At 33.2% G+C, this 72,089-nt stretch overlaps 2 protein-coding genes and 1 pseudogene across 2 annotated transcripts in view; all 3 read right to left on the bottom strand.

Moving 5' to 3' along the window:
• Positions 1-16,129: 16,129 nt before the first annotated feature.
• Positions 16,130-24,751, bottom strand: LOC125847621 (protein RGF1 INDUCIBLE TRANSCRIPTION FACTOR 1-like). The gene is made up of 4 exons (XM_049527261.1): positions 24,710-24,751; positions 18,302-18,568; positions 17,395-17,547; positions 16,130-16,213 (listed from the first exon to the last, which is right to left on the bottom strand). The coding sequence occupies exons 1-4, from the start codon at positions 24,749-24,751 to the stop codon at positions 16,130-16,132; spliced, it is 546 nt and encodes a 181-aa protein (XP_049383218.1).
• Positions 24,752-58,158: 33,407 nt separating this feature from the next.
• LOC125847622 (protein RGF1 INDUCIBLE TRANSCRIPTION FACTOR 1-like) lies at positions 58,159-63,212 on the bottom strand (annotated as a pseudogene).
• A 4,073-nt stretch (positions 63,213-67,285) lies between these two features.
• Positions 67,286-72,089, bottom strand: part of LOC125847623 (protein RGF1 INDUCIBLE TRANSCRIPTION FACTOR 1-like) — a 5,732-nt gene continuing 928 nt past the window's right edge. Inside the window, exons 2-4 of the mRNA XM_049527263.1 lie at positions 69,117-69,383; positions 68,419-68,571; positions 67,286-67,369 (exon numbers count right to left, since the gene is read on the bottom strand). Of these exons, the coding sequence (XP_049383220.1) occupies positions 67,286-67,369; positions 68,419-68,571; positions 69,117-69,383 (504 nt within the window). The remainder of the gene's footprint in view (positions 67,370-68,418; positions 68,572-69,116; positions 69,384-72,089) is intronic.

The raw sequence follows: 72,089 nt of genomic DNA on the forward strand, positions 1-72,089 counted from the left end.
AAAGGATTCATCTAAAAAGTATGATCCTTTTCTACCCATGGTGGCTAACATGATTCTATGGGGGTTGTGGGTTCTTTGAACGCTCCCCCAATTCGGTGCTCGATACTACTCCCAAAAATGTACTGGCTCTTATGTTTTTAAAACATATGATTTCCTGTTGATTGAGATAATTACTCAAAAACTAGCCCGAAGGCTCTTTGGAAATCTCAGTTTCCAACCTTGTTTAAATGTAAAAACATTTCTTTAAAACTTCTTTGGGAATACATAGTTCCCTAATAACTTTGAGAAATGAACTCAACTTTATGTTCTTGACTTAACTTGAAACTCTATACTCTTTACTCGACTTGAAACTTGAGCCTTAGAATGAAGTTAAAACGTTCAATAAAGACTTGCATGGACTTACTTCTTAACTTGCTTAACTTGACTCTAACTTCACTTGACTTTGATCCAAACTCGCCTCAAATTGAATCATGGATTCAAGGTATATGATCTCATGTTTATAGATGAGTTCGGGAGGTTTAAATGTACATTAGAGTGTTGGAAACAACTAGGAAACATAGGTAAAATACCTAGGAACATGCATGAGAAAGTGTGGAAAGAAAGGGAGAACATGGCGTCCTTGGCGCTCTGCAAGGCGTGGAACGCCAGCCCTGGAAGCTCAGAAGGCACCTGCTGGCGCTCTGCAAGGCGCGGAGCGCCAGCCCTTGAAGCTTAGAAGGAACCTGCTGGCGCTCTGAGAGATGCGCCGCCCCAAGGGCTGGACTTCAGAGTCCCCTTTGGGGGGCGCTGGCAGACGCGATGCGCCAGACCATTCCCCAGAAAACTCGACTTTTATCCCTCTTTTCTTCCACTCTAAACCTCTCTAACCTCAATGGATTCAACCCCAAACACTAAGGATCATAAAATCCCTCAATATACAAGAGATTCAACTCAAATACACAACCAAATCATGTCCCACCACCAACAATAACTTCAACAACACAATCAACAACATCAACAACACAACCCAACAACTTCAACAATATATCCAATCTTTCTCAATAGTAATGAATTTGGTGTGTGGGGGAAAGGATCAACCCACACTAAGAACTCACATACCTTGATAGGGATCACCCCCGACGAAAATCCACGATGATCTTGACGAATCTTTGCTTGATCTCCCCTTTCTCCTCTTCTTCTCCTCTTATTCTCTTCTTCTATTCACTCAAGCCCTAGCTTTCTCTCTTTTAAAATGGGATAAAAATGATCCAAAATCAGCCTAACACACAATATAACCCCAAAAGAAAAACTAGGGAAAAGACCAAAATGCCCTTAAAATTTCCGAACGGATCCCCTGCCAACTGCCCAACTTTAAAAGGTCATAACTCGCTCATACAAACTCGGAATCAAGCAAACTCGGCGGCGTTGGAAAGATCATTCCACGAACTTCGCAACCATAACTGGAAATACTCCTATCTCATCCTGAGCTAGGAGTTATGACTGCTCAAAGTTGGCCAAAAACTCACTTTTCCCATACTTGGCCAAATTTCCAGAAATTTTAAATTCTTTCCAAAAATGAAAATTTCCCATTTCTAAGCCTCTTCAATTATTTCACATTGCCGGATGTTACATTCAAGTTCAAGTTCAAGTTCAAGTTCTAATTTCAAGTTCAAGTTCTAAGTTCAAGTTCAAATTCTAAGTTCAAGTTCAAATTCTAATTTCAAGTTCAAGTTCTAAGTTCAAGTTCTAATTTCAAGTTCTAAGTTCAAGTTCAATTTCTAATTTCAAGTTCAAGTTCTAATTCTAAGTTCAAGTTCTAATTCAAGTTCTAAGTTCAAGTTCAATTTCTAATTTCAAGTTCAAGTTTTAATTCTAAGTTCAAGTTCAAGTTCAAGTTCTAAGTTCAAGTTCTAATTTCAAGTTCAAGTTCTAAGTTCAAGTTCAAGTTCAAGTTCTAAGTTCAAGTTCAAGTTCTAAATTCAAGTTCAAGTTCTAATTTCAAGTTTAAGTTCTAAGTTTAAGTTCAAGTTCTAAGTTCAAGTTCTAATTTCAAGTTCAAGTTCTAAGTTTAACTTCAAGTTCTAAGTTCAAGTTCAAGTTCAAGTTCTAAGTTTAAGTTCACGTTCAAATTCTAAGTTCAACTTCAATAGTAATTCAAACTAGTCCTAAATTCAAAATTCAAACTAGTCTTAAAATCACAATTTCAAACTAGTCCTAAAATCCCAAAATCTAACTAGTGCTAAAATCCTAAATTCAAACAACTCCTTAAATACCCTAATTCAATCTAATCTTACAATTCCAAAATCAAACTAATTAACTCAAGAAATACCGAATTTCAAACAAATCCTAAGATACCCTAATTCAAACAAACCCCAACATTAAAATTTTCATTTCACAATCAACAAACACAAACGAACAATCAAATAATCCCTAATTCAAACTAACCACCAAAAACCCCTAAATCATTCACGTACTAACTAACAATCAATAAAAAAAACTAATTCAATACACTAATTAACAATTCAATACTCAAATTGAATGAAATTAAAAATAATATTATGAAACCCTAACCTTCAATTAAAGGAGAAGGGCAGTGGATCGAGGTCGGGGTCAGTTGGCCGGAGATGTTGTTGCTCTCCTCGCCGGCTGCTGATGTTGATTGCTTGGAGTTCGCTGGCCGGAGCAGTTGAGGGAGAGACAGAGCAGCGAACTTTCGTTGATTGGAGAGACGAGAGGGAGGCGGCGATTTGTCTCGCCGTTCTCGCTGGTGAGAAGAGAAGGGAGGGAGCAAGGATAGAAGAGATGAGAAGAGGAGGGCGACAAGAGGAGGGCGACGGGAGGAGGCTGGCTGCTTGAGAGAGAAGAAAAGAATGAGTTTTCAAAATTAGAGGGTTTGGTCTTTTTTTAGGTCAAAAATAGGAAGGTTAGGTAGATTTAATTTGAGCCATTGGATTAGTTAAGATGAGCGGCTAGGATTTGATCTAGGATTCACTTAAAGGATGGAGGGTTAAGATTTAAACTAATGTTTCAAGATTTGGACAAAAAGGGTTATAATTGCAATGAATGAATGGCTAAAATTGCAACTAAAATTAATATAAGAGGCTATAATTGAAAAATGAAATTGGATTGAGGTGGCTAGAATTGCAATGAATTGAATAAGGAAAAAGCTAGAATTGAAAGGAATTAGATTAGAATGGGCTAAAAATTAAATGATTTCGAGAAAAATTAAAGAAATGCTATCCAATTAAAATACTACAAATATTATAACATTTTATATAATAAAAATCACTTAAATTTTAAAACATTTGAATAAAATAATTATTCCGAGTTTTACTTATAATTTTAAAAATATTTTAATAATATTTACAATAATTTTATAAAGCATGCAAACTAAAATATATAATTTTTAGACAAATCGATTAAAAATTTAAACTCGGAATATTTTTAAAAAAACACGTATTTAACCAAATAGCACTTCCGAAAGGGTTATAGGTCTGTCAAAATTGGATGTCAACATACCGACATCGTGAAGTCAATATTATCTAAATAAAATAATTATTTAAATATACCGACCTCCTTAGGTCGGTATTTATTAATTTATTTTAATATTAACTCACCTTTTGAGGTTGATTTTATTAATTAAAATTACATATACATACATACATACATACATACATATAGGCCAAACACATATACAGCCCCTCAAACTTGCCCTCATTTTTCATTTTGGCACTCCAACTTAGCCTTGTTCCATTTTAACCCTTAAACTCCATTTTTTCTGTACCATTTAAACACTTATACTAATTTTTATGATTTGTTTTTATTTATGTTCTTCAATTGCAATTTCTTATTTTAAAAAAATAGACGTGTGCCTGTTAATTAAAAAAATTAAACATTCGCGAACGAACATAAAAATTTTCAAACAATAATATTATTTTTTGATATTTCTCTGTATTTTTGCATGAAAATAAATTGACGAAAGTTCTTTGATTTTCTTTCTTAAACATTCAATCAAATTAAATAACACTACTTATTTATTTTTTCTTATCATCTAGGCTATCTAAATTTAACGCAAATACTCACTTTTAATTTTTAATATAAATCAATACGAATAAAAAAATCCATCTTCAAAAAAACTCGACTGACTTAGTTAATAACACTACTAAAAAAAGACTCTTGTTCATTGCTAATAACACTACTAAACAATGTTAAAACTCGATTGACTTTGTTAGGTTGTCAGTGATTTTAAAGAAAGAAAACCAACACAATTTCGTCGGTTATTTTTCACACAAAAATACATAACACTCTTAAAAAGAAATTATTATTTTTTAAAAAGAATTATTTTTTGTTAATTTTTAATTTTTTAACTAAAATTAAATGACACATGTCGATTTAAAATAAGAAGTTGCAATTGAAGAATATATATAAAAATAAATAAATCATAAAAATAGTATTTCGTGTTAAAATGGAACATAAAAAATGGAGTTCAAGGGTTAAAATGGAACAAGGCTAAGATAAAGTGCCAAAATGAAAAATGTGGACAAGTTAGAGGGGTTGTATATGTGTTTGGCCATATATATATATATATATATATATATATAATTTAACTACACATCAACAAAAGTTTAATTTAATAAATTTAATTTATCGATCAAGTTAATTTTATAAATTTAAATTATATACCTTCTAATTATATAAATTTAATTTTATTGATCAACAAAAGTTTATCAATATCAAATTTAATATATAAATCTCCTTGAATTGATCATCGGTATTTCTTTAATTGATAATGTATTTCATATCTGAATCACTAGTATATAAGACTTGATTTGTTAAACTACTCGAGGAATATATATATAATTAATCAACGTATTTCATACTCCGATGAAGTATCCTTTACATGTCATCATAATTAGGAGGTGATCACTACACTTGACATCCATTCAAGATCGAACGTATATAATAATACTATCTCGCATTTCACACTGGAATGGATTATATGTTAGCTCTTCACCTCTACTACTTCATGACATGAAAAATTAAGTTTATGATTAGACGACGGACTTATAGGATTTGTACATTACTTTATAAATATAAGTATAATTATTTCCTAATTCATATCAACGTAGTTTCATACTTTAAATATGGATTATAGATATTTTTTTATTTATTTCACGAATTCTAACATTTTATTTGTAAAAGTATACAAAATTGTTACACTTTTTGAACAATTAATCGTAGGTGTAAAATGAAATTTTAATATTATGCACAATAGCAAAATTATGATTAATAGGAATATTTTAAACGTACCGACCTTCGGATGTCGCTTTTATTAAAAGTAATTAGATATAATAAAAAATACCGACCTCATGAGGTCGGTATCACATTAAATTTTAAGATAAATAAAAAATAATCATGTTAATTAAATAATATTGACATTAGGAGGTTGGTATTTTATATTAAATTATTTTTTAACTTATATAAAAGCGTCATTTGGAGGACGATTTATTTAAAGTTAATTGAAAATATTAATTTATTACATACTATTTAATTTTACCGACATCTGGAAGTCGGTATTATAATTTTTTTTTATTTTTTATTTTACGCAAAATCATTTTCCGGAAGATGATTTAAATAAAGTTAAATCAAAATATTTCTCAATTTTGTTTTTATATGGAGAAATGGGGAAAATCGCGTCTGCTAGTGCAGATATTTTTAAAAAAGCGAAGGACAACGTCTCTACGTCCGTCGCTTTTTTAAAAAAATGTTTGACCAACATTTTGACCAAAAAGCGACAGACTAAGAGACATTGTCCGGCACTTTCTTAAAACATTTGACCAGATATTTTAACCAAGAAGCGACGGACATAAAGATGTTGTCCGTCGTTAATTTAAAAAATAATTAAACAATTAAAATTAATAAAAAGCGACGGACGGCGTGACTTTTTTAAAATTAATAAATAATTATTTTTAATTAAAAGCAACAGATTGCGTCACTATCTATATAAAATAATTAATTAGCAAAAATACACAAAAAAAAGCGACGGACTAAGCGATGCCGTCTGTCGCTTTTAAAAAAAATTTAAAAAAATATATTTTAATTAAAAAGCGACGGACTAAGAGGCGCTGTCCCTCACTTTTTAAAAATGTTTGACTAGATATTTTGACCAAAAAGCGACGGACTAAGAGATGCCGTCCATCGCTTTTTTTAAAAACTAATTAATAAAATATAATAAATTAAAACGACAGACAGTGTGGTTATTGTTTAATTTATAAATAATTATTTTTAATAAAAAGCGACGGACTAAGAGATGCACTCCGTCGCTTTTTGTAAAACAATTTTAAAAATAATTATTTTAATTAAAAAGCGACGGACGGAATCTCTTAGTCCGTCACTTTTTTGGAGCGACGCTGTCCGTCGCTTTTTCTTCCGTCGTTTTTTAGCAGTTTTTTAGTAGTGTTTGTTTATGTGGGATCCATCAGGAAATTCGAGAAATTGCTCATCTCTAGAGAGCTATGGGTTTCAAATGCATGTCTGATTTTGGATATGATGAGCTTTGTGATGATTATGAAGAAGTGACAGATTTCCGAAATTTGAGTTATGACAATTCACATCTTGTTAATATCAAAATATAGTCTAAATAGTGATGTTGTGCAACAAGTCCAGTATGTTTGAGAAGTGATCTTTGTGTGTTTTGTAACTATAAGAGAATGCATGCCGATGTGTGTGTATGGAAGGAGTATCGTGTTAAGGAGTCTTGAACATATTTACATCAATATTATCTTCCTAATGATCCTGTGGGTGATCAGTTTGTCTATTCTTTTGCATGTGAAATAAACACTACCAAAAAAAGGTCAAAAGCCAAAAAAAGATGTCGGTTTTTTAAAAATATTTTAACTTGTGTTTTTTTAAAACCAAATCGACCTCTGGATGTTGATATTTTGCAAAAATAAATATAGTTGTAGAGTATTATAAATAAGAAAATGGAAAATATTAAACCGACAAGCATCAATGGTCTAGTGATCTTAAACATATTGCCTAATTCAGTGGTGGAGCCAGGAATTTCACAAAGGGTGTCCACTAGTGAGATTCGAACACACGAGCACCACCTCATTCCAAGGAGGTGAAACCATTGGGCTACAATAGCTTGTTGTGTTAAGGGTGTTCAAAATATGTTATTTTAATCATTTCGTGTAATATGTTACTTGTATATACAACATTTTTTTTCTTCGACGAAGGGTGTCCAATTGGACACCCTGATCACGATGTGACTACGCCACTACTGCCTATCATAGTAAGGGAGGGGGGGGGGGGGGGGNTTCAAACTTGAGATGGTGCATTTTATTATTGTGTAGTTTAAAACATCAACCTTAGAGATCGATAATTTTTGAAAAGAAAATAATAAAGATACTGACCTCCGAAAGTTAATTTTTTTTACTCGATCAGATATTCAAAGATTACTAGCTATAAGGGAAACATTTTCATTGAAAGCTTAGTTTGACCCCTTTTTACGAAGGATCCCAAGGATGTAACAACTACGAAGGCTAGAAAAGTTTAAATGAAGACAATCATTTCATTAATAATTTGGTTAGAGTTTTCTATATATTTTTCTCTGGTGTTGTTATATTTTCATTTCAAATATAGAACAAGACATTGCATATATTATGCCTATCGTTGAACTATCCTAGAGATCTTGTTAATTCTGTGTACTGCTCAATTGTAGATTTTATGATCCAGATTCATATCATTATTCACTACATGAAATCAGAGACAAATAATTTATGAGAATTGATATGTGCAACACACGTACACTAAAACTAGTAATCATATAAATAAGAATAGACTTCGAAATTTAACACTAACAGAAGTTTTTGCCACATGAAAAAAATCATATTTTGATTGTTTTGGTGTCACTTTTCTTTTTTTTTCAATTTTTGATGTTGCATAGTTCAAATAACAAATGATTAAAGACACATAATTTAGTTGAATTCGATTTCCTACATATTAGGAAAATAAAAATCCTAAATTTAGGATAATAATTAAATTACTATTTTGTGTAGTATGAAATAAATTTTTAAAGAGTGAAAAAGCAAACTACATTCGCTAAGGTCCTTCCCGTACCCACTTTGCTGCTGGGCTATGTGTTACTATTGGTTTAAGTGGGGTCAAATTAATTATATACAGTGTTTTATTTCAAAAAATAGATTGAATATATATGTATATACAATGTAGCTTTTTGACGAATGAACCCACTTGCAACCAAATAGGTCCGCCCCTGGTGAAGACATTTAACCGCGTTGAATATCATAATATTGTTCATGTTATTATAACTTACTAGCCATGGACACGTGCGCTGCACGTGTGAGCCATGTTAAGTTGTATCATTCTCTCTGGAGAGACATTTGTAAAGCAGTGTTGTTATGAGTTGGTGCATTATTATTGATGTAGTAGAAGTGTACATTGTGTTAATTAGTCTTCTGATGAGTGCATGAGCTATTATTGATCTCGTATAGGAAAAAAGATATAATTTATGTATTTAATAATATGTAGGAACGACAACATGAAGTTAATATGAAGCGTCAAAATAGAAGCATGAAAGTACTGTAAATTATGAATAATGATAATATTAAAACATTAGAATGCAATACAATACCAACAAAGAAAAAACGTAAACAGTAAATCATAAAGAAACAATAGAATAAAGTATGGAGTATCTGTCTTCTTCTTCTTGCTCACGTTTTTAGTGTGTATAATATTGTGTAAAATGTCACCATCTATATATGTGAGATGATTGAGATACTCAAAGAACTATTATGAATATGACATTAATGCATTGAAGAGTATGGGTCGATGAAGAATCCATTATGTTTGCATAGGTGTGTATGTGCCTTCTAAACTTGAGATTTGAAGCAATGTAATGTTGTTAGGACTGTAGGATCTGTAAAGAGTAAATTATCTGTGTTACAATGACCATATATGTATATGGGGTTATCGTACCTAAAACTTCCTTATAGACAATGTTCTTTGTGTATGTCCCATTTTGACGTTTGGGTTGCTCTGTTAGGACAAGTACTTTTGTTGTGGACATAGATATCCCTCCTGAGAGTGCCACGTACAATTGACCATGTGAGAAAACATGTTGGAGCAAATACAAACCAACCTTTTGAATTGTTTGACTTTGTGCTTTATTTATAGTCATTGCAAAGCAAAGGCGTACTGAAAATTGCTTTCGAATGAATTTTAATGGATATCCTTCATTTTCTGGTGGTGATAGTTGAATTCTAGGAAGAAACACATGCTTCGTAGCAAAATGACCACTTGATATTTCGGTATGCAGGACATTTTGGGTGAAGCCTCGGCATATCATTCGGGTGCCATTGCATAAGCCATTTGAAGGGTCTAAATTACTTAGCAGCATGATGGGTGCATTTTCCTTTAATTCTAACATGCATATGTCAAAATCTATCCATATTGATATTTGTTATCGCCTCTTTATGATTGTAATTTGTGATGTATTATCTTCAATACCTATGTGGCAGGAGACCGTTTGGTGTTAAAGTATTTAGATATTCTTCTTGGTAATAGTTGTTGGTGTCATCTTCTGCTGAGTCAAAGCTATTGAATATCTTGCTGCTATGTCTGACTCTGTTAGGAATTTTGGTGTCCCTTGACTTTATCCCACTTCATTGATCACTACGCTATATATACCTTTGGACGAGCCTATAAGAAACAATTGACAAGTGCAACCAATACTTTAATTGAGTATTCATAAAGCCGTTTCTGTTTCTCAAGTATATATATGACGCTTAAAAAATTGTTACCTGCAATAGTGTACACTATCGCTAAACTTCAAAGTAATGCAGGCTAGAAGGATAAGTTCTTATGTTTTGATTGTTTGTGACCAGCACTGTTACTGTCGGGTTTTGGAATTGTTGGTAAATGTCTGGGCGTATCACAGTGAACGACAGATGGTTTACATTAATCCTCACTTAGGTGCGGTGGAAGAGCAGCACTCAGTTGAGCAGCGAAAAGTACTTCAACATGACATTGTTGAAGAGTATGGATGAAGACTTGGCAGAAGCTGCTGATGACAATTACCATCCATATGAAACATGGTTGTGGCCATTAACGGGAGAGATATATTGGCAAGGGATATATGAAAGGGAGAGATACAGGCAAAAAATGGACAAGAAGAGAAAGACAAGAGAGAAACAACAGGACAGAATGAAACACGGATATAAACAAAAGCCAGACTCGAAGAGACCATGCCAGGTATATAATGACTTGCTCCTTCTGACTGGTAGGAATTTTGGTCTCCCTTGTTTTTATCCCACTTCATTGATCACTACACTAAACCTTTCGATGAGCCTCTAAGAAACAATTGACAACTCTAATCAATATTTTAATTGAGGTGATCCTAATTTCAAGGTGGTTAGCTAATTTAAAGTCAATGAAAATATAGACTTGACACAGGTTGGTCTTCATCTGAGAGTTTGTTTAATAGTAAAATACTATGGTAGCAGTAAGAAAACAACCCTTTCATATAAGACCATCTAAAAGCTATCAAGTAAAAGTGATCGAAATGTGCGAGGAAACCAAGGGTGTAAATATATTTTCGATTAACATCAAAACAAAGCAAAAGCAAAGCATCAAGGTCAGGAAAGTAGATTAACCTTAAGAAAGCTCCCTCGTCTATTGTACCCTACATCAAAGTAAAACACCTGCAGTGTTTAAAAACCAGAAAACAACATTTAACAGAAGTTAATGATTAAAAGTAAAAAAAAAAACACTCAAGAAGATAAAAAGGAACTGAAAACTGCATAAACTCCAATATATGTTTTCCATCACAGGCTGTTCATACCATCTTGGATAAAACTTTCTACTTGAGCACTATGCATACTTTCACTTAAATGACAAAACAACAACACTGCACAAATAATGACATAACAGAGAAGAATTCGCAGCATCATTTCCCAAGAAACTATTGATGAATTGCGAGCTTGGGATGGCTCAGCATGGTGATGGAAAACAATACATGGAACTGGACCATTCTAAGGGTTATCATCCTTCTGATCAGAATGTGCACTGGACTCTCTGATTGTCCTCTCCTTCATTTATGATCACAGTTGCCAGACTATTTTGTTCATTATCTAGTTTGATATCTTCAAGGCTGTCTGTTGACAATTGACCGTAACTATTATGCAACAAAAAACAGAGCAGCAAAAAAATTTACATGCTAATGATGTATTTGATTCAGGCACAAAAAAGAGAAACAAATTAATGGACAATAACATGTTGTTGGAGATATTTATATAGATGAGTGAAGTATCTGAAAATGTTTTGAAAGAGCGGATAATTTAAGTAATGGAACTTGAGCGTTGGAGAAGGGAAGGTGGTTACACTGATCGAGGGAGGTTGAACAGCAACTATAGGCCTGTTATAGTGATCGAGGGAGGTTGAAGAGAAACTATACGTTTCTGAAGAATTAAATTAGGGCTGACAGCAAATTTATTTTTTAATAAATTAATATTTAACTAATATTTTTAATAAATTAATATTTAAGTAATACTGTAGGGTTAAAACGGTAAATCAACTTGGGTTAGGAGCTTCCTACTTATAATAATAATAATAATATATATATATATATATGTGTGTGTGTGTGTGTGTGTGTGTGATGATAAGTGAGAAATGGGCTTCTGGTGGACTTAGAACACAATAAGTTCTCAATTTCTCATCTTTTTATTCTCATACTCAAATAAGTTCAAGCAACTTAAATGCACACTCATTTTAGGCGAATTTAAAGGAAAAATAATTGATGGACTGATACTTAATGAACAAGCTAAGTTTAAATCTATTATCAAAAGGAAAATGACCATTTTTTGGAAAAAATTATGTAGAATATTTTTTGGGGTACAATAAGGAAATATTTTCAGAATACAGAGAAAAACATAAAAATGTGATCTTCTCAAATTTTCACAACACAAATGAATTGAAGTTCAAGCAACAACTTAAATGCACACTCAATTTAGGCGAATTTAAAGGAAAATAAATGATCAAGTAATACTTAGAGAACAAGCTATGTTTAAATCTATTACCAAAAAGAAAATGACCATTTTTTGGGAAAAGAATTATATAAAATATCTTTCGAGGGACGATAAGGAAATATTATCATAACACAGAGAAAAAACATCAAATACTTTGTTGTCTTCTTAAATTTCTACAATACAAATGGAATCTAAAGCCTTCAATCTACACCAAAAGTGGAGCAAACACACTAGCCATGCTCCATTTTCTACTTCTTCCGTTCAAGATTCAAACTTTAAATCCAATGATCTTGCTAGTAGAGCTCATCACTGAATTCTCCCTCTTGAAATTCAAGTTTGTATCAAATTCTGACTTCATTTAATCTTTAATCCTGAATTTGTCAAGATCTATCTCCATCGATTTGCTATAATAACAAGTGATTCACCTAAAAACATTAATCTTAAGGACTGTTCCATTCTTTATTTTATGACCATGTTACTAGGACAATTGACTTGGATTATCATGCAAAAATATCCTATGAATCTATTAAGTTGGTGGGTTCCTTCAATGAGTTGATATGTGTTGCCATTGAGGAAAATACATGTTTCTCTGGAATCCGCCAATTAAGAAGCTTAACATTGTCTAGTTCTGAAACCAATATCTTTTACATGTATGATTTTGGATACGATGAACTTCACAATGATTATAAGGCAATGGTAATCTACAAAAATGTGGGTGATTACAATTCACACTACAATGTGGGCAAAATATATATGTAGTTTGAATAATAATTCTTGAAAACGTTTGAATGATTTACAAAATGTGATTCAAATCTATAAATTGGGTATGCTTGTGAATGGGAAGCTTTATTGGGCTATTAATAATAAGCTTTTTGGTTATTATAATGATTGGGTTTTCCTTGTTGTTGACTTGGCTGATGGGAGATGGAAAAAAATGGAGAATCCTTGCTATGGAGAAGTAATGTATTATTTTTCGCTGTACCTCGGTTAGTTAGGAACTGATCATTTTGTCAGTCTACCTTGACTCTAGTATATGTGTGGGTTATGAAGGTATATGGGTTTAAAGAGTTTTGGACAAAGATGTTTAACATAATGTATACAGGGTATCATTCATTTGGTACACCCTTTTGCATGTCAAGTGAAGGTGAATTTTTGTTTGAGAACATATTATTTTTCATGATTTATAATCTAAGTAATGACTCAAAGAGATTTCCAAGAACTCCAACTATGATTACCTTGTTGAGGCAAAGCTCTACGTTGAAAGCTTTGTTTGGCCCTTTTGCGAAACGTACCAGGAATGCAACAACATCAAAGACAACAAAAGCTCAGATGAAGACGATTAATGTGTGCTAAATAATTAGCTAGTAAGAGTTCTCTATACCATTTTCTCAACAACTATTAAATTCTGTTTCTTTTCTCAAATATAAAGCAACAAGACATTGCATATTAGGGACATTAACCTTATCTGCTTCATGAAACAATTTCCTAAGAACAATAATTTTGGCTTAGGTGCTTGGTGTCTTCATCGTCAAATTATTTATATTCTTGAGAAGTATTTTAAGGGCCATGCCATGCCTCTAGATATAGTAAGAACAGAGAGCACAAGGAACGTGGATATCATGGCAGGTGAATTTGCTAATAACACCTAGGCATAGCCCATGATAGGGTTATTGTTTGATACAGTGCACTTCTTCAATAATAATTTAGTAGGGGAAAAGGAGGAACCACAACTATTATGGAACAATGGTTAAGGTCTAACATATTATCTATAATTTTGGTACTTTTCCTTGCTGGTAATAGATAATTTCTTATTTTTGTCCGTACGAAATTTAGTGATTTCCATGTTGGTAATAGCTAACCAAATATTTCCTTTAGGACATCTTCCCTTTGTTTTACTTATCTGGTCAACCAAAGGCTGAATTGTCTTTCACTTTGTCAATAATGTTGACATAACCAATGGTTCCTTGCAAGGATAGAACATTTCTTGAAGCAAATTAAGTTACTTTGATCTTAAGCGGGGTATGGGGTAAAAATATGAATTCTTAGGAGATAGATAATGGGGATAATTTTTCTTAAGAGTAGCCATGTCGCAAATGTCGCTGGTAGGGAAATAGATCTCATCTTTTTACTTAAACAAGGCTTACGATTTCTAATGAAATTGATTTTTGCAGACTTTTGTTCTTGATAAAGTAAATAGTGTTTTCTTAACTGTTATGTACACTTTCAGGAAATGCTGATGTTTGAAACAATGAATCCACTCCTAGCTGATTGCACGGGTAGAAATGAAGAAGGATATACTTTCTTTGGTTTTACTATTCGTTGTAATGTGCTGATGTTATTTCCTTGTATGTAGAACAAGATTTACGTTGATTGCATATCACATTTTATTGGTACCTTTTGAAGTTGGTTGATATAAATTTATGTCAACTGAAAATTTCCATTACAAGACCTGAAATACTTATTTATGAGCTATTCAATGTTCATAGTTTTAGAGCAACTAAGTGATTAGAAAACCAATGTTATCTGATTCTTGAAATGAGAAAACTTTTGCTCTTGATGGGTTTAAAAAAAAAAAACTGTTCACTATTTTCGCTCGAATAACTTTTATTAGCACAAGGAGATCATATTTTTGTAACGTATTCTCATTGCGTAAACTAATTGTCACATAATATTAGAAAGTACTATGTTTCACATAGTTGCATTGGGCTACTCTGTATTGCGTGTTTTCAGAAAATGATTCACTTATTAATGCATTCTAGCAGCTATTTATTACTCGAATCTTTCCTCTTGGGCATTCATGATCTTCAGTTCATGAAACAATTTATTGATATGTTATGTATGCAATGACTGGATTTAATATGTGGACAAGTGATTTTAATGATGAAACTATTTTATTTCAAGAACAAAATCTGAATTTAAATTAGGGAACAAGCTCAAATATGTCATTGAACTTTGAGAAAAGGCTTATTTATGTCATCTGTTAAAAGTTTGGCTCATCTATGTCATTGCCGTTTGAAAAAAGGCTCATCCATGCCAATATTTTTTAACTCCGATTTTGCAAAATACTTTTTACCTCAAACAAAACCCAAACAACTATTAACACTTTTCAATTGGGGTTTTCGATCAAATGTTCTCTTTTTGCTTCTTCTTTCTCAAGAACTCATTAAAAAAAACTCCCAAATTTTCAATTTCTTTAATTTTTCATGAATTCACCTCTAAGCTCAGCCATATCATTTGAGTTCTTGAGGAAGAAGAAGAAAAAATAGTACATTTGAACCAAAATCACAATTGAAAAGTGTTACGTGTTGTTTGTGTTAGAGTATTGCTCTTATTTTCTTACCTTATTTGAATTTAATTTTTCTTTTGAAGGAAAGTCAAAACATTACCATAATTGTTTTTACTTTGTTTTTAAAGAAAAATATAGTTCTCTTCCATATTTGGTTTATTCTTTCCTTAAGAGGAAAATTTTGGAACTCTATAAATTGAAGACCCCTCTTCTCGTACCAAACCAAAATAATATAATTCACGATGTAGTCATTTAAAAAATTTTATTTTATGGGGAAATTATTCTCCCAATAAAGTTTCTTTTTTGTATATTAGTTTTCATATATAGGTCAATTGGCCAAATCATATAATAATATTATATTTTGAGTATAAATTTTTGTCATCTAATTATCACAAAGACCGTTTGCAATTGTAAGCTTACGCATGACGTCTTGATTTCTTTAGAACTGAACAACTTGGGGTCTTTGTTGAGGTAAAAAATAATTTTGCAAAATCGGAGTTAAAAAAATAATGGCATGAATGAGCCTTTTCTCAAACGACAATTATGAAGCTACTAGACTGAAAACTTTAACAGAGACTTGATTTTTCTTGAACACTACCTAAATTATAAATAAGAGGCGCTTTAAAAGAGAGATCATGCGTCCACATATACTTTTAACCACAATGACAATGCATGCAAGAAAATTAGGTTCCAAAAGTCTTAATTAAAACTAAAAATAGTTGAAAGCACATACGCTTTTCAAGTAGAATCATTAAAATCACACAGTTGAAAATTCTTCAAGCAAAGTACTTCAAAATGATCAAATTAAAACAAAGCATGTTTATTTTAAAGGAGCTCTGTGAGGAATTCCCTTCCTCTTGCGCTTCCGCTTCATCTCAGCAATCTTTCCCCATTTTGCTTCCACCTACAAATTCCATCATAACATATGTTATTCGCAAAAATATATATGTGTATTGACAGTGTAAATATATAATAATACCCTATCTGTCTCAATTTAAGTGTCTCGTTACTTTTTTTTTGATGCGTCTCAAAAAGAGGGGGTTTCCCCTATATTTGGTGTAAAGAACTCAAATCCAATATAACAATAACCACTTCTCAACTATATTGCTAAGACTAAAGTTCAATTACAATTCATAAAAGTAAACATAACAACTGAAACAGTAAAACCCCCAAACAAACATATAGAAATATCGAAAGTAAGACTAGAGATTGATTGGAGGAAGAAGGGAGATGAGAAAATACAGACACTTCAGAAGGGAGATGAGGAGAACTAAACTTTCACATAACAATAAGCCTAACCTATCTTTCCAACTTCTCTTCCTTTTAGACTAGTTGCTATTTCGGCATGGATCTCAAATCAACCTTCGTGAAGGTCTTTTGATATTATTACTTCTTCTTGACCCAATAACGGATTTCGTGACATCAAAATCCACGTGGGACTGGTGTTCACTATAAGAAAACTGTGAATTACATGGGGATTTTCTTGGAGATTAGTATGAAAATTCGCAGAAAACTTATTTTCTTGTAAATTTTCATACTAATTCCCAGGAAAATCCCCATGTTATTCACAACTTTCTTGTAGTGGTTGATTCATAACATTTAGTACTTCCTTTGTTCCAATTTATGTGACACACTTTCATTTTTTGTCAATTTTAATAATGATATAATTCTATATTTACAAACAATTTAGCTTTAAAATACTCATTTACCTTTAATGAGAGATTTTTAGCAACACAAACATCTATGAATTGTTTTGGACCATAAATTTCAAGTCTTTCTTTCTTTCTTAAAATTCACGTCAAGTCAAATAATATCACATAAATTGTGACGGAGGGAGTACATTTTTTCAATTTCAACATTCTATTCTCTAGGATTATACAACAACAACATATCTAATGAAATCTAACAAATGAGGTCTGGAGAGAGTAGACTGTACTCAAACCTTACCACTACCTCGTGGAAGTAAAGAGACTGTTTTCGATCAAGCATAATTTCCAGAATTCAATTTCAAAAAAATATTATAAAATAAAATAAAAATCATCGCCAAACAACCACTTAATTTGAAATGGAGGAAGTGATATGTACCTGGCAAGCAATGGAACAAAATTGAAATTGTTCAGGGTCATGCAATCTCCTTTTGCAAGTGAGACAAGTAGGATCTCCAGCAATTAAAGAGCCAGACCCACAATGTGGCAGAGGATTCAAAGCAATTACCCATTTCTTGTTGCATTTGTATGGCTGTACATAGCAAATTATATATATATCTCATCACTAACATATATATGCTAACAATGTAAAAGAAAAAATAATAAAAAAATCTTTGTTAGGCTTTGTGAAGCTTAACTTCAAATGAAAATGTTTGAAGTTATATATGACTAAAGTTCAGATATTTTTGCATGAAGTTAATACAGAAATAGCTGAACTTCATTGATAAGTGCATGAACTTCAGACAAACACAAAAAAAATCAACCATATGTTTCTTAATTAGTTCTAACATGAAAGATTAAACTTTAGCCATTTTGTTCAAGCTCAACTTCACCAAATGGGTAGACTTGCAAATTTTTACCCACAATATGACTTAATTAGTGGGTCCAAACGGAGATGGCTCAAGGATAGAGCCTAGTAAAACACTTGCTTTTAGACAAAGCCCCCCAAAAAATTAATAGTGATTGTATGAATTTATTGTCACTTAAAACAGAAGATTATAATAAAAAGTACAAATTTTATATTTGTATATATAAAAAAGTATCTACTTTTTATCATAAGTATTTTATAACTTTGAATTAAAAATCTCATTTTTATATTAATAAAAATAATGTCTTTACAATAACATTCAAAATAATACCGTATAAACAAATGACTAACATCTCATCAACTAATATTTAATTCTCACTCAAATGTTCAAATAAATTAATGTCCAGAGCATCAATTCATAATCAATATAATCTCTTTTCATTTCTAGTTGTAACGGTCTATATCAATTTAAATTTACCTGAATTAATTTGCAGTTAATATACTTCTCCATCTGCTGAAGAGGAACAACGTCTTTGTAAACATGTCGATAAATCTTTAGCTGGTCATGATTGTTGTGTTTGTTTGTAGAGATGCAATGCCTGCATAAATCTGAATCACATGTGATACAATACTTGTTCAGTTCACTCTTTTGAAGTTCACCATGCACCGAACATGTCCCAAAGAATGTCTTCTTCAACAATGGCCCTAGCCATGCTGGCATCTTCCCGCTAGGTTGCAATTTTCCCTACAAGTATAATCATTAGAATAATAGATTGTGATATTTTCGATTGAATTGGAAAAAGTTTTTCTCACTTTTTAAAATATAGTAATCTTACTAGAAGTAATATTATCATCAAATATACATAGTTAAGAAGATAATAAATACTTATCAAGCTAATTATCTCCTGAAACAATCTTTCTCATTATTTGAACACTAAATTTACTTGAAACGATATTGTCATCAAATATACATATATCAAAAGAATTATGAAGAAATAAAATATTTATCTATTAAGTATATCATCCAACAATTTTTTGATGAAGGTTAATGATTAGGAATGAACCAAATCCAATCAATTGATTAGTTTAGAGTTTAAGCTTTAGGAGAAACTAAAACTTCACTTCTTTCTAGTTGACTAAGTTCTAAGAACATCTACTTAAATTTTATGTATAATCAGAAATGTATATTAAGATTTTCTTGACCTTTCCGCGAGGTTTTCTTATGGTAATGATTGACTGATGAAAACTTTCAGTGTAACACAAAGAGAAACATTTCCATAAAATTCTGAGTTAATGACAGTATCCATGTCAATAATTAGAAAAAAAAAACAAAAAACACGAACCAAATCATATATATTTTTTGGTCCACTTTCTCCTTGATATGTTGTATGTGCGACTTAAGAGGTTGATATGCAGACTAAATTATCTTGAGAATATAATTTTAATTATGATTCATGAACTAATTTATCCCATATGAGAGGTGGGATAAAATAATTCCAAATTTGATAGGATAAGGTGGGCTATCTAGGAGAGGCTGCTACGAGAGCAACGGACCCTAAACCTTAGCAGCAGCCATGTCTGCACACATCTCTCCCCGGCCTTTAGTTGTGGGAGAGACAAACCCTAATCCTAATCAACAAGCATCCTTTGCTATTTGATTAACCACAAATCAAGCTGCCCAAATTTTGAAAAAAATCCAGTTGAAACAGATTCAATATGTACATGGAGAGCCTAAGATTCAATTCACAAAGGGAGAACGACAAGCTTTCACACAGGAAGAAGGATTACATCAAGATGTAATTATTAAGTTCTCATCCGATACACTAGAAGTGAAGGATTAACGAACAGTTTTACCTAAACACTTGGGCATCAAAGGAAACTGTTTAGTTAGTTTACTTGCTCGTAGACATATTCTGCTAAGGATAGACCAATATGAAGATTATGTGGTTGCTCTATCAAAATCAATAAGCTTTTTGCCTTTCCATGGAGAGCAACATCTTTATAGGGTATTTCCTTGGACAATAATTTTCAATTCAAGAGAAGAAACTTCAATGGACGCGGTGTGGATTTTGTTGCCTTGATTATCATCACACATTTATTTGCCAAGAGATCCTTTGTCGATGGCATCAGTGGTTGGAAGGCCAATAGCTACCGACAAGGCAACACAAGACAAGACAATGCCTATGGTGAAGGTGATACTCGATCTTATGGACAAGCTTCCTAAGAGGATGCGTCTCCAGTATTTGGATGAGCAGACCAATAAGATTCAAGAGGTTTTTCAGGAATTTGTTAATGATAATTTACCTTTATATTGTAACCACTGTAAGCATCAAGGTCACGATGAAAATTGTTGTCGATTGATTTTGAAAAAGAATCAAGATAACAATCACAAAGATAATGGAGTGGTTGGAGATGAACAATTCAATGGTGAGAAATTTCAAGGTGATTTGCGACAAATTTTAAATGAGAAGAGGGGACTAGCAAACATAGATCAAAGTATTGATGATAATACTCGAGTTGCAGATGCAAATAATAATGAAATAGCAATGATGGAAGCCATTAAAAATAATGGAGATCGAGTTGTAGATACTTGTGTTCGAGATGATACTCTTAATACTACAGTTACACTAAATTACACCTTAGCTACGGTCTCGCAGACTTTACTTTTGAGTGCAAAGGATGGTGTTACTAGTGATTCAGTGGTTCCTGTGATTAATTTGGAGTCTAATCTAGTTTCAAATCCTAAACTACCTACTACTGGTGTTTTATCTGGGAAAGATCCTATTTTGGTCACAATTGAAGATTCTGGCCAAGCTAATAAGGTGCAGCAGTGTGAAGATAATTTGGATCGAATTTTCGAATTTGGTGGTACATGTGATCATGACTTCACTTTGAAGGACAATGATAAGGGATGATGGACTGAAGTACCAATCAAAATGTTTACTCCAGGTAACACCAAACTACAACAACTAGATTGCACTAACCCAACACGCAAGGATGGAACGATAAATTGTGAAGATAAAGTATCAAGGAAGGTTGTGTGCTCTAACACCTTTGATGCCTTAAAGATCAATTTTGATCAAGAGCTCCATGCATTGTCCACTCCAATTCTTCAAGTTTCTAATCCAGAAACTACTAGAATAATCAAGGAGTCACATGCCGCAATGTTGAATAAACAAAACTCAATGGTCAAACCACATATGGCAACAATCAACACCTAAAATCATGATGTTCCTAATTCTCCATCATTGGAGTCGCTTGGAGAGAAAATATTTGGACAACAGTCAATCTCCAAAAGGAATGACAAGAGTTTGGGGAAGGAAACAAGTGATTCTAGATGGGCAGATTTAGTTGAGGAAGAAAAACATATTTCTGCACCTGCAAGGAGTAATTTAAGTCCTCAAGCACCCATATTTGTGCCTTTAAGTAAGGCAAATTCATCTATGGCAGTGACAATTGATAACTCCAAAAAGATCTTAATCATTACCACCAAGGTATTGAAAAAAAGCCATGAGCCAGAAGCTGGAGTTTCAAGACTTAGTCCAACTACAACTTATGATAGTGACTTGGGCAGTGAAAAGTTTGATGAGAATGATATGCTAGATATATTATTTGATAAGGTAGCCAATGATAGAGATCTCTCGCCTAGGAAACAAAGAAGTGGAAGCAACAAAAACAAAAAGAAGACGCATGAAAGGCAACATAGTTGGGATGGTAAGGTGACTGAGGAATTTATTCCAAGGCACCTACCAATGTGACTGACAAAGCAAAATCATATGTCAGTTTCAACAACCACACGAACCAGTAAATCCAAAAAGAAGTGATGAACTATCAAGTTTTGTTGGACATATTTGACGAAGAAGACAAGAGGTAAATATTTCAGGTTACTTTACACGGGCAATCCATCTCTTTTAGTTCTTACATATATAAAATGAAGTTTGAGGTTGATAACTCAACTTTATTCTTACATTTTGTATTTTTGAATTACTTAGTTGAGTATCATCACATAGTGTATTATAAACTCTATGATGAGATCATATAATAACTAATTTTCTCTAGCTCTTATTTTCTTCATGCTTGTTAATTAGTAGAGGTTCTTTACCTCATTAAGATTAGTAAGGTAAGACCTAGCTCTCCTTGCTTCTACTTTTCTCTTTGAGATCTTTTTTCTCTTTATTAATAAAACTAGCCCTAGGCACACATTGCCTAGCGGATTTGCTTTAAAAAAAAGGTGGGATATCTAGGATTTAGTGTGGAATTAGATCAACATCGTCAACAAAATACATAATAATCTAATCTCAAACTTAAGCGTGAGATATTTCATCTTATCTTGCACACCAAACAATCCTAGTACTCATGACATTTGTTTAAACCTCATTCCTTATCTTTCCATCACAGAGAGAAACTACATCACCTACTATGAGCTTTTGTCACAGTTTTTCATTTTAGAGAGACATCTGGTACATTCGAAACACACTAATCTAGATTTGGATCACATAGATTCCATTAAGGGGAAATGTTCCTCAACAGGCTTTCTCCATTTACAAGGTACAAATGAGATATTCGTTAAGAATGAAGGAATTTCATTCATCTGATCATACCCCTTGATGATGCACACCAATAATAGAAGGGAGGAAAGTTGTGTAGAGCTAGGGTCAATCACCTCACAAAACCTAAAACATGTGACCTTGGTTGAATAAATAATGATTATGAGACTCGAATAAAAATTTTATGACATGTGAGCTTGATTATTTTTATTTAGTCAAGCATATGAAAGTATTCAATAAAGGAATAACTATGGACTTAAGTAAACTTTTATCAACTTTAATTTTATATCAGAGAATTTGGACAGTTCATCAAGTCTTTTTTGCCACACCTCCCTAATAGGAATAAGAGTAATTTACAAATAGGGCTAATAAATTCGCCAATCGAAATATTAGGAAACAATATTTTGAATTTCTTCATTCGAAGTAAATTCTTCCAATTAAAAATATTAAGATAGAGAAGTACCCTTGACCACGATAAATCTCTTACAAAGTATATTTCAATAGGCTTATTGAAGGGTCCTATTGACATGCCTTCAATAGAAATCAAACCTACAAATCCATCAATTATAAGTCAGGTATCCTCACATAACTGACATAGACTAGTATTTTTTTCTTACGTCCCACTTAGTACATGTAATAAAGTCTAGAGTTTACATGTGAATCAAATTTTATTTTACTTCATCTTTTTATATTGATTTGTCAAGAAGATGATATATTTATAGGTTGAAAAGAGGGTCGAAGCAAAAACAAAGACTCTAACATACTAGGAAGTTGGTTTGTAGCAAATAGGATGTTGGCTTGACATGATTAGGAGTGTTGTTGAAGTATAACTAGTGGCTCAAAGTACATAGCCTGAATTAAGAGAGAGAAGCTCAGATCAAGTCCATGAACCAAGTTGAATGAAAGAACTAAACAAGGACATCAAAAATAGGGTTTTACAGGATGATTAAGGGTAAAATGATCATTTCATTCTATGTTGTGAAAATGCTTCCTTTCTAACGTGAAAAGAAGTAGAATGAACAACTAGAATACAAAATCGTTGAAAGTTCTTCATATTCTAGATTCCATTAGAGAAAAAAATATGTACATAACGTCAAAGTAGATTATAGTTAAAAGTATAAAACCATTACACGTTTAATTTTACGATATAAACAAGTCGTTAAAGCACACGACGACTCTCGCCTCCCTTATAACATGACAAGAAAATGAGACATTATATCCTTTTACACATTAATACTTGCCTAAAAATTGTTATTTCTTTTTCTTGCCAAAATTAATGGGATGACATAATTAGTGAATATCATTTCAAGAATTGTTACGATACATTGGTAAAAGAAAATTTGGGGTTGATGACTCAATTTTCTTCTTGTCTTTTACAATTTTGCACTACTTAAGCATATCATCATAAAGTGCAATAAACAAATGTGTAATCATAGTATACCTAGTGCTCTCTAACTTTTATTTTATTCATGCTTGCTAATAATTAGTGGAGGTTTATTATCTTATTAGGATAGGTAAATAAGGTCTGGTTTTTCTTGCTTATACTTATCCTTACTAAGAATGCTTTAATTTTATTTTATTAATTAAAAAACCACTAGACATGTGGTATAAAATCGTCAAAAAAATCTTTTATTTTGTAAAGACATGTATACATATCTAACATGAAAGAGTTATCAAGAAAAGACTTTGAATTGTAAAATCAAGAGTAAATTACATCACTCAATTATACCCTCTAATTAGTAGAAATTCTTGACTGATTAAAAATCGTGCTATTGAAATAAATTCAAAATAACAGTAAAAAGTAATTCTCTCATAAAATTAGTCAGGAAAACTTCCTATTTATTATCATTTCTAAATGTCACAGAGATCAATTGTTTAAAACAAGATGATGTAAATAATTAAGTTCAAATTTATTTTATTAATTAATTTTTATGAAAATCAGTCACAACTCATAACACAACTTCACATAGTAGATCCAAATTCAATTTCTTGAAAATTCTCTATCTTTTATACAAATCAATTAAGAGGCTATCAAACCTATAGTCTCACAGAAAACCATAGAAATAAACAAAGGATTTTTTTTTTTATCAACAATCAAATCAGTAACGCTACACATGAAATTTTATCAACAATCAAAGGAAAAATTTATTTATTGTATTTCCTTTGAAATACAAATGCATAAACAAAATGGTACGAATTAAATCTCACACAAATACATAGAAATAAACAATCAATTTTGAATGAATTAAAATCCAATTATAAGATATCTAACTCTAGAATATTAAAACTAACAAAAAAAAATTGAAAATTAGTAATGCTACACATATATACGTATGTACCTGCTCATTTGTTTCAAAAGGTGATGAATTAGAGCTATTCATTTTTTTTTCTTCCATTTTTCTCCTCTCTAGAGTGTATCAATTTTCTGAAAATGGTATTTGAAGAAGTCACATAAAACTATTAGTAGGATTTTATTGCCAATGTATTGTTCCCTTGAAGTGTACCTAATTGGCAAGACAACAATTGAAGTAATAAAGACAATTATTTTAGTCAATTTTTTTTTTGTTTATAACATAAAGACAAATGGCCCCCAGTTTTCTAACTGTCTGTTATATTTCAAGAGACAATGGAGATATGTTCGATGAGGAAATGTGGAACACTTCTTCCAATTGTACCCTTAAGATAAGAAGTGATGGATCCAAGGAAGATTTTTGAATCGATAGAGTTTTTGAGATCGAATTATATGTATGTAATGGACAATATTGTCATTTCATTTTGCTTGCCAAATAGTGTGAACACACAAAGATTTTGTAAATCTATGAATTTTTTCCCTTATCTATTCTAGTCCTCCATTTTAAGTTTTTTTCCCCAAACAATCCTATATGTGAAGTCAAACTTTCTCACTTAAAGTTTCTCCAAGTAAGGGATTTGTACACATCTATGATTTTACCATGTATGAGTAAATTTGAAATCAAGGCAAATTATTAATTGTGTGTTAATATTGATTTTTACTTAAAAACGAAAGAAAATAAAAGGAAGAGGTAATTCATTTGATTCTATCTTTACATGTCAAGCTTGTTAATGATTCAACAATATTGTCTTGAGATGCATCTCATAATTTAAGTATGTGATAACTGGTCACCGAATCCATTAATAATTTTTTAAGTTGAAACTTGTTGATGTGTCAATAAAGTCGCATAATGTGAACTAACAAGAAAATATTACGTATAAAATATAGAAATATGGTTAATCATGTAAGATCTTCGAAAATTTTATGCATATTTTGGTCATAATTGAAATATGTATGTCACGTTAAAAGGTGTTTTGGCTGACTTATCCCAATATATAGATCTCAAATATTTTTGTGAAAAAGATTAGAAACCAAATTGAAAAATCTTAAAGTTTAAGAGGACAAAAAGGATAAGAAATCCATTTTTTTTATCAACTTGGGACTAGTCTCTTCCTTTGATACTATTAACACCTCTAATGGAGGTTTCTGATACTCTAATCTAAGAAGAAGATCAATAATACATAAAGTAAAAATGTGTATTGAATTGAATATGCTCAACTGAGCATGACATGTACATATATACATCTCTCGCACATAGCTTAACAGAAAAGGATCAATTATAACTAACTTGATTCCCTAACTAACTATACTGCCACATCATCTAATCTCTAACTAATTGTTGTGTCTTCAATACTCCCCCTCAAGCTGTATGGTGCAAATAGATTGTACACACCAAGCTTGGACAGTAAAAAATCATGTTGAGTCCTTCCTAACCCTTTGGTTAATACATCTGCTAGCTGCATTTTAGATGATACATGACTTGTTTGAATAACACCCTCTTGTATCCTTTCTCAAATGAAATGACATTCAATTTCTATATGTTGTGTCCTTTCCTGGTATATAGGATTAGCAGCAATCTGCAATGCTGCCTTACTATCACAAAACAATCTGACTGGCAACTCCAACTCCACTTTTAATTCTTTGTACAAGCCTATCAACCAAACAATTTCTGCCACAGCATTAGCCATGCTCCTGTATTCTGCTTCAGTTGAGCTCCTTGAAATTGTATTTTGTTTCTTCGATTTCCATGAAATCAAAGAGTCTCCAATCTTCACCAAAAAGAGAGTAAAAGAATTCAGAATCATTATCACTTCTAAATATATACTTTGATATGACTATCAAACTGTCTGTGTATTAGATTGAGAAAATTATTCAGTACAATGGAAACATTACTTTTCAATTTGAGGAATATCCAGACCATCCTACTACTATCATCTACTAATGCAAGAAAATATCTTCTATATGGACCCCAAACATCACCATGTATCAAGTCAACACACTATTACATCTACTAGTGCTTTGAGGAAAAGGTAATCTAGTCTGTTTTGCCAAAGGACAAATACTACAAGAAGGCTGTTTTGAAGTAGCTGAAACATGTGCTAAGTGCATTTGTTGAAGAATTCTATGAGAAATGTGTCCTAATCTTCTATGCCACAAATCTGTAGTGTCCACCATACTTAGAGCAATTGAGGGGGCAGCCGCAGGACCAACATTGTGTGACCAATAGTATAATCCATTCTCCAAATTACCAGTCCCCTTCACCTCCCCAGTGTGAAGGTCCTGCAATATACAATGGCCAGGATAAAACACCATACAACACTGAAGATCTTTGGTCAGTTGATCAAGCTTAGACTTCCCAATAAAAGGAATAGGTATTTGCTGACCATTAGGTAAATGAACCTTCTCAGACTCAGATGGGGAAGGATTTTGAGTCTCATAAAGAAATTTGTGAGTAGATACCATATGGTTTGTATCCACTGTGTCAACTATCCACCTAGAACCAGGTGAATTATGTACTACAGAGCACTTAATGATACCTGTAACATCTGGAGACTGAGATCCATGTGGAACAAGATGACTTCCTCTTGTAAAAGCCATATTTATTCCTCCTCCTCCATGACCATGAATACTGGCATTTCCATATCTAAGAGAGTAATTGTCCACAACAGTTTGACTGTAACCATCAAATCCTTGAGGTGCAGAAGGAAAAAAACCAAGAAAGTCACTAGATCTGTGACTAGTTCCTCCAACCTGCTTACAGATCTCACCTGCATTATAATTCTGAGGAAAAGGTAACTTTCCATAAGAAGGAGCAATTATATGCCTTGCACTATGAACACCATATTCAGAATTAAGTAATTGAGAACTCTAAGAAGGAACACATGTGTTGTACTGCACATTGCATCCTTTTTTTTTTCTTTTAAACCATGGAGGATATCCTATAAGCTGATAACAATCACCCTTCACATGACCTTTTGACTTACAATGATCACAAAATGCATTAGGATTCTTGTATCTGGGTTTTGGAGATTGCTTAGCAGACAAAAAGGCTGTGACATCATTCCTTTAGTTACAGTTTTCATCCCCGTAGTACTGTGATCCACATATTTCTCACTGTCCTCCTCTGTTATCATCGCATATGCCTGATTAAGAGTTGGTTCAGTAGTCTTCATAAGGATCTGTCTCATTGCCTGAGAATGTGATTTATTCAGTCCTCCAAGGAATTGAATCAGTCGTTGTTGTCGCAAATGCTTAACATAATCCTTCGATTTTGGGCATTCACAACTCGAAAAGACCACCATTGTATCATACTCTGCCCACAACTCCTTTAATTTTGTGAAATAGACCGAAACAATATCAGTCCCTTGTGCAATCGTAGCTATCTCCCTATGTAATTGGTAGATCCTTACACGATTAACCTTATCAAATTGTTTCTGCAGATCCTCCCAAACAAGAGATGCATCAGATGCGTACACAATTCCACTCAAGAGACTAGGAGCTACAGTGTTCATGAGCCAAGATAAAGCAATTGCATTACAAGTATCCCATTGATCATGATACTTACCCTCGAAGCTTGTCTTCTTGCAAGTTCCTGTCACAAATCCTAACTTTCATTTCACTTGCAAAGCAATTCTCATCGATCTTCTCCATAATCCATAATTCTATGTCCCTGTCAACTTAACAGGACAAATTACAGATCCTGGAGCATCAGATGGGTGCAAGTATAGATGATGAGTGTAGTGAATAACAAGCTTCGTCGCTATTGTTATCGATTCAGTCACCTGCTCTGATACCATATTAACACCTCTAATGAAGGTTTCTGATACTCTAATCTAAGAAGAAGATCAATAACACAGAAAGTAAAAATGTGTATTGAATTGAATAAGCTGAGCATTACATGCACATATATACATCTCTCTCACATAGCGTAACAGAAAAGGATTAGTTATAACTAACTTGATTCCCTAACTAACTATACTGCCACGCCATCTAATCTCTAACTAACTGTTGTGTCATCTAATCTCTAACTAACTGTTGTGTCTTCAATAGATACTAAAATATATGAAGTGTCAAGAAACATAAATGTGTTGTGAAGATATAAAAAAATAGTTGAAATGAGTAGATTTACCAAACTACCATTAGAGATATTATAGGTGTAAGCGTCTTAATAAACTTTTTATTACTCTATATTTCTTGTTTATGGCTCGTTTGGTGGAAGGTTATGCACCCTTTGCTACTCAATTGTAATCCTTGGTGCCCTTCGAGCTACATGTAGGTATTAGTCCAAGGGTTAATTCAGTTCTTTTAGAATTCTTTTAATCAAACTCGAAGAGCTTTTTGAGAGAGATCGCTTTAATCATTCCTAATAAGATTAGACAAATCTGAATTAGTAGGCTTTGGATGATTAATAAAAAAAAGTTAACAATTTTAGTTTAACCCAACTATTGGGTTGGTTGGGTCCAAATTGGTCCATTAAAAGGTCAACCTTAATGGTCCCGATTCTAGGCCAGACTGGGTTACCCTTAGGTCTGATTTAGGGGTTGGGGTTTTGAGAGAAAATACTAGCTGGCTCAACCCTTGCCTCTTAAGGGGTTAGTCGGGTTTAACGGGTCAAATATTCTTTTTCATACTATATTGTAACTTTGTATTAATATTTGGAATTATTGAACTTTGTACTTGGTAAGAGGACATAAATTATGAATAAAAACTCAAAGGGTTAATGAGCTTTCAATTTTCTTTCTTGATAATTTTTTTTTTATATAAAATTTAGAGCAAGATTTACTACTTGTATGAAAAAAATTGAAGAAGAAGAAGAGAAAATTCAAAATTTAAAGTATCACCAAAAACTACATTATATTCTTCTCTACCTCTTTCGATACAATGTCTTTATCAACCATCGATCTTATATTTGTAGTTTTTAATACAAAATTTACATTTAACTCTACTGTATCATCTATTCGATCATATAATTGTTACGCCCCGAGTCTACACCCTGGGCGGGACCGGCACTCGGAGACCATTGCTGGCCCCAAGCGAACCCTTGGCCTGGCTTTCTTAACTCAGCGGAAACCTAACTTAACAGAATAAGTTCATGCAATGCAAATATGACACAACAACTTAACTTATAAAATCTGGCCACAAAGGCGACTCATATCTCAAAATAGAATATTTACATATATACATAGATGAGAGACTCAATACTAACTGACTGACTGTCTATGAAGCCTCTAAATACTGAGATGGATGTTGGGACAGACCCCGCAACACCCTAATAAAACAAAACTAAGAACACAAAATAATTGAGTCCTCCGGAATGCAAGGAGGCTCACCACTGACTCTGGAGTGCTCAGCTGGATCAACGACGTGCAGGATGCTGATCCGGGGTACCTGTATCTGCATCATAATAAGATGCAGGCCAACTGGCATCAGTACATGGAATGTACGAGTATGCGAGCTGGAAAACTAAGCAACATAGGCTAGAAGGAAATCTGGAAGAAACTGAAAAGCTTACCTTGCTCAACTCAACTCAACCTGACTGACTTCTTTCAATATAAGGCAATTTAAAACAAGTGCGATATAAAGAAAGACTGTTTAAAACATGCTATAAACTCTGTGTGTATACAAAGATACAATAAGCCTGAGATGTATATATAAATACAATTGAACTGATGTATATAAAATATAATAATTTCTGTGTATAAAAATACAATAACTGTTGTGGGAGTTTCTCTAACCGACAACCATCACATAAGAGCTATAGTGATGATACAGCGATCGACCTCACGCTGCCAGAGCATCTTATACCCGGCCAAAGGTATAAGACCTGAACTGCCTAATGGATCCACTAGTCTAATTTGAAAAGGATTCATCTAAAAAGTATGATCCTTTTCTACCCATGGTGGCTAACATGGTTCTATGGGGGCTGTGGGTTCTTTGAACGCTCCCCCAATTCGGTGCTCGATACTACTCCCAAAAATGTACTGGCTCTTATGTTTTTAAAACATATTTATTCCTGCTGATATGAGATAATTACTCAAAAACTAGCCCGAAGGCTCTTTTGGAAATCTCAGTTTCCAACCTTGTTTAAATGTAAAAACATTTCTTTAAAACTTCTTTGGGAATACATAGTTCCCTAATAACTTTGAGAAAAGAACTCAACTTTAAACTCTTTACTTTACTTGAACTCTTGGCTTGATGTGAAACTCTTAACTTAACATGAAACTCTTAACTTTTGACTTGACTTGAAACTCAATACTTAACTTGGAACTTGAGCCTTAGAATGAAGTTAAAACGTTCAATGAAGACTCTTGGAAAACCTTAAAGACTTGCTTTGACTTACTTACTTCTAAGCTTGACTTCACTTGACTTGGAAACTAACTTCACTTGAATTGGAAACTAACTTCACTTGACTTGGAAACTAACTTCACTTGACTTGTAGTTTTACTTGACTTTTGGAAGTACCTTGGAGTGTTGGAAACAACTAGGAAACATAGGTATAATACCTAGGAACATGTATGAAAAAAGAAATGGTGAATGAAAGGGAAGGATTGGTGTCCTTGGCACTAGGAGAGGTGCAACAGCCCAGCCCCTTTTTCCCCAAAAATCCGACTTTTTCCCCTTGTTTCTTTCCAATTCTAAACCCTCTCAACCTCAAGGTTTCAGCAGCAACACTTAGAACCATAAAGACCCTTATTATACAATAGATTCAACTCAAAAATCACAGCCAGAAATCTGTACTAAATCAGCAAGAACTTCAACACAACACCACTACAACTTCAACAACCAATAAATCTTCTCTTGGAATTAAAAACAAGTTGGTGTGTGGGGGTATGAACCAACCAACACTAAGGATCATCAATCTCTCAACATACAATAGATCACAACTCAAATACACAGCCCAATCCTGTCCCACAACCAACAATAACTTCAACAACACAACTAACAACATCAACAACAACTAACAACTTCAACAACTTCAACAACAAATCCAATCTCTTCTCAAATCATAAAAACGAGCTTGGTATGTGGGGGGGAAAGGATAAACCCACACTAAAGACTCACATACCTTGATAGGGATCACCCCTGACGAAAATCCACAACGGAACTTGCTTGATCTCCTCTTCTTCTCTTCTTCACTCTCAAGAACCCTAACACTTTCTCTTTTAAAATGGGACAAAATGATCCAAATATCAGCCTAATACAACAATATAATCCCAAAAGAAATGGCTAGGGAAAAGACCAAAATGCCCTTAAAATCTCCGAACGGATTCCCTGCCAACTGCCCAACTTTCAAAGGGCATAACTCGCTCATACGAACTCGGAATCGAGCAAACTCGGCGGCGTTGGAAAGATCATACCAAGGGATTTCAAAAAATAACTGGAACTACTCCTAAATCATCCTGAGCTAGGAGTTATGACTACTCAAAGTTGGCCAAAACTCACTGATTTCCCACACTTAACCAAATTTCCAGATTTTTAAATTTTTCCAAAAATGACTATTTCCAATTTCAAGCTTTTTCATAGTATACATGATTAGTTCATTTTGTATCCGTAAGAGTCATCTTTTATCTAAAACAGTGGCTTTGGTTCCCCTTTGGATTTTGAAATAGTTGAGTTACTCTCATTTAAATTGAATTACGTCTCATTTGTTTTATTTTATTCCAAACGCTAATTTTTGTCTCTCGGTTTTTTTTATTTGTATGAAGCATATCCGAGTCCGCGATGGACTTCTTTCCCCTTGCACTCCCGAATTACGCCATAGAGGCTCAAATCTCTTTCATCATTAAGTTATCTAGATTATCGGGTGCACAGGGCGGAATGCGAAATAAAGGGGGCTAGAAATTCAATTTTCAGATTCCAAAAAGCCCAAGAAAGGGTTGTATGCCCGTTGTATGCCCGTTGTATACCTGTTGTATACACTGATATACATTGCAAAAATGATGATATACAGGTTCAAAACGTGGAAATACAGGGTGAAAAAGGCAAAAATATGGAGCTCGAATATAATTAAGGTCCGGGAGTCCAATAAAAAATTGTATACATGGCATATACATCGTATATACATTTGGTGTATATCATCTACGAATGGATAATAGGTCAAAAAGCAATCTAATTGGATTTGGGCCAAAGCCCAAGTCTAATTATTTCATCTCCCTCTCTTATTATTTATATTGTATTATTTGATTAACTTTGTTCATTTTATGGTTTAATTTAATTAAATTTTCGTAGATAGCCATTTCATTTTTTATACTATTCAAATTACAATATCTATGTTTTATACTTAGCTCTATTTTTTATTTATTCTTGTCACTTAAATTATTCCCCTTTAGTTCATTTTTCCTTAAATAATTAAAATGACATAAAAAAATAAAAATAATAATAATAATGATAAAAACAATAATAATAGTAATAAATAAATAAGTTAAAATAAATGAGTTCTTTTACTTAGTTAAAATTTCAAAAACTAGTCAAAGTCACTTTTAGTCAAATCGCCAGTCAACCGCAAGTTAGCTGGCATTTTGAAGGCCTGGCACCTTCTCGGAATGTACATTGAACTTCGAACCCTGTTATTTTCAATTGATTTTATCTATTTAAATCTTTTGAAAACCTAAAGCTTTTTTTCTTGATTTTTTTACTAAAAAATTAAGTGGCGACTCTATTTATTTTTGGAAATTTGATTTCTCTTAAACCATATGGTTAATCGATTTTTTGAAAACTTAGCCATTTTTTCTTTTATTTATATTTTCGAGTTAAATAAAAATGGCGACTCTGTTGGGAATTTAATTAAGTTCAAACCATAAAATTTGACTATTTGATTAATTGTGATTAACTGTTGAATTGCTTATTTGTGTTTAACGTGTTTAAATTTTTTATAACTGTCATTGCATTTCGTGGCATATTCTCTTGTATGTATATTATATTAAAGGACGGTTTTGCGGAATCGCAATCGGACTTTTTTATACTCAACCCTTTTATCAGAATGATCGATAATTTATTGGTTCGTCATGCGTCTAATAGTTGTCGTGAATTCCAGCCTAAGTTGTCCACTTGAGTTTTCGGTCTCTCAAAGGCCACTCTTAGTCAACTAGTGTAGAGCGAAACCAAATCCTAACTTTTAGCACATTTTGAACTAAGTTGACCCAACACCCAAGGCGTGTTGGGCCCGTTAGAAGCCAACCTTGTGTCTATTTGACTCATTTTGCCAATAAAAAGAAAATCATACTTATGTGTTAATTGAAGGATGTATATGTATTTTTAAAACAAATCAATTATCTAATGGTGGTGGGGGTAACTTACCTTTGTCTGTTTTTCTTGTAAGATGAATCCAGCACATGAGCCTCTGAGAATCTGAATGGTGACCATACTTGATCCTTATCTCCAGGTGTGGTGGAAGTTCATGAACAACGGAGACAAATGAAAAGTTCAAAGACACATAGGCAATCTCCCGTCATTGATGGAAATAGTGGCTTGGCCTGGTTTAATTCGAACAATGGTAAAGTTTTGGGATTGTGACAATATGGTGTTTCAGTTCGGGGAAGTGGAAATGACGTCGATTATTGAAGAAGTCCTTGCAAGTTACGAGAGTGTCGATATGTGCAACAAGAGGAAGCGTCAACCCGATACAAATCTTCTTTTCCCTAAAACATGGGATTTTGCCGAAATCAAAGAAAAATTGTCACTTGTCAAAGCTAATTGGATGGACAAGCTGCCCGGGCCAAACATTCCACTTCGAAAGCTTTACTACCGATTCGGACGTGCAAGAGCCTATGAAAATTTCAAAGAAGAGTTTGTCTCAGAAGAAAAATGGAAGGAGACACGTCCTCTCGCCTTTGCAATATGCCTACTTGGGACGATGGTATTTCCCTAGGGACCAAACTACACTATCCATCCAAGTGTAGTAATGGTCACTCACACTATCTTTTATGAAGTGGGCTATGGGTCAGCAACCAAGTACTACACTTTGGTACCCATGATCTTGGCCGACATTTATAGGGCTTTGGACAAATGTCAAAACGGAGAGCGTTTCATTCAGGGATGCAACCTGATACTTCAGTGGTGGATGATGATGCACTTGATCAAAACACATAATCCAGAAGAACCAGACCCGTTGAGACAATCAGACGAACTTGCAGGTCACGATTGGTGGATGTACCATAATCATTGCAACAAAACCGGAGGTATAAAATTATGGTATTCAAGACTTCAAGGGCTAAGAGAATAAAATGTGCAGTGGTCGATAGAAAGTTTGGTGGTGACAAAGCAAATGGTGATTCGAGTGGGAAAGACCCCTTACTTGATATTTGTCGGGTTAAGAGGGACTAGACCATATGCTCCCGGTCGAGTCCTTAGACAACTGGGAGGGAAACAGGAGATTCCCCAAATTGCGGACATGAAGAAATTTGCAACCGATCATGAAAATGGACAAGTCTCTTATACTGAAGACATACGTAGAGCTGGAATACTTGAAGGATATTGGGTGAACTGGTACCAAATAGGTTCCCCCCTGAATGTTCTAAGTATTACAAGGAATAGTTAAAGAAATGCCTCGCTGAAACTATCGAGCCTGGTCCAAATGTTCCCCATGTTATTGCAGATGTTGGGGCCAAACATCAAATTTGACTTCATCGACTCCAAGAGAAGTATGACAAGAATGAGTTGGATCATCAACGCCGAAATTCAGAAGACGTCGAATTCATAGCTCAGTTGAAGAAAGAGCTACGAAGAGCCAGGCAATACATGTAAGAACTAGATGATAACATGGAATAACAGATTCAGTCGGTCGAGAGGCTCAGACATCAAGAAGGGGCTCGGTTGGCTAGAGATCAACTATGGGCGAACAGATATGCTATGTGGGAAGAGGTCAGCATTGCCAAGAGGACCAGACTTGGTGAAGGATCAGGATGAGCCTGAAGTTTGTTATCATCCCCTACGTGGGATTGCTTTGTTTGTACTTCGTTTTGTAATTTACTTTTCGAACTCATTTCCCTAATTTTGTGTTTGTCAAACATTTTGAATGCTATTAATGAAGTATTTTGGGGGATAATAAATTTGCTTTAAAGACATATACGTCCTTCAATTCGCTAGGTCTTCCCTTGGCACAAAAGGGTCACATGCATGTTTAGGACGCGATAATTGTTTGTTTTCTTGTGTGGTTTAACTGTTTATGTGATACGTTACTTTGAATGAGGACATTTTTAGCCCACTCCTTGGCAAAATTTTCTGAAAAAATTTCTACAATGCCAAATACAACTCACCACCAAAATGTTCGACCAAAATTCCATGAGTCTTGAGTTTCTCAGCCAGAAAATAAAATCATGCTACCAAATCCTAAAACGTTACTCTGTCATCTCAGGAAAGGTAAAATTGCTGCTAAGATGGAAAAAGGCAAGAATGTCAAGGTGAAGACAACTGAGGAGAGTCTAAGGATGAAACTGCGCAGATTTAACCAAGAGATTCGGGAGATGGGAGAAAGAAGAAGAGAAGTAGAACTAGCCACCGCAGCTGCGCAATCCAAAAGTGTCGCACTAGATGCGGAGTTGGTGGCTAAGATGACAAGATATGCTACCATGAATAAAGAGACGGTTGCTATGCGGAAGAAACATGATGTCTTTAACAATGACATAACCATGAGGCCTCAGAAGATACGTAGAAAATGCTCTTTTTTCAATCAAGAAGCCAATAGCGGTCCCAAAGACACTCACCCTAGAGCTAGTGAAGAAGATGCCGATGAAGAAATCATCTATATGTCTCCCTTCCTGGGACGTCTGAAAGGAGGAGACAAAAAGATTACTCTCCCGGCTTATGAGCGGACATATAGCGTGGGGGCAAGAATCGTGCCATGTGCTCTCATGTATGAGCACCTTAAGGTGTCAGGTATGCTGAAGCCTCTCGAAGGAACCACTTTTGGGTTTGGGCATGAAAGCTCTCAAAAGACATGTGTCTACTACCCGAACCAAAGAGGACACACTATAGAGGAATGTGTGGACCTTAAGGCAGCAATCTACAACTTGATCAACATTGGGGAGATCCCGTATATGTGAGGTAAGAACACCGTCCTTACCTGTGACCAACCGGACCCCAGTATGCCGGTCACTAAGCACACTTTGCTCTATTGTCACTACTTCATGCCTTTCAAGAAAACATTATTGGGTATCTATAGTCAGTTAGTTCGAAAAGGGGTCTTGGCCTCTATCAGAAAGGATGGCGAAGCAATAGATCCCGTTAGAAGTGAAATCTAGAAACCCTGTCTTTATCATGACTCCATAGATCACAACATTGGAAGGTGCCTCGGGTTTCGCTATGACGTGGAATCCCTCATCAACATGGGAAAGATTCAAGTTGAGTTTGCCCCCAGTGACTAATGCAGCAGTCAGAAGAAGAAGCTTTGATGAAGGCACCACCTATCTTTTAGGAGCTTTATTGCATGTTTTCCTTTCACTTTCCTTGTAATCAATCAAATAAATGAACGAAAATAAAAATTTCCTTTGTATTCGAACTACGTAGGGCCTGAATTCTCCTTTGGAGATACGTAGGCAGTCTTTCAAGGACCGCCCCCTATACTTTAAAAAAATTATTTTCCCCCTTTCATTCTACAAGGAAACATTGAATTCATATCAACAGATGCTGAGAGATGCAACAAGAAGACCTTAGCTCAGAGCAATTTAACCTTTCTGAGTCACTAGCCTCAAAATAAAATGAGCAAATTCATGCTCGTTCAAAAAATCAGTCCCCGTTATTCGTGGGTTAATATGTCCTCAAACAAAGCAACCCTTATGTGTTTATATGCCCTCTATGTGATATTTTGCATTATTTGTCCCAAAGCAAAACTAACAGATTTGCCTTTGAGTTGTTTTCCTCTACAAGTAGTTAGAACTGATCTGTGTTGATAAGCTGGCCGAACACCCCTATTTTACAAGATCAAAAGGCCCTATAGATTCCTTCCCTAGTCAAAATTCTCGAAAGGGAAAAGCAGCGATGAGTGATAACAATGAAGAGATTAGCTTTACCGATGTTGCCGTGGCTTAACCCATCATTCCTGATCAGAACAAGCCAATCATGCAGTTGATGCAGCAGATCACTGAGATAAGGGTTGAAATGAAGAGAAGGCAAGATATGCCTAATCTGGGTTTTGCTTTCAATGCTCCAGCAGATGGAAGGCCTCCGCTTCACTTTTCTCCTTCAAACGCAGACCAGACTCAAAATCCACCCTCCAGTCCTGCTCAGAATCCCTCAATCATCAACTTAACCACCGAAAATCCCCATTATGCCTCCACCTCTTATCAGACACCACCCCCTCCTCAAAATACCAACCTCCAAGTGCCACTTCCTCCCCAAAATGCCAACTTCCAAACTGGTCCGCCCTCTCAAAACCAAAACGTTAACAACCCGCAAACGTCTTTCCGTCACCAAAATCAACATACCAACCCCCAGACCTTCCCTCAAAACTACCAAACCACTCAAAATGGCCAGAGTCCATCCATTGCTCCACCCCTATCTCAAAAATCTACTTTCCAATCCCGCTCCCCAACGAGCATGATGCCCATGGTTCGGAGCTCGACCACTATGAGGAGAGGGAGAGAGAGTGGAGGTCAAAGGAAGAGACCGCCAAGATATATATGAAGGAGGAAATTAGAAAAGTCATGAAGGAGTTAAACTGCATTCCTGAGGTCGTCGGGTTGAGTTACGAAGACCTGTGCATTTATCCAAATTTGGACCTGCTGGAAGGGTTCAAGGTGCCAAAATTCGACATCTACAAAGGAACGGGGAACCCCTTAGCACACTTGAGGGCCTACTGTGACCAACTCGTGGGAGTTGGGAGAGACGAAGCTTTGTTAATGAGGCTTTTTAGCCGAAGTCTGAGCGGAGAGGCTCTAGAATGGTTTACGTCTCATGAAACAAGACAGTGGTCTAGCTAGAACGCTCTGGCTATGGACTTCATCAAACGATTTGCCTACAATGTGGAGATCGTTCCTGATCGTTACTCCTTGGAGAAGATAAAGCAGAAGTCGACCGAAAGTTACAAAGAATTCGCATATAGATGGCGAAAGGAGGCAGCTAGAGTTAGACCTCCTATGTCAGAAAAGGTAATTGTCAAAGTATTTGTGCGGGTGCAAGAGCCCAAATATTATGACAGAATCATGTTGCTCATTGGAGCAAAATTTGTCGAGATAGTCAAGGTAGGTGAGACTATTGAAGATGGATTGAGAACCGGGAAGTTCGCCCGTGTTGCTGCCTCGCCCGGATCCTCTAGTTTGTTCAAAAAGAAAAGAGAATATGTGTCTTCTATCTCTTACGAGGGGAAGAATACCCCAAGGAAATCCTTATCATACCAAGGTTGTTCTTGACATTCACAGAGTTCGTACCCGGCTCGTTATGCACCGGATGATTACCAAAGTACCCCTCCCCCCAGTTATCAAAATACCCATCCTCCCAATTATCAAAATACTCCTCCTCCTAGCTACCAAACTCCCCCTACTATCTACCAAACTCTCCCTCCAGTTTACCAAACTCCACCTCATCACTACCAGAACGTCACCCCCAATTGTGCTCATGTGCAGACAAATTACCAAACCCCTCCCCCACCGTACCAAAACCCAGCTCCACTTTACCAAAATACCTCCCCCCCGAACTACCAAGCTCTACAACTAAATTATGAAACCAACTCATACCCCATATATTAAACCCCCCGTCCAAATGCTCCAAATTATCGTCAAATGCTTCCTCCGCATCAAGGCAATTACGATCCCCCCCGTCCTAGAGTTGAGAAGAAGTCTGCTAGAATTTTCACTCCGCTCATTGAAAATCGGACAAAGTTGTTCGAGCGATTAACTGCGGCAGGATATATTCATCCAATGGGGCCCAAGCCGGCCGACACTAGCTCAAAGCTTTACAGACCTAACCAGAGGTGCTTATATCACTCCAACAGTGTTAGACATGATACCGAGGACTGTATCAACCTGAAGCATAAAATCCAAAACCTGATTGACCAGAACGTGGTCTCTCTTCAGACAGTCGCGCCCAATGTCAATAGTAATCCTTTGCCAAATCATGGAAGCGTCACTATCAATATGATAAAGACAGATGATGATTGGTGCGTGACAGAGGCAATAGTTCTGATTGCTCCTGATAAGCTGGAAAGGGTTGTAGCCTCGTTGAGCATTAGACAGAAGAAAGAGTTTGTGATTTTGACACCCAAGAAGGCTGTTGCCTTGGTGCCACGAAAAACTCTTACTCGACCACAGTTTGTGATTGAAACGGCTGTTACCCAAGGTATGAACAGATCTGGTAGATGTTACACACCAGAAGAGTTGGCCCAAGGAGGGCAAAAGAAGGACCAAACAAAAAGGCTGATCAGTGAAGCCGAGGCCGAGGAGTTCTGGAGAAAAATGTAGTTGAAAGATTATTCAATTGTGAAGCATTTGGAGAAGACGCCAGCTCAGATTTCTGTATGGGCCTTGTTGATGAGTTCGCAAATGCATAGGCAGGCTCTGATGAGGGCTCTGGATGACACTTATTTTCCCGTGGGCACCAACAGTGACAATTTAGCAGCCATAATAAACCAGACCATTCGAGGACACCGAATAAGTTTCTGTGACAAAGAGTTGCCCTTTGAAGGCAGGATGCACAACAAAGCTCTGCATGTCACCACTATGTGTCGAGACAATATAATAAATCACGTCTTGGTGGATGACGGATCCGGTCTTAATATTTTACCACTTTCGACTCTGAGGCAGCTGAAATTCGACCTGGGAAAGCTTTACCAAAACCAAGTCAATGTGAGGGCGTTTGATGGAGTGCAAAGAGACACATTGGGTGCAGTAAACTTGGATATTCAGGTGGGTCCCGTGGAGTTCTAGGTATTGGATATCAACACCAGTTACAATTTGCTTCTAGAAAACCGTTTATCCACATGGCTGGGGCTGTTCCTTCTACCCTTCACAACCTAATGAAATTTACTTGGAAGGACCAGGAATTGGTCATTCATGGTGAAGGGAGTCATTCTGATGGGTATGCGTTGATCATTCACGAGGTTTTCCGAGGTTGTGATTTTTACACGGTGGAGCTGGTAAATGCCACCGGTGATGATTTGGCTCTGCAACCTCTTATGCCTACCGTATACAAGATGATTGCTACTGTCATGCTCCAGAATGATTTTGAACCAGGTTTTAAGTAGTCTTGTTAGTGTTCGAGGAGCTAATATAGAATCATTATTTGAGATTAAGTACTTGACCCATGATTAATTAGTGTGGTGGTTAATTATTTGTAATTGATTGTTTCTTGATATAATTTGTTTTCCTGTTTTTTCATATGTCATGTTTCCTTTGCTTTTGAGGCCATCAAACATTTTACTTGTTTTTTGATAAGATTTATCTTTGTTAGATTTTAAATTAAGAAACAAATATTGAAAAAATGGTTTGGCTTAGCTTATTTAGCGATACAATTCTTTATTTTCTTAATTCATTTTACATTGTTCTTCGTGAGATTTGACCCAATTAGTAGTTGGAAGAATTATATTCAACAAGCAAACGACCGTGTAGTTTCTCTTTGAGGAATGGATTTGGACATTATCACTTGGTAATACACATTGTGTGCACAGTGTTTAGTGCAGTTATTTTCATTCCACTTGATTTTTCCCTTCCTACATGTAACTATGCGTAGATCGTTTTGACCTTTAAGAACCCTTTTTTGTGGCCTTATTTTGTGGTTTATGTCTTGTGGGTATGTGTTGCACGGTGTTGAGGCAATGATACGTATCAGAGAAGAAATTTTAAAATTGAAAGTTTGGAAATTTGAAGTTTGATCAAAGTCAACATATTTGTTTAATGAGCTTGTAATTTTATTTTTTGATGATCTTATAATCTAGATTCATATCATTATTCACCATATGAAATCCTAGAGACAAATAACTTACGAGAATTGATATGTATAACACACATACACTAAAACTAGTAATCATATAAATAAGAATAGACTTCCAAACCTAACACTAACAGAAGTTTTTGCCGCACGAAAAAATTCATATTTTGATTGTTCTGGTGTCACTTGTCTTTTTTCAATTTTTGATGTTGCATAGTTCAAATAACAAATTATTTAAGACACATAAATTAATTGAATTCAAATTCCTACATATTAGGAAAATAAAAATCCTAAATTTAGGATAATAATTAAATTACTATTTGATTTAGTGTGAAATAAAATTTTAAAGAGTGAAAAAGCGAACTACATTCTCTAAGGTCGTTCCCCTTCGTGTTTTTAATATAATATCGATAGATATAGATACTATATTGTGAAAGCATTTAACCGCGTTGCATATCATAATATTGTTCGTGTTATTTTTATAACTTATAAGTGAGAAATGGGCTTCTGGTGGACTTAGTACACAATAAGTTCTCAATCTCTCATATTTTTATTCTCATACTCAAAGATTTCAAATGTAATTCAAGTGGAAATATTTTTATGTGTGATTTAAATATTTAAAAAATTACAGAATTCAATTCAAACGCATAACACAAAAACATATTTTACCCGACAAATTTATAAATCTTTATTTTCTTGGCTTACTTAAGTTTTTTTTTTTTTATAAAAATGAAAAACTAAATTTCCTATCCAAATTCTCTATCACACAAAACCCTTGGAATTAATTAAATTAAATTAAATGGACAAAAGTCATAGTGAATTAAAGTTTAATGGTGAATTCTCCTAATCCAACACTACATTTTTTGACTTATGTTTTTTGGAATGTGAAATTTAAGAGATTTCTTTGAGCGTGAAGTTCAAGCAATAACTTAAATACACATTTATTTTAGGTGAATTTAAAGGGGGGAAAATTGATCGAGTGATACTTAATGAACAAGCTGTGTTTAAATCTATTACCAAAAAGAAAATGATCATTTTTTGGGAAAAGAATTATATAAAATATCTTTTGGGGTACAATAAGAAAATATTTTCAGAACACAGGAAAAACATAAAAATGTTGTCTTCTCAATTTTTTTACAAACCAAATGGAATCTGAAGTTCAAGCAACAACTTAAATGCACACTCATTTTTGACGAATTTAAAGGAAAAAATTGATCGAGTGATACTTAATGCACAAGCTAAGTTTAAATCAATTACCAAAAATAAAATGACCATTTTTTGGGAAAAGATTTATATAAAATATCTTTTGAGGTACAATAAGGAAATATTTTCATAAGACTAAGAAAAATATCTAAAAGCTTGTTGTCTTCTCAAATTTCTACAACACAAATGGAATCTGAATCCTCTCACCTACACCAATAGTGGAGCAAACACACTAGTCGTGCTCCATTTTCTACTTCTTCATTTTAAGATTCAAACTTTAAATTTGGTGTTCTTACTAGTAGAGCTCGTCACTGAAATTCTCTTAAGGCTTCAAGTGAAATATCTTTTGAAATTCAAGTCTGTATTAAAATCCTGACTTTGTTTAACTTGTAGAACTGAATTTGTCAAAATCCATCTCCATAGATCAGCTAATAATAAGGCTTGCCATAAAATTTTCTAGTGCTTTAGTTATTAGCATTATGAATGTACAAGTTTAGTTATTGATGACTAGTATTTATATTACTTGTAATCTAATTACATAAAAATGAATTAATCATAAATTTTTTGTCATAAAATCACGGAGGTTACAGCCTTGCAAAATACATGTTTGTCATAATAATTAGCGGAGGTTTATCACCCCACAAAATACAGGTATGAAATTTATTAAAACAAACAACGGAGGTTTACAACCCCCACAAAATGAAACAAATAACCGCCATAAATTTGTTGCGGCGGTCTTCAAAAAACTTCGCAAAGCGGTAGCGGCAGACGCAATTGTGTGTCTCAGAAACCACCTCCACAACAATTAGCAGGGGTTAGTAACCCCCGCAATTTGGAATTTTAAACCCCTTTAATTGGCTTTTTTTTTTGTAGTGTGCTGATGTTTGATTCACATGAAAACAATCTTATGGATTGTTCTGTTAGTTCTTTATTTTATGACCATGTTACGAGGATAATTGACTTGGATTATCCTGCAAAAATATCATATGAATCTATTAAGTTGGTGGGTTCCGTCAATGGGTTGATTTGTGTTGCCATTGAGGAAAACGACGTATTTCTCTAGAATTCGCCAATTAATTAGCTCAACAAATTATCTAGTTCTGAAACTGGTTCCTTTTACATGTATGGTTTTGGATACGATGAGCTTCACAATGATTATAAGGTAATGGTAATCTACAAAAATGTGGGTGATGACAATTTACACTACAATGTGGGCAAAATATATAGTTTGAATAATAATTCATGGAAACGTTTGTATGATTTACAAATGTGATTCAAATCTATAAATTTGGTATGCTTGTGAATGAGAATCTTCATTGGGCTATTGATAATAAGATTTTTGGTTATTATAATGATTGGTTTATCCTTGTTGTTGACTTATGTGATGGGAGATGGAAAAAATTGTAATGATCCGGTTGGTCATTTTTGGTTATTCTGTAGAAATTACCATTTTACCCCTCCTGATATCAGCCCCAAGTCTATTAAGATTGAGTTTGAAAGGTTGGTGTTGAGCTTTTTGAGTTGAAAGTTGTGAATTTGGTAAGTTTGTGATTTTTAAAGTCTAAGTTGTTATGAAAGTGGTTTTAGGGGTCTTTTTGATTTTCGAGTGTCGGAATGGATTTCTGTCGATTCCATTAGTCCCGAAATGTGAAATTTGATTCGTGAGAGTTGTTGGTTTCNTGAAAGTTCTTCATATTCTAGATTCCATTAGAGAAAAAAATATGTACATAACGTCAAAGTAGATTATAGTTAAAAGTATAAAACCATTACACGTTTAATTTTACGATATAAACAAGTCGTTAAAGCACACGACGACTCTCCCCTCCCTTATAACATGACAAGAAAATGAGACATTCTATCCTTTTACACATTAATACTTGCCTAAAAATTGTTATTTCTTTTTCTTGCCAAAATTAATGGGATGACATAATTAGTGAATATCATTTCAAGAATTGTTACGATACATTGGTAAAAGAAAATTTGGGGTTGATGACTCAATTTTCTTCTTGTCTTTTACAATTTTGCACTACTTAAGCATATCATCATAAAGTGCAATAAACAAATGTGTAATCATAGTATACCTAGTGCTCTCTAACTTTTATTTTATTCATGCTTGCTAATAATTAGTGGAGGTTTATTATCTTATTAGGATAGGTAAATAAGGTCTGGTTTTTCTTGCTTATACTTATCCTTACTAAGAATGCTTTAATTTTATTTTATTAATTAAAAAACCACTAGACATGTGGTATAAAATCGTCAAAAAAATCTTTTATTTTGTAAAGACATGTATACATATCTAACATGAAAGAGTTATCAAGAAAAGACTTTGAATTGTAAAATCAAGAGTAAATTACATCACTCAATTATACCCTCTAATTAGTAGAAATTCTTGACTGATTAAAAATCGTGCTATTGAAATAAATTCAAAATAACAGTAAAAAGTAATTCTCTCATAAAATTAGTCAGGAAAACTTCCTATTTATTATCATTTCTAAATGTCACAGAGATCAATTGTTTAAAACAAGATGATGTAATTAATTAAGTTCAAATTTATTTTATTAATTAATTTTTATGAAAATCAGTCATAACTCACAACACAACTTCACATAGTAGATCCAAATACAATTTCTTGAAATTCGCTATCTTTTATACAAATCAATTAAGAGGCTATCAAACATATAGTCTCACAGAAAACCATAGAAATAAACAAAGGATTGTTTTTTATCAACAATCAAATTAGTAACTCTACACATGAAATTTTATCAACAATCAAAGGAAAAATTTATTTTTGTATTTCCTTTGAAATACAAATGCATAAACAAAATGGTACGAATTAAATCTCACACAAATACATAGAAATAAACAATCAATTTTGAATGAATTAAAATCCAATTATAAGATATCTAACTCTAGAATATTAAAACTAACAAAAAAAAATTGAAAATTAGTAATGCTACACATATATACGTATGTACCTGCTCATTTGTTTCAAAAGGTGATGAATTAGAGCTATTCATTTTTTTTTCTTCCATTTTTCTCCTCTCTAGAGTGTATCAATTTTCTGAAAATGGTATTTGAAGAAGTCACATAAAACTATTAGTAGGATTTTATTGCCAATGTATTGTTCCCTTGAAGTGTACCTAATTGGCAAGACAACAATTGAAGTAATAAAGACAATTATTTTAGTCAATTTTTTTTTTGTTTATAACATAAAGACAAATGGCCCCCAGTTTTCTAACTGTCTGTTATATTTCAAGAGACAATGGAGATATGTTCGATGAGGAAATGTGGAACACTTCTTCCAATTGTACCCTTAAGATGAGAAGTGATGGATCCAAGGAAGATTTTTGAATCGATAGAGTTTTTGAGATCGAATTATATGTATGTAATGGACAATATTGTCATTTCATTTTGCTTGCCAAATAGTGTGAACACACAAAGATTTTGTAAATCTATGAATTTTTTCCCTTGTCTATTCTAGTCCTCCATTTTAAGTTTTTTTCCCCAAACAATCCTATATATGAAGTCAAACTTTCTCACTTAAAGTTTCTCCAAGTAAGGGGTTTGTACACATCTATGATTTTACCATGTATGAGTAAATTTGAAATCAAGGCAAATTATTAATTGTGTGTTAATATTGATTTTTACTTAAAAACGAAAGAAAATAAAAGGAAGAGGTAATTCATTTGATTCTATCTTTACATGTCAAGCTTGTTAATGATTCAACAATATTGTCTTGAGATGTATCTCATAATTTAGTATGTGATAGCTGGTCACCAAATCCATTAGTAATTTTTTAGGTTGAAACTTGTTGATGTGTCAATAAAGTCGCATAATGTAAACTAACAAGAAAATATTACGTATAAAATATAGAAATATGGTTAATCACGTAAGATCTTCGAAAATTTTATGCATATTTTGGTCATAATTGAAAAATATATATCACGTTAAAAGGTGTTTTGGCTGACTTATCCCAATATATAGATCTCAAATATTTTTGTGAAAAAGATTAGAAACCAAATTGAAAAATCTTAAAGTTTAAGAGGACAAAAAGGATAAGAAATCCATTTTTTTTATCAACTTGGGACTAGTCTCTTCCTTTGATACTATTAACACCTCTAATGGAGGTTTCTGATACTCTAATCTAAGAAGAAGATCAATAATACATAAAGTAAAAATGTGTATTGAATTGAATAAGCTCAACTGAGCATTACATGTACATATATACATCTCTCGCACATAGCTTAACAGAAAAGGATCAGTTATAACTAACTTGATTCCCTAAGTAACTATACTGCCACATCATCTAATCTCTAACTAACTGTTGTGTCTTCAATACTCCCCCTCAAGCTGAATGGTGCAAATAGATTGTACACACCAAGCTTGGACAGTAAAAAATCATGTTGAGTCCTTCCTAACCCTTTGGTTAATACATCTGCTAGCTGCATTTTAGATGATACATGACTTGTTTGAATAACACCCTCTTGTATCCTTTCTCAAATGAAATGACATTCAATTTCTATATGTTGTGTCCTTTCCTGGTATATAGGATTAGCAGCAATCTGCAATGCTGCCTTACTATCACAAAACAATCTGACTGGCAACTCCAACTCCACTTTTAATTCTTTGTACAAGCCTATCAACCAAACAATTTCTGCCACAGCATTAGCCATGCTCCTGTATTCTGCTTCAGTTGAGCTCCTTGAAATTGTATTTTGTTTCTTCGATTTCCATGAAATCAAAGAGTCTCCAATCTTCACCAAAAAGAGAGTAAAAGAATTCAGAATCATTATCACTTCTAAATATATACTTTGATATGACTATCAAACTGTCTGTGTATTAGATTGAGAAAATTATTCAGTACAATGGAAACATTACTTTTCAATTTGAGGAATATCCAGACCATCCTACTACTATCATCTACTAATGCAAGAAAATATCTTCTATATGGACCCCAAACATCACCATGTATCAAGTCAACACACTATTACATCTACTAGTGCTTTGAGGAAAAGGTAATCTAGTCTGTTTTGCCAAAGGACAAATACTACAAGAAGGCTGTTTTGAAGTAGCTGAAACATGTGCTAAGTGCATTTGTTGAAGAATTCTGTGAGAAATGTGTCCTAATCTTCTATGTCACAAATCTGCAGTGTCCATCATACTTAGAGCAGTTGAGGGGGCAGCCGCAGGACCAACATTGTATGACCAATAGTATAATACATTCTCCAAATTACCAGCCCCATTCACCTCCCCAGTGTGAAGGTCCTGCAACATACAATGGCCAGGATAAAACACCATACAACAGTGAAGATCTTTGGTCAGTTGATCAAGCTTAGACTTCCCAATAAAAGGAATAGGTATTTGCTGACCATTAGGTAAATGAACCTTCTCAGACTCAGATGGGGAAGGATTTTGAGTCTCATAAAGAAATTTGTGAGTAGATACCATATGGTTTGTATCCACTGTGTCAACTATCCACCTAGAACCAGGTGAATTATGTACTACAGAGCACTTAATGATACCTGTAACATCTGGAGACTGAGATCCATGTGGAACAAGATGACTTCCTCCTGTAAAAGCCATATTTATTCCTTTTCCTCCATGACCATGAATACTGGCATTTCCATATCTAAGAGAGTAATTGTCCACAACAACTTGACTGTAACCATCAGATCCCTGAGGTGCAGAAGGAAAAAAACCAAGAAAGTCACTAGATCTGTGACTAGTTCCTCCAACCTGCTTACAGATCTCACCTGCATTATAATTCTGAGGAAAAGGTAACTTTCCATAAGAAGGAGCAATTATATGCCTTGCACTATGAACACCATATTCAGAATTAAGTAATTGAGAACTCTAAGAAGGAACACATGTGTTGTACTGCACATTGCATCCTTTTTTTTTTCTTTTAAACCATGGAGGATATCCTATAAGCTGATAACAATCACCCTTCACATGACCTTTTGACTTACAATGATCACAAAATGCATTAGGATTCTTGTATCTGGGTTTTGGAGATTGCTTAGCAGACAAAAAGGCTGTGACATCATTCCTTTAGTTACAGTTTTCATCCCCGTAGTACTGTGATCCACATATTTCTCACTGTCCTCCTCTGTTATCATCGCATATGCCTGATTAAGAGTTGGTTCAGTAGTCTTCATAAGGATCTGTCTCATTGCCTGAGAATGTGATTTATTCAGTCCTCCAAGGAATTGAATCAGTCGTTGTTGTCGCAAATGCTTAACATAATCCTTCGATTTTGGGCGTTCACAACTCGGAAAGACCACTATTGTATCATACTCTGCCCACAACTCCTTCAATTTTGTGAAATAGACCGAAACAATATTAGTCCCTTATGCAATCGTAGCTATCTCCCTATGTAATTGGTAGATCCTTACACGATTAACCTTATCAGATTGTTTCTGCAGATCCTCCCAAACAAGAGATGCATCAGATGCGTACACAATTCCACTCAAGAGACTAGGAGCTACAGTGTTCATGAGCCAAGATAAAGCAATTGCATTACAAGTATCCCATTGATCATGATACTTACCCTCGAAGCTTGTCTTCTTGCAAGTTCCTGTCACAAATCCTAACTTTCATTTCACTTGCAAAGCAATTCTCATCGATCTTCTCCATAATCCATAATTCTATGTCCCTGTCAACTTAACAGGACAAATTACAGATCCTGGAGCATCAGATGGGTGCAAGTATAGATGATGAGTGTAGTGAATAACAAGCTTCGTCGCTATTGTTATTGATTCAGTCACCTGCTCTGATACCATATTAACACCTCTAATGAAGGTTTCTGATACTCTAATCTAAGAAGAAGATCAATAATACAGAAAGTAAAAATGTGTATTGAATTGAATAAGCTCAACTGAGCATTGCATGCACATATATACATCTCTTTCACATAGCGTAACAGAAAAGGATCAGTTATAACTAACTTGATTCCCTAACTAACTATACTGCCACGCCATCTAATCTCTAACTAACTGTTGTGTCTTCAATAGATACTAAAATATATGAAGTGTCAAGAAACATAAATGTGTTGTGAAGATATAAAAAAATAGTTGAAATGAGTAGATTTACCAAACTACCATTAGAGATATTATAGGTGTAAGCGTCTTAATAAACTTTTTATTACTCTATATTTCTTGTTTATGGCTCGTTTGGTGGAAGGTTATGCACCCTTTGCTACTCAATTGTAATCCTTGGTGCCCTTCGAGCTACATGTAGGTATTAGTCCAAGGGTTAATTCAGTTCTTTTAGAATTCTTTTAATCAAACTCGAAGAGCTTTTTGAGAGAGATCGCTTTAATCATTCCTAATAAGATTAGACAAATCTGAATTAGTAGGCTTTGGATGATTAATAAAAAAAAGTTAACAATTTTAGTTTAACCCAACTATTGGGTTGGTTGGGTCCAAATTGGTCCATTAAAAGGTCAACCTTAATGGTCCCGATTCTAGGCCAGACTGGGTTACCCTTAGGTCTGATTTAGGGGTTGGGGTTTTGAGAGAAAATACTAGCTGGCTCAACCCTTGCCTCTTAAGGGGTTAGTCGGGTTTAACGGGTCAAATATTCTTTTTCTTACTATATTGTAACTTTGTATTAATATTTGGAATTATTGAACTTTGTACTTGGTAAGAGGACATAAATTATGAATAAAAACTCAAAGGGTTAATGAGCTTTCTATTTTCTTTCTTGATAATTTTTTTTAAAAATAAAATTTAGAGCAAGATTTACTACTTGTATGAAAAAAATTGAAGAAGAAGAAGAAGAGAAAATTCAAACTTTAAAGTATCACCAAAAACTACATTATATTCTTCTCTACCTCTTTCGGTACAGTGTCTTTATCAACCATCGATCTTATATTTGTAGTTTTTAATACAAAATTTACATTTAACTCTACTGTATCATCTATTCGATCATATAATTGTTACGCCCCGAGTCTACACCCTGGGCGGGACCGGCACTCGGAGACCATTGCTGGCCCCAAGCGAACCCTTGGCCTGGCTTTCTTAACTCAGCGGAAACCTAACTTAACAGAATAAGTTCATGCAATGCAAATATGACACAACAACTTAACTTATAAAATCTGGCCACAAAGGCGACTCATATCTCAAAATAGAATATTTACATATATACATAGATGAGAGACTCAATACTAACTGACTGACTGTCTATGAAGCCTCTAAATACTGAGATGGATGTTGGGACAGACCCCGCAACACCCTAATAAAACAAAACTAAGAACNTATTTGAGATTAAGTACTTGACCCATGATTAATTAGTGTGGTGGATAATTATTTGTAATTAATTGTTTCTTGATATAATTTGTTTTCCTGTTTTTCATGTCATGTTTCCTTTGCTTTTGAGCCCATCAAACATTTTACTTGTTTTTTGATCAGATTTATCTTTGTTAGATTTTAAATTAAGAAACAAATATTGAAAAAATGGTTTGGCTTAGCTTATTTAGTGATACAATTCTTTATTTTCTTAATTGATTTTACGTTGTTCTTCGTGAGATTTGACCCAATTAGTAGTTGGAAGAATTATATTCAACGAGCAAACGACCGTGTAGTTTCTCTTTGAGGAATGGATTTGGACATTATCACTTGGTAATACACATTGTGTGCACAGTGTTTAGTGCAGTTATTTTCATTCCACTTGATTTTTCCCTTCCTACATGTAACTATGCGTAGATCGTTTTGACCTTTAAGAACCCTTTTTTGTGGCCTTATTTTGTGGTTTATGTCTTGTGGGTATGTGTTGCACGGTGTTGAGGCAATGATACGTATCAGAGAAGAAATTTTAAAATTGAAAGTTTGGAAATTTGAAGTTTGATCAAAGTCAACATATTTGTTTAATGAGCTTGTAATTTTATTTTTTGATGATCTTATAATCTAGATTCATATCATTATTCACCATATGAAATCCTAGAGACAAATAACTTACGAGAATTGATATGTATAACACACATACACTAAAACTAGTAATCATATAAATAAGAATAGACTTCCAAACCTAACACTAACAGAAGTTTTTGCCGAACGAAAATAAATCATATTTTGGTTGTTCTGGTGTCACTTGTCTTTTTTCAATTTTTGATGTTGCATAGTTCAAACAACAAATTATTTAAGACACATAGATTAATTGAATTAAAATTCCTACATATTAGGAAAATAAAAACCCTAAATTTAGGATAATAATTAAATTACTATTTGATTTAGTGTGAAATAAAATTTTAAAGAGTGAAAAAGCGAACTACATTCTCTAAGGTCGTTCCCCTTCGTGTTTTTAATATAATATCGATAGATATAGATACTATATTGTGAAAGCATTTAACCGCGTTGCATATCATAATATTGTTCGTGTTATTTTTATAACTTATAAGTGAGAAATGGGCTTCTGGTGGACTTAGTACACAATAAGTTCTCAATCTCTCATATTTTTATTCTCATACTCAAAGATTTCAAATGTAATTCAAGTGGAAATATTTTTATGTGTGATTTAAATATTTAAAAAATTACAGAATTCAATTCAAACGCATAACACAAAAACATATTTTACCCGACAAATTTATAAATCTTTATTTTCTTGGCTTACTTAAGTTTTTTTATAAAAATAAAAAACTAAATTTCCTGTCCAAATTCTCTATCACACAAAACCCTTGGAATTAATTAAATTAAATGGACAAAAGTCATAGTGAATTAAAGTTTAATGGTGAATTCTCCTAATCCAACACTACATTTTTTGACTTATTTTTTTTGGAATGTGAAATTTAAGAGATTTCTTTGAGCGTGACGTTCAAGCAACAACTTAAATGCACATTTATTTTAGGCGAATTTAAAGGGGGGAAAATTGATCGAGTGATATTTAATGAACAAGCTATGTTTAAATCTATTACCAAAAAGAAAATGACCATTTTTTGGGAAAAGAATTATATAAAATATCTTTTGGGGTACAATAAGGAAATATTTTCAGAACACAGGAAAAACATAAAAANGAAATTTAAGAGATTTCTTTGAGCGTGAAGTTCAAGCAATAACTTAAATACACATTTATTTTAGGTGAATTTAAAGGGGGGAAAATTGATCGAGTGATACTTAATGAACAAGCTGTGTTTAAATCTATTACCAAAAAGAAAATGATCATTTTTTGGGAAAAGAATTATATAAAATATCTTTTGGGGTACAATAAGAAAATATTTTCAGAACACAGGAAAAACATAAAAATGTTGTCTTCTCAATTTTTTTACAAACCAAATGGAATCTGAAGTTCAAGCAACAACTTAAATGCACACTCATTTTTGACAAATTTAAAGGAAAAAAATTGATCGAGTGATACTTAATGCACAAGCTAAGTTTAAATCAATTACCAAAAATAAAATGACCATTTTTTGGGAAAAAAATTATATAAAATATCTTTTGAGGTACAATAAGGAAATATTTTCATAAGACTAAGAAAAATATCTAAAAGCTTGTTGTCTTCTCAAATTTCTACAACACAAATGGAATCTGAATCCTCTCACCTACACCAATAGTGGAGCAAACACACTAGTCGTGCTCCATTTTCTACTTCTTCATTTTAAGATTCAAACTTTAAATCCGGTGTTCTTGCTAGTAGAGCTCATAGCTGAAATTCTCTTAAGGCTTCAAGTGAAGTATCTTTTGAAATTCAAGTCTGTATTAAAATCCTGACTTTGTTTAACTTGTAGAACTGAATTTGTCAAAATCCATCTCCATAGATCAGCTAATAATAAGGCTTGCCATAAAATTTTCTAGTGCTTTAGTTATTAGCATTATGAATGTACAAGTTTAGTTATTGATGACTAGTATTTATATTACTTGTAATCTAATTACATAAAAATGAATTAATCATAAATTTTTTGTCATAAAATCACGGAGGTTACAGCCCTGCAAAATACATGTTTTTCATAATAATTAGCGGAGGTTTATCACCCCACAAAATACAGGTATGAAATTTATTAAAACAAACAACGGAGGTTTACAACCCCCACAAAATGAAACAAATAACCGCCATAAATTTGTTGCGGCGGTCTTCAAAAAACTTCGCAAAGCGGTAGCGGCAGACGCAATTGTGTGTCTCAGAAACCACCTCCACAACAATTAGCAGGGGTTAGTAACCCCCGCAATTTGGAATTTTAAACCCCTTTAATTGGCTTTTTTTTTTGTAGTGTGCTGATGTTTGATTCACATGAAAACAATCTTATGGATTGTTCTGTTAGTTCTTTATTTTATGACCATGTTACGAGGATAATTGACTTGGATTATCCTGCAAAAATATCATATGAATCTATTAAGTTGGTGGGTTCCGTCAATGGGTTGATTTGTGTTGCCATTGAGGAAAAAGACGTATTTCTCTAGAATTTGCCAATTAAGCAGCTCAACAAATTATCTAGTTCTGAAACTGGTTCCTTTTACATGTATGGTTTTGGATACAATGAGCTTCACAATGATTATAAGGTAATCGTAATCTACAAAAATGTGGGTGATGACAATTTACACTACAATGTGGTCAAAATATATAGTTTGAATAATAATTCATGAAAACGTTTGTATGATTTACCAATGTGATTCAAATCTATAAATTTGGTATGCTTGTGAATAGGAATCTTCATTGGGCTATTAAAAATAAGATTTTTGGTTATTATAATGATTGGTTTATCCTTGTTGTTGACTTATGTGATGGGAGATGGAAAAAATTGTAATGATCCGGTTGGTCATTTTTGGTTATTCTGTAGAAATTACCATTTTACCCCTCCTGATATCAGCCCCAAGTCTATTAAGATTGAGTTTGAAAGGTTGGTGTTGAGCTTTTTGAGTTGAAAGTTGTGAATTTGGTAAGTTTGTGATTTTTAAAGTCTAAGTTGTTATGAAAGTGGTTTTAGGGGTCTTTTTGATTTTCGAGTGTCGGAATGGATTTCTGTCGATTCCATTAGTCCCGAAATGTGAAATTTGATTCGTGAGAGTTGTTGGTTTCCTATTTCGAGTATTTTTGAGGATTTAACGTCCTAAGTTGTGAAATTATAAAAATTTTGCCTTAGGATTGACTTTGGTCAACATTTGAGTTCAGATGCTCAGATTGAAATTTCGAGAGTTCTGTTAGATTTGGGGGATGATTTTAGGTCTAGGTGAAGTCTTAGTTAATTTTTTAGGGGTACCGAACTTGTTTTAGCCTTTTTAGGCTATGAGTTAGTTTATTGTGGTTTTCACGGATGTCGTATCAGGAAGACCTCATATTCGTGTTTTGACAGTTCCATTGAGTCCGGAATGTTGAGTATAATTGATTTGCATATGTAGTTTGTGCTCAAGGGGTTGAATCTCAAGGGTCGATTTGATGTTTTAAGAGTTGGGGTGATTTGCTGATGTCTGAGTTCTGGTGCACCTCCGCTTTTGTGGAAGTTGGCTCGCTTTTGCAAAGGCCCAACCCATGTTGACCTTTACTTGAGCAACCATCGCTTAAGCGAAGGACCTAACGCTTAGGCGACCTTCGCTTTTGAGAAGGGGGTGTCGCTTTTGCGATGCCCACGTTTTAGTAAGGTTTGCTTAAGCGGACCCCTGGTCACTTTTGTAACATCAGAGAGGGTTTTGGCCTGCGATTTCAGGGTTTAACCCCCATTTCACAATTTTTGAGCTTGGGGAGACCTTGGCGGCGATTTTTGAAGGGATTTTCAGTGCTAGATCATTTGGGTAAGCCTTCTTGATCCTAAACCTTCATTTTTTATTGATTAGTTAATTAAGAGTTTTAACACCATAATATGAGATTTTGATTGGTGATTGTGGATGTTTTTCATGAACTCAAGTTCTTAACTACAATGGTGATTTTGAAGTGATTTTATCCGTTTTCGAAACGGTTTTCTCTAATGAGTTTCTAAACCCTTGAGTAATGTTTTCAAGTATTATTTTCAAGATTCAAACCTTCTTTATCAAATTGGAGTTTGTGTTGATTGACCCACTTTTCAAGAGAATTAGCGTGGGTACTGTGATTTACGGTAGATGATTGTGAATAGTTGATTATTTTAGATTGTGTGACTTTAGAAGTGGTTCGAAAGGGGAAGACTCAACTCTTGAAGTGATTGTTGATCGTTTTAAGGCAGGTGGCTTCCTAAACCTTGTATTCTAGTTGAATTCGTATGTTTCCTTCGTTAATTGTGTGTTTGAAGTAATGGGGATGGGGTGAAGGGTTTAATTTTTCCACTTGATACATCTAAATAAATAAAAAGGGGTTGAAACGAAAAAGGCTATGTGTTGAACATGATGATGTAAATTGCCTTAATGTAACCCTTATTGATTGATAAAATGCTTGAAAGCATGAATATGGACTTGAATTGTGTAATTCGTTGTCTCTTCTATGTGGTGTGATACTTCTTGTGTGCATTGATTGTTGAACACCGTGATGAGCCAAATGATGATTATTATGGTGAGGTCATTGCCGTCAAGTGTGATTTGGCCGAGGTAGTTTCCGGAGAGTGTTAATATGTCGAGTTCATTTCCGACAATGGTTATAAAGCCAATGTGAAATGGTCTCAACAAGAGATTGATTATTGTGACTTGAGGTATTTAATGCATATGCGTGACTTGTTTGATATTTGAGATTGATGTACTTGTTACATATGACTGAACTACTTGACTTTGAGGTTGGCTTATTTGATTCCCTTAATTATTGAATTGTGGTTATTGGAATGAGACTGTTGGGCTCGTGAGTTGTGTATTGTAGAATTTCTAGGTTGGGTTGATCTTTGTGCATGTTGTAGTTTGAGGAGGTTCGGTTAGAGTGTAAGGGCTATTCGATTTCTAGTTAGTTACTTTGTTTAGTAGGCTGCTTGTTGGTACCTTGTTGTTGGTAATCACCCATTGCTTATACACTTGTGTAGGTTGCGAGTCTAGATCCACGTGACTTTTCTCTCTTTCTTCGATTTTGAGGCTTGTCAAGGATTTGAAGAGGTAACTTCTTATAATTCGGCGGGCCCTCTTTTTCATTTTCTTACACTTTAATCTATTTGAGAAATAAAGATTGAGACTTGTATTTATTTTTTAATTTCGACTTATGTATTTAGTGCCTTGTGCACGTGACAATCAGATTTTGGGTATTTTAATAGAAGAACAAGGTTTCTGCTTTATCTTGTTCTTGTTTTTATTGTAATTCTACATTTCTTTTCTTTTTCGTTGGGTTGAGGCTGACTTGGCTAGGTGAGAATAAACAAGTGTCATCACGTCCATTTTTGGGTCACGACAAAAATGGAGAACCTTTGCTGTGGAGAATAAATGTATTATTTCCCGTCGTACCTCGAAAAGTTAGGAAATGATTTTTCTATGATTTGTCAACTACCTTGACTCTGATAGATGTGTGGGTTATGAAGGTATATGGGGTTAAAGAATCTTGGACAAATATGTTTATCATAAGATACGCGGGGTATCATTAATTTGGTACGCCCTTTTGCATGTCAAATGAAGGTGAATTTTTATTTAAGAACAGATCATTTTTCATGATTTACAATCCAAATAATGACTCAAAGAATGATTACCTTGTTGAGTCAAAGATCTACGTTGAAAGGCTTGTTTGACCCTTTTGCAAAACGTACAAGGAATGCAACAACATCAAAGGAAGGAAAAGCTCAGATGAAGATTATAATCGTGTTCTAAATAATTAATAAGATTTCTCTATACCATTTTCTCAACAATGTTTCTTTTCTCAAATATAAAACAACAAGACATTGCATATTAGGGACATTAACCTTATCTGCTTCATTAAACAACTTCCTAAGAATAATAATTTTAGTTTAAGTGCTTGGTGTCTTCATCGTCAAACTAAATGCACTCAACATTATTTATATTCTTGAGAAGTATTTTAAGGGGCATGTCGTGCCTATAGATATAGTCAGAAATAAGCACGAGGAACATGGATATCATGGCAGGTGAATGTGCCAATAACACCTAGGTATAGCCCATGATAGGGTTATTGTTTGATACAATGCGCTTCTTCAATTCTTAAAAACCACAACTATTGTGGAACAATGGTTAAGGTCTAACATATATAGTATCTATAATTTTGGTTCCTTGTTGCTAATATATAATTTCCTATTTTTGTTCGCACGAAATTTAGTGGTTTCCATGTTGGTAATAGCTAATCGAATATTTACTTTAGGCTTCCCTTTATTTTACATATCGGGTCAACCACATATACTTTTAACTACAATAACAATGCATGCAAGAAAATTAGGTTCCAAAAGTCTTAATTAAAACTAAAAATAGTTGAAAGCACATACGTTTTTCAAGTAGCAACATAAAATCACACAGTTGAAAATTCTTCAAGCAAAGTACTTCAAAATGATCAAATTAAAACAAAGCATGTTTATTTTAAAGGAGCTCTGCGAGGACTTCCCTTCCTCTTGCGCTTCCGCTTCATCTCAGCAATCTTTCCTCATTTGTCTTCCACCTACAAATTCCATCATAACATACGTTATTCGCAAAAATATTTATGTGTATTGACAGTGTAAATATATAATAATACTCTATCTGTCTCAATTTAAGTGTCTCGTTACTTTTTTTTATGTGTCTCAAAACGAGGGGGTTTCCCCTATATTTGGTGTAAAGACTCAAATCCAATATAACAATAACCACCTCTCAACTATATTAATAAAACTAAAGTTCAATTACAATTCCCAAAAGTAAACGTAACAACTAAAACAGTAAAACCCCCAAACAAACACATAGAAATATCAAATGTAAGACTAGATATTGATTGGAGAAAGAAGGGAGATGAGAAAATACAAACACTTCAGAAGGGAGATGAGGAGAACTAAACTTTCACACAACAATAAGCCTAACCTATATTTCCAACTTCTCTTCCTTTTAGACTGGTCGCTACATGGATCTCAATTCAACATTTGTGAAGGTCTTTCAATCTTATTTCTTGACCCAATAAATGACTTCGTGACGTCAAATTCCATGTCGTACTTGGGTTGATTCATAACATTTAGTACTTCATTTGTTCCAATTTATATGACACACTTTCGTTTTTTGTTAGTTTAAAAAATAATGATACAATTCTATATTTTCTAACAATTTAGCTTTAAAATACTCATTTTACCTTTAATGAGAGTTTTTAAGCAACACAAACATCCATGATTTGTTTTGGACCATAAATTTCAAGTCTTTCTTTCTTTCTTAAAATCCATGTCAAGTCAAACAATATCACATAAATTGTGATGGAGGGAGTACGTTTTTTCAATTTCCACATTCTATTTAGGATTATACAACAACAACATACCTAGTGATATCTAACAAATGAGGTCTGGAGAGGGTAGAATGTACTAAAACCTTACCACTACCTCGTGGAAGTAAAGAGACTGTTTTCGATCAAGCATAATTTCCAGAATTCAATTTCAAAAAAATATTAAAAAATAAAATAAAAATCATCGCCAAACAACTACTTAATTTGAAATGGAGGAAGCTAAGTGATATGTACCTGGCAAGCAATGGAACAGAATTGAAACTGTTCAGGGTCATGCAATCTCCTTTTGCAAGTGAGACAAGTAGGATCTCCAGCAATTAAAGAGCCAGACCCACAATGTGGCAGATGATTCAAAGCAATTACCCATTTCTTGTTGCATCTGTATGGCTGCACATAGCAAATTATATATATCTCATCACAAACATATAAATGCTAATTATGTAAAAAAAACAACAATAAATCTTTGTTGTAAGACTATATATGCATGTGTGAAAACAACTTTGAAGTTAGACTTTGTCAAGCTTAACTTCAAATATTTTTGCATGATTTTCAAACAAAAATAGCTGAACTTCATCGATACGTACAAAAATTTCAGGCAAACACAAAAAAAGCAGCCATATGTATCTTTAGTTCTAATAGAAAATGATTAAACTTTAGTCATTTTGTTCAAGCTCAACTTCAAACAAATGGGTAGACTTGCAAATTTTTACCCACAATATGACTTAACTAGTGGGTCCAAACAGAGATGGCTCAAGGATACAGCTAGTAAAACACTTACTTTTAGACAAAGGCCCAAAAAAAATAATAGTGACTATATGAATTTATTATCACTTAAAACAGAAGATTATAATAAAAAGTACAAATTTTATATATGTATATATATAAAAACTATCTACTTTTTATCATAAATATTTTCTAATTTTGAATTAAAAATCTCAAATTTTATATTAATAAATAATATTTTTACAATAACATCCAAAATAATATAGTATGAACAAATAATTAACATCTCATTAACTAATATTTAATTCTCACTCAAATGTTCAAATAAATTAATGTCCAGAGCATCAATTCATAATCAATATAATCTATTTTCATTTCTAGTTGTAACTATCTATATCAATTTAAATTTACCTGAATTAATTTACAGTCAATATACTTCTCCATCTGCTCGAGAAGAACAACGTCTTTGTAAACATGTCGATAAATCTTTAGCTGGTCATGATCATTGTGTTTGTTTGATGAGATGCAATACATGCATAAATCTGAATCGCATGTGATACAATACTTGCTCAGTTCATTCTTTTGAAGTTCATCATGCACCAAACATGACCCAAAGAATGTCTTTTTCTAAAGTAGTCCTAGCCATGTTGGCATATTCCTGCTAGGTTCCAATTCTCCCTGCAAATATAATCATTATAATAAAATAGACTATGATATTTTCAATTGATCTGATTGAATTGCAAAAGTTTTACTCACTTTCCAAAATATAGTAATCTTACCTGAAGTAATATTATCATCAAATATACATAGTACAAGAAAATAAAAAATACTTATCAAGCTAATTATCTCTTGAAACAGTCTTTCTCATTATTTGAACAATAAATTTACTTGAAACGATATTGTCATCAAATATACATATATCAAAAGAATTATGAAGAAAATAAAATACTTACCAAGCTAATGATCTATAAAGGTTTAAAATTCTATTAAGGCTTGTTTAGAGTGTAAATTTTAAGAGAAACTAAGACTTCACTTCTTTATGTATAATTAGAAATGTATGTTAAGATTTTATTGACCTTTCCGCGAGGTTTCATCTTATCTTGCATATTAATCTAATCTTGAAACTAAGACTTCACTTCTCTACATCGTCAACAAAATACATTAATCTAATCTCAAACGTAAGTGTGAGATATTTCATCTTATCTTGCACACCAAACGATCCTAGTACTCATGGCATTTGTATAAACCTCATCCCTTATCTTTCCATCACAGAGAGAAACCACATCACCTACTGTGAGCTTTTGTGACAGTACTTCTTTTTAGAGATACATCTGGTACATTCGGAACACACTAATTTAGATTTGGATCAAATAGATTTCATTGAGGGGAAAATGTTCCTTAACAAGCTTTCGCCATTTAGAAGGTTCAAATGAAATATTATTAAGAATCGAGGAATTTCATCCATCTTATCACACCCTTGATGATGCACACCAATAATAAATGAATGATTCTATTACGACGTGTAAGCTTGATTCTTTTTATTTAGTCAAGCATATGGAAGTATTCAATAAAGGAATGATTATGAGACTTGAGTTAACTTTTATCAACTTTAATTTGATATCAGAGAATGTGGAGGGTTCATCAAGTATTTTTTTTACCTCACCTCCCTAATAGGAATAGGGGTAATTTACAAATAGGGCTAATAAATTCGCCAATCGAAATATTAGGTAATAATATTTTGAATTTCTTCATTTGAAGTAAATTCTTCCAAACTCAAAATATTAAGATAGAGGAGTACCCTTGACCACAATAGATCTCGTACAAAGTATACTTCAATAGGCTTATTGAAGGCTCCTATTGACATGCATTCAAAAGAAATCAAGCCTACGAATTCATCAATTATGAGTCAGGTACCCTCACATAACTGACATAGAACTAGTATTTTCTCTTACATCCTCTAGAGTTTACATGTGAATCAAAATTTTATTTTACTTCATCTTTTTATATTGATTTGTCAAGAAAATGATGATATATTTATAGGTTGAAAAGAGGGTTTGAAGCAAAAATATAAGTCTAACATACTAGGAAGTTGGTTTGTAGCAAATAGGAAGTTGGCTTGACATGGTTAGGAGTGTTGTTGAAGTATAACTAGTGGCTCCAAATACATAGCCTGAATTAAGAGAGAGAAGCTCGGATCAAGTCCATGAACCAAGTTGAAAGAAAGAACTCAACAAAGACATAGAAAATAGGGTTTTATGGGATGATTTAGGGTAAAATGGTCATTTCATTCTAAGTCGTGAAAATTCCCCCTTTCTAACGTGAAAAGAAGTAGAATGAACAACTAGAATACAAAACCGTTGAAAGTTTTACATATTCTAGATACTATAAGAGAAAACAATATGTGCATGACGTCAAAGTAGATTATAGTTAAAATTACAAAATCGGTACACGTTTAATTTTACGATACAAACAAGTCGTTAAAGCACACGACGACTCCCGCCTCCCTTATAACATGACAAGAAAATGAGACATTATATCCTTCTACACATTAATACTTGCCTAAAAATTTGAGGTTGATGACTCAATTTTCTTTTTGTCTTTTATAATTTTGAACTACTTAAACATATCATCATAAAATGCAATAAACAAATGTGTAATCATAGTACACCTAGTTCTCTCTAACTCTTATTTTATTCATATTTGCAAATAATTAGATGAGGTGTGTTACCTTATTAGGATATGTAAGTAAGGTCTTTAATTTTATTAATAAACAACTACTAGACATGTGGTATAAAATCGTCAAAAAAAATCTTTTATTTTGTAAAGACATGTATACATATCTAACATGAAAGATTATCAAGAAAAGACTTTGAAATATAAAATCAAGAGTAAATTTAATAATTGAAATATTTATAAACTGTTACATCACTTAATTATACCCTCTAATTAGTAGAAATTCTTGACTGATTAAAAGTTGTGATATTGAAATAAATCTAAAATAACAGTAAGAAGTAAAATTATCTCATAAAATTAGTCAGGAAAACTTGCTAATATATACAATTTAGATCTAAATTCAGTCATAACACAACTTCACATAGTAGATCCAAATTCAATTTCTTGAAAATTCGCTATCTTTTATACAAATCAATTAAGATGCTACCAAACATATAGTTAGCCTCATGAAATTTTATCAACAATCAAAGGAAAAATATAATTTTCTATTTCCTTTTTGAAATACAAATGCATAAACAAAATGGTAAGAATTATATCTCACACAAAAATATAGCAATAAACAATCAATTTAGAATGAATTAAAATCCAATTATAAGATACCTAACTCTAGATTATTAAAACTAACAAAAAAAAAAAAAAATTGAAAATTAGTAACGCTACACATATATACGTACCTGCTCATTTGTTTCTAAAGGTGATGAATCAGAGCTATTCATTTTGTCTTCTTCCATTTTTCTCCTCTCTAGAGTGTATCAATTTTCTGAAAATGGTATTTGAAGAAGACAGATAAAACTACTAGTAGGATTTTATAGCTAATATATTTTTTCCTTGAAGTGTACTTGGTTGGCAAGACAACAATTGAAGTAATAAAGACAATTTTTTTAGTCAAATAAAATTTTGTTTAGAAGAACCTAAGGTCAAATGGGCCCCCAGTTTTTTAACTGTCCGTTATATTTCAAGAGACAATGGAGATATGTTCGATGAGGAAATGTGGAACATTTCTTCCAGTTTTACCCTTAAGTTGAGAGGCGATGGATCCAAGGCATATTTTCAAATCGATAGGACCTAGAGTTTTTGAGGTCGAATTATATGTATGTAATGGCAATATTGTCATTTCATTTTGCTTGCCAACTAGTGTGAACATAGAAATATTTTGTAACTCTATGAATTTTTTCCCTTATCTATTCTAGTCCTCCATTTTAATTTTTTTCCCAAACAATCCTATATGTGAAGTCCAAGTTTCTCCAAGTAAGGGGTTTGTACACATTTATGATTTTACCAAGTATGAGGTAATCAGATTTAGTTAATTTGAAATCAAGGGAAATTATTAATTGTGTGTGTCAATTTTGATTTTACTTTAAAAGGAAAAAAAATAAAAGGAAGAGGTAATTCATTTTATTCTCTCTTTACATGTCAAGTTTGTTGATGATTCAACAATATTGTCTTGAGATACATCTCATAATTTAAGTATGTAATAAATGGTCATCGGATTCATTAATATTTTTTTAGGTTGAAACTTGTTGATGTGTCAACAAAGTCGTATAATGTAAATTAACAAGAAAATATTACCTATAAAAAATAGAAATACGCTTAATCATGTAAGGCCTTTGAAAAGTTTATGCATATTTTGGTCATAATTGAAATATATGTATCACGTTAAAGGTGCTTTGGCTGACTTATCCCAATATATAAATGAACTTTTCATTACTCTATATTTCTTGTTTATGTCTCGTTTGGTGGAAGGTTATGCACCCTTTCCTACTCAATTGTAATCATTGGTGCCCTTCGAGCTACATGGTATCATTAGTCCAAGGGTTAACTCAGTTCTTATATAGAGTTTTTTTAGTCAAACTCTTATTATGATGAGCTTGTTGAGAGAGATTGCTTTAATCATTCCTAATAAGCTTAGGCGAATCTGAATTAGTAGGCTTTGGATGATTAATAAAAAAAAAAGAAGTTAACAATTTTAGCTCAACCTAACAATTGGGCTGGTTGGGTCCAAATTGGTCCATTAAAGGTCAACCTTAACGGTCTCGATTCTAGGCCAGACTGAGTTACCCTTAGGTCTGGTTTAGGGGTTGGGGTTTTGGGAGAAAATACTAGTTGACCCAACCCTTGCCTCTTATGGGGTTAGTCGGGTTTAATGGGTCAAATTAATATTCTTTTTCATATTATATTATAACTTTGTATTAATATTTGAAATTATTGAATTTTGTACTTTGTAAGAGGACATAAATTATGAATAAAACCTCAAAGGGTTAATGAGCTTTCAATTTTTTTTATTGATAACAAAAAATTTATATAAAACTTAGAACTAGATTTACTACTTGTATGAAAAAAATTGAAAAAAAGAAGAAGAAGAGAAAAATCAAACTTTAAGATATCACCAAAACCATCGTCTTCTCTACCTCTATATGGGTGTCTTTATAAACCATCGATCTCATATTTATATTTTTTAATACTAAATTTACATTTAACTCTATATGTATCTTCTATTCGATCATATAATAATCTCACATCATTTTTATTCATTTTCAGGGGCTAAGCACATGATGATGTTGGACACAGTTTGCTTATCAAAGCACTGGAAAATACTTTTCAAATAATTAGCTAAACATAAATTATCATTTTTCTAAAAACTTATTTTAATAAAAATATTTCTCAAAATAAGAAGATTTTAGCCATTTGGCCAAATAGGCTGTAAAATTGATCAGATCCATTCTCAAAATTAAACTTGTTCTTGCTATTTGCCAACTTTGGGATGACTAATTAAAACTTTATTTATTGTTAACAGAAATATAAGAGAGTAAGTGATATTGAAAGTAGAAAATGTTTATGTAAATTTAGGTTGACTAAGATTTGATTAAGAAGATTTCAGGTCGTAAAGCCTCATCTAACAAATGAAGAATTACTTGACTCATGATTAATTAGTGTGGTGGATAATTATTTGCAATTGATTGTTTTTTGATATAATTCCTTTTCCTCTTTTTCATATCTCATGTTTCCTTGGTGAATAGAATCATTCTATCCTAAGAGGATCTATTCCTTTAAACCTTGAGTACTAGAGGGGAATAATTTCCTTAAGGAGACATTGTGCATTCAGTGGGGCTCGATTTTTTCTTTTCTGTTTCATTCTATTGTTGCAGATTGTGGTATGTGTTATAAACTTTGTTGTTTATGTTTATGTTTTTGATCGTTATGTTGAAGTAAAGATATGTTAATCAAGAGTTTGATGTAATCATTAGACTATTGGTGTCATGTATATGTAAATTAGAATTCTTAAACTCGTAAAATAAATTACTTTGATCTTTATAGAGTTTTTAGTGGCTAAAAGATCTTTGGGATGTCCAAGAAGGGACTTTTGAGTGTTTAGAAGTTATGGTGGTTCCACACTACCTTGGAGTTTTAGTTATTCAACTTTCTATCTTATCGAGTCATTCAATCGATTAGTGACATCCAAAAAATAAAGGAATGTAGTGGAATGGTAAGAATTGTAGTCAACCTTAATCAAAAGTTTGGGTTCAAATGTTGGACTGGAGTCAATGAGTTACCCCTCAAAGTAGGATGAATCTATATTAATCAAATATTAAAGAAATAATTATCTTCTTATAAACATTAGATTAAAAGTCACAAAAAAAATAAAATCATATTGATCGAACCATAAACAACATACTTAGTTCTCATGGAGTGTATTACATTATTTAAGCATCCTCATTTGTAATATCATCATAGAGTGTATTACAAACTCTGTGATGATCAGAAAATACTTAGTTCTCTCTAGCTCTTATTTTCTTCACGATTGTTAGATAGCAGAAATTAGGTACTTCATTAGGATTAGTAAGGTAAGGCCTAGCTCCCTTGCCTGTACTTGTCCCTATTGATATTTTTTATGTTTAATACAAGACCGCTAGACACTGTCTAGTGGTAAATTTGTTGGAAAAAAAAAACCATAAACAACAAAACATGCCTTTTGGCTATCAAAGTAGTGTCATCGACTCTGAATGATTTTTGAATAAGGGACTTGTCAAGACATCATTTAATCCAAATCATTTGAGTGACATACGTTATTTCATTGAACTCCAAGAGATGTGTCTTTAAATTTTAATTAACTTATCAAGTACACAACTAATTATATAAGATGTATAATATTTAGATTCTATATGTAGAGGCCTTTAATAGGAGAAAAACACTCGCAATTGATGAATAAAATATTTGTACCACTTTTTGAAAATATAAATATAGACAATGAAACAATTACATATCTCTTCTTAAGTCTTTGGTGATGAATAACTACAGTAAAATGAAGAATTAATAACAAAATGCATAAACACTTGGAATCAAATCTTTTTGGCTTTAAGATTAAAAAAATATTTCATTTCATCTTTGGATAAAATATTCTTGACAATTTATCATAGAGATATACCCACTCGAAAACACTTATATTATCAAATGTTCAGAAGTAGTTTATTAACGTAGTTCACCACCGCGCGAAGAGCAGGCAATTTACCTAGTTAGAATGAAAACTTTGATGAAGACTTAATTTTTTCTTAGCCCGAGTAAGAACACTACCTTAATTAAAAATAAGAGACGCTTTAAAAAGAGATCATGCGTCCACATTTACTTTTAACCACAATGACAATGCATGCAAGAAAATGAGGTTCTAAAAGTCTTAATTAAAACTAAAAATAGTTGAAACCACATACGTTTTTCTAGTAGCAGCATAAAACCACACAGTTGAAAATTCTTCAAGCAAAGTACTTCAAAATGATCAAATTAAAGCAAGGCATGTTTATTTTAAAGGAGCTCTGCGAGGAATTCCCTTCCTCTTGCGCTTCCGCTTCATCTCAGCAATCTTTCCCCATCTTGCTTCCACCTACAAATTCCATCATAACATATGTTATTCGCAAAAATATTTGTGTATTGACAGTGTAAATATATAATAATACTCTATCTATCTTAATTTAAGTGTCTCGTTACTTCTTCTTTTTTTATGTGTCTCAAAACAAGGGGGTTTCCCCTATATATGGTGTAAAGAACTCAAATCCAATATAATAATAACCACTTCTCAACTATATTAATAAAACTAAAGTTCAATTACAATTCCCAAAAGTAAACGTAACAACTAAAACAGTAAAAACCCCAAACAAACATATAGAAATATCAAAAGTAAGACTAGAGATTGATTGAAGGAAGAAGGGAGATGAGAAAATACAGACACTTCAGAAAGGAGATGAGGAGAACTAGACTTTCACACAACAATAAGCCAAACCTATTTTTCCAACTTCTCACTCCTTTTAGACTGGTTGTTATTTCGGCATGAATCTCAATTCAACATTTGTGAAGGCCTTTCGATCTTATTACTTCTTCTTGATCCAATAGATGATTTCATGACGTCAAATTCCATGTCGTACTTGGGTTGATTCATAACATTTAGTACTTCATTTGTTCCAATTTATATGACACACTTTCATTTTTTGTCAGTTTCAAAAATAATGATACAAATCTATATTTTCTAACAATTTAGCTTTAAAATACTCATTTTACCTTTAATAAGAGTTTTTAAGCAACACAAACATCCATGATTTGTTTTGGACCATAAATTTGAAGTCTTTCTCTCTTTCTTAAAATCCATGTCAAATCAAACAATATCACATAAATTGTGATAGAGGGAGTACGTTTTTTCAATTTCCACATTCTATTTAGGATTATACAACAACAACAACATACCTAGTGATATCCAACAAATGAGGTCTAGAGAGAGTAGAATGTACTCAAACCTTACCACTACCTCGTGGAAGTAAAGAGACTGTTTTCGATCAACCATAATTTCCAGAATTCAATTTTTTTAAAAAATATTAAATAATAAAATAAAAATCATCGCCAAACAACCACTTAATTTGAAACGGAGGGAGAGATATGTACCTGGCAAGCAATGGAACAGAATTGAAACTGTTCAGGGTCATGCAATCTCCTTTTGCAAGTGAGACAAGTAGGATCTCCAGCAATTAAAGAGCCAGACCCACAATGTGGCAGAGGATTCAAGGCAATTACCCATTTCTTGTTGCATCTGTATGGCTGCACATTGCAAATTATATATATCTCATCACTAACATATAGATGCTAATTATGTAAAAAAAAAAAAAAAACAATAAATCTTTGTTGTAAGACTATATATATATGTGTGAAATAAGCAATCATTGTGCAACCGGAAGAAAAACAAATGGGTTGACTTGCAAATTTTTACCCACAATATGACTTAATTAGTGGGTCCAAACAGAGATGGCTCAAGAGAAGAGCTAGTAAAACACTTGCTTTTAGACAGGCCTCCAAAAAATTAATAGTGATTTTATGAATTTATTGTCACTTACAACAGAAGATTATAATAAAAAGTACAAATTCTATATATGTGTATAAAAAACTATCTACTTTTTATCACAAATATTTTACAGCTTTGAATTAAAAATCTCAAATTTTATATCAATAAATAAAAATTTTACAATAACATCCAAAATAATAAGTATAAACAAATGATTAACATCTCATTAGCTAATATTTAATTATCACTCAAATGTTCAAATAAATTAATGTCCAGAGCATCAATTCATATCAATTAAATTTACCTGAATTAATTTGCAGTCAATATACTTCTCCATCTGCTGGAGAGGAACAACGTCTTTGTAAACATGTCGATAAATCTTTAGCTGGTCATGATCATTGTGTTTGTTTGTAGAGATGCAATACCTGCATAAATCTGAATCACATGTGATACAATACTTGCTCCGTTCATTCTTTTGAAGTTCATCATGCACCAAACATGCCCCAAAGAATGTCTTCTTCAAAAGTGGTCCTAGCCATGTTGGCATCTTCCTGCTAGGTTCCAATTCTCCCTGCAAATATAATCATTACAATAATAGATTATGATATTTTCAATTGATCTGATTGAATTGCAAATAGTATTTTCTCACTTTTCAAAATATAATAATCTTACCTGAAGTAATATTATCATCAAATATACATAGTTTAAGAAAATAAAAAATACATATCAAGCTAATTATCTTTAGAAACAGTCTTTCTCATTATTTGAACAGTAAATTTACTTGAAACGATATTGTCATCAAATATAAATATATCAAAAGAATTATGAAGAAAATACAAAAATTCTTATCAAGCTAATTATCTCTTGAAACAGTCTTTCTCATTGTTTGAACAGTAAATTTACTTGAAACGATATTATCATCAAATATACATATATCAAAAGAATAATGAACAAAATAACATATTTATCAAGCTAATTATCTATTAAGTGTCTCATCCAACAATTGTTTGATGAAGGTTAATGAACTTTAAAGGTTTAAAAATCTACTAAGGCTTGTTTAGGAATGAACCAAATCCAATCAATTGATTAAGTTTCATTGCTTCTTGTTAATGATGGGACTTAGCTAGTTTAGAGTTTAAGTTTTAGGAGAAACTAAGACTTCACTTCTTTCTAGTTGACTAAGGTCTAAGAACATCTACCTACATTTTATATATGTATTATAAGGTTTTCTTAGGATAATATTGAATGATGAAAAACTTTTAGTGTAACAGAAAAGAGAAACATTTTCATAAAATTCTGAGTTGATGACAATATCCATGTCAATGATTATTAAGGAACAAAAAAAATGAACCAAATCATATATATTTTTCGTCCACTTTCTCCTTGATATGTTGTCTGTGCGACTTAAAAGGTCGTTTACTAAATTATATCGAGAATACAATTTTTATTATAATTCTTAAACTAATTATTCCATATGGGAGGTGGGCTAAAATAATTTCAAATTTGATAGGATAAGGTGGAATATCCAAGATTCTGTGTGGAATTAGATCTACATTGCCAACAAATACATATTGATCTAATCTCAAACTTAAACATGGGATATTTCATCTTATCTTGCACACCAAACGATCCTAGTACTCATGGAATTTGTTTAAACCTCATCCTTTATCTGTCCATCACAGAGAGAAACCACATCACCTACTATGAGCTTTTGTGACAGTTCATTTTTTTAGAGAGACATTTGGTATATTCAAAACACACTAATTTAGATTTGGATCACATAGATTCCTTTCATGGAGATTATTGGGAACAGAAATGTGCCTGGGGTTAAGAACAACGAGAAAACTGCCTTCTGTTTGTTGCCATGGAATGTATAGGTAGGGATTGTTTTATGCTTGAAAAGCCCATTTTGCGCTCTCTATCCCCTTTTTTTGGGGTCCCCATGAACCGCTTTTTAGTATTTGAGGGGAAAATTTCCTTAACAAGCTTTCTCCATTTACAAGGTTCAAATGAGATATTAGTTAAGAATTACGGAATTTCATCCATATGATCACACCCTTGATGATGCACACCAATAATAGAAGGAAAGTTGTGTAGAGCTAGGCTCAGTCACCTCACAAAACTTGAAAGAGGTGACATTGGCTGAATAAATAAATGATTATGAGACTCAAACAAACTTTTTACGACGTGTGAGCTTGATTCTTTTTATTTAGTCAAGCATAAGTATTAAATAAAGGAATCATGACTATAAGACTTAAGTAACCTTTTATTAGCTTTAATTTGATATCAGAAAATTTGGACGGTTCATCAAGTCTTTTATTGCCTCACCTCCCTTATAGGAATAGGGGTAATTTACAAATGGCTAATAAATTCGTCAATCGAAATATTAGGAACTAATATTTTGAATTTCTTCATTCGAAGTAAATTCTTCCAAACTCAAAATATTAAGATAGTGGAGTACCCTTGACCACAATGGATCTCTTACAAAGTATATTTCAATAGGCTTATTGAAAGGTCCTCTTGACGTGCATTCAATAGAAATCAAGCCTACAAATTCATGAATTTTGAGTCAGGTACCCTCACATAACTGACATAAAACTAGTATTTTCTCTTACATCCTACTATACATATAACAGAGTCTAGAGTTTACATGTGAATCAAAATTTTATTTTACTTCATCTTTTTATATTGATTTGTCAAGAAGATGATGATATATTTATAGGTTGAAAAGAGGGTTTGAGATAAGACTCTAACATACTAGGAAGTTGGTTTGTAGCAAATAGGAAGTTGGCTTGACATGGTTAGGAGTGTTGTTGAAGTATAACTAGGGGCTCAAAATACATAGCCCGAATAAAGAGAGAAGCTCGGATCAAATCCATGCCAAGTTGAAAGAAAGAACTCAACAAAGACATAGAAAATAGGGTTTTATGGAATGATTTAGGGTAAAATGGTCATTTCATTCTATATCGTGAAAATGCTCCCTTTCTAACGTGAAAAGAAAAGTAGAATGAACAACTAGAATACAAAACCGTTGAAAGGTTTACATATTCTAGATTCTATTAGAGAAAATTATATGTACATGACGCCAAAGTAGATTATAGTCAAAATTACAAAACTGTTACACGTTTAATTTTACGATACAAACAAGTCGTTAAAGCACACGACGATTCCCGCCTCCCTTATAGCATGACAAGAAAATGAGACATTATATCCTTTTACACATTAATACTTGCCTAAAAATTGTCATTTCTTTTTCTTGCCAAAATTATTGGGATGA

The sequence above is a fragment of the Solanum stenotomum genome, chromosome 12 (assembly GCF_019186545.1).
Source record: "Solanum stenotomum isolate F172 chromosome 12, ASM1918654v1, whole genome shotgun sequence".
Classification (NCBI taxonomy): domain Eukaryota; kingdom Viridiplantae; phylum Streptophyta; class Magnoliopsida; order Solanales; family Solanaceae; genus Solanum; species Solanum stenotomum.

Excerpts from the sequence above, each read along its gene's own strand:
- LOC125847621 (XM_049527261.1), bottom strand. The coding sequence starts at position 24,751 with ATGAATAGCTCTAATTCATCACCTTTTGAAACAAATGAGCAG. Across the intron at positions 18,569-24,709 it reads CTTTTGAAACAAATGAGCAG|GGAAAATTGCAACCTAGCGG; the intron begins GTACATACGTAT and ends TTATACTTGTAG. Across the intron at positions 16,214-17,394 it reads TTTGTTCCATTGCTTGCCAG|GTGGAAGCAAAATGGGGAAA; the intron begins GTACATATCACT and ends TGGAATTTGTAG.